This window comes from Crinia signifera, chromosome 1 (genome assembly GCF_055691185.1).
Source record: "Crinia signifera chromosome 1, ASM5569118v1, whole genome shotgun sequence".
NCBI classification, from domain to species: domain Eukaryota; kingdom Metazoa; phylum Chordata; class Amphibia; order Anura; family Myobatrachidae; genus Crinia; species Crinia signifera.
Window position 1 is genome coordinate 175,795,105 of NC_139217.1, and position 72,089 is coordinate 175,867,193.

A 72,089-nucleotide genomic window follows, 5' to 3' on the forward strand; every position below is an offset into this window, starting at 1 on the left:
TATAACACCAGGGCTCTCACCATCTGTACCGGAAAAGTATTTTTGAACAGGCTCCAGCATGTACTGAGGCCCTTGTTCTTCTTCACTCTCTGACAAAATCCTTCTTGGATGGACAAACCCATGTGCACTGCAGGTGAGGCAGGTGTTACTGGACTTGCGCAGAGAGAATTACAGTATGTACTGTACAGTAGATTTGGGTGTGTCATTTTGCACTGCCTCGCCTGCTGTGCACATGGGTTTGTCCATCTACTGTGGGGAGGATTTTGTCAGAGAGTGAAGCAGAGTAAGGGCATCAGTTCCTGCTGGAGCCTGTTCAAAAATACCCCTGCTTGCACGATACAGCCTCTTTATTTTGTCCTTTTTTTTTTGACATTTGCAGCTCCAGAAAGCCTCCCTGCCGCCACCCAGGAGGAGAGGGCCACCTCTGCCCCCACCCAGATGGAGGAGGAGTCTCTGAGCGCGGTTGGTAAGTATTGTACAGTATAACACCAGGGCTCTCACCATCTGTACCGGAAAAGTATTTTTGAACAGGCTCCAGCATGTACTGAGGCCCTTGTTCTTCTTCACTCTCTGACAAAATCCTTCTTGGATGGACAAACCCATGTGCACTGCAGGTGAGGCAGGTGTTACTGGACTTGCGCAGAGAGAATTACAGTATGTACTGTACAGTAGATTTGGGTGTGTCATTTTGCACTGCCTCGCCTGCTGTGCACATGGGTTTGTCCATCTACTGTGGGGAGGATTTTGTCAGAGAGTGAAGCAGAGTAAGGGCATCAGTTCCTGCTGGAGCCTGTTCAAAAATACCCCTGCTTGCACGATACAGCCTCTTTATTTTGTCCTTTTTTTTTGACATTTGCAGCTCCAGAAGGCCTCCCTGCCGCCACCCAGGAGGAGAGGGCCACCTCTGCCCCCACCCAGCTGGAGGAGGAGTCTCTGAGCGCGGTTGGTAAGTATTGTACAGTATAACACCAGGGCTCTCACCATCTGTACCGGAAAAGTATTTTTGAACAGGCTCCAGCATGTACTGAGGCCCTTGTTCTTCTTCACTCTCTGACAAAATCCTTCTTGGATGGACAAACCCATGTGCACTGCAGGTGAGGCAGGTGTTACTGGACTTGCGCAGAGAGAATTACAGTATGTACTGTACAGTAGATTTGGGTGTGTCATTTTGCACTGCCTCGCCTGCTGTGCACATGGGTTTGTCCATCTACTGTGGGGAGGATTTTGTCAGAGAGTGAAGCAGAGTAAGGGCATCAGTTCCTGCTGGAGCCTGTTCAAAAATACCCCTGCTTGCACGATACAGCCTCTTTATTTTGTCCTTTTTTTTTTTGACATTTGCAGCTCCAGAAAGCCTCCCTGCCGCCACCCAGGAGGAGAGGGCCACCTCTGCCCCCACCCAGCTGGAGGAGGAGTCTCTGAGCGCGGTTGGTAAGTATTGTACAGTATAACACCAGGGCTCTCACCATCTGTACCGGAAAAGTATTTTTGAACAGGCTCCAGCATGTACTGAGGCCCTTGTTCTTCTTCACTCTCTGACAAAATCCTTCTTGGATGGACAAACCCATGTGCACTGCAGGTGAGGCAGGTGTTACTGGACTTGCGCAGAGAGAATTACAGTATGTACTGTACAGTAGATTTGGGTGTGTCATTTTGCACTGCCTCGCCTGCTGTGCACATGGGTTTGTCCATCTACTGTGGGGAGGATTTTGTCAGAGAGTGAAGCAGAGTAAGGGCATCAGTTCCTGCTGGAGCCTGTTCAAAAATACCCCTGCTTGCACGATACAGCCTCTTTATTTTGTCCTTTTTTTTTTGACATTTGCAGCTCCAGAAAGCCTCCCTGCCGCCACCCAGGAGGAGAGGGCCACCTCTGCCCCCACCCAGCTGGAGGAGGAGTCTCTGAGCGCGGTTGGTAAGTATTGTACAGTATAACACCAGGGCTCTCACCATCTGTACCGGAAAAGTATTTTTGAACAGGCTCCAGCATGTACTGAGGCCCTTGTTCTTCTTCACTCTCTGACAAAATCCTTCTTGGATGGACAAACCCATGTGCACTGCAGGTGAGGCAGGTGTTACTGGACTTGCGCAGAGAGAATTACAGTATGTACTGTACAGTAGATTTGGGTGTGTCATTTTGCACTGCCTCGCCTGCTGTGCACATGGGTTTGTCCATCTACTGTGGGGAGGATTTTGTCAGAGAGTGAAGCAGAGTAAGGGCATCAGTTCCTGCTGGAGCCTGTTCAAAAATACCCCTGCTTGCACGATACAGCCTCTTTATTTTGTCCTTTTTTTTTTGACATTTGCAGCTCCAGAAAGCCTCCCTGCCGCCACCCAGGAGGAGAGGGCCACCTCTGCCCCCACCCAGCTGGAGGAGGAGTCTCTGAGCGCGGTTGGTAAGTATTGTACAGTATAACACCAGGGCTCTCACCATCTGTACCGGAAAAGTATTTTTGAACAGGCTCCAGCATGTACTGAGGCCCTTGTTCTTCTTCACTCTCTGACAAAATCCTTCTTGGATGGACAAACCCATGTGCACTGCAGGTGAGGCAGGTGTTACTGGACTTGCGCAGAGAGAATTACAGTATGTACTGTACAGTAGATTTGGGTGTGTCATTTTGCACTGCCTCGCCTGCTGTGCACATGGGTTTGTCCATCTACTGTGGGGAGGATTTTGTCAGAGAGTGAAGCAGAGTAAGGGCATCAGTTCCTGCTGGAGCCTGTTCAAAAATACCCCTGCTTGCACGATACAGCCTCTTTATTTTGTCCTTTTTTTTTTGACATTTGCAGCTCCAGAAAGCCTCCCTGCCGCCACCCAGGAGGAGAGGGCCACCTCTGCCCCCACCCAGCTGGAGGAGGAGTCTCTGAGCGCGGTTGGTAAGTATTGTACAGTATAACACCAGGGCTCTCACCATCTGTACCGGAAAAGTATTTTTGAACAGGCTCCAGCATGTACTGAGGCCCTTGTTCTTCTTCACTCTCTGACAAAATCCTTCTTGGATGGACAAACCCATGTGCACTGCAGGTGAGGCAGGTGTTACTGGACTTGCGCAGAGAGAATTACAGTATGTACTGTACAGTAGATTTGGGTGTGTCATTTTGCACTGCCTCGCCTGCTGTGCACATGGGTTTGTCCATCTACTGTGGGGAGGATTTTGTCAGAGAGTGAAGCAGAGTAAGGGCATCAGTTCCTGCTGGAGCCTGTTCAAAAATACCCCTGCTTGCACGATACAGCCTCTTTATTTTGTCCTTTTTTTTTTGACATTTGCAGCTCCAGAAAGCCTCCCTGCCGCCACCCAGGAGGAGAGGGCCACCTCTGCCCCCACCCAGCTGGAGGAGGAGTCTCTGAGCGCGGTTGGTAAGTATTGTACAGTATAACACCAGGGCTCTCACCATCTGTACCGGAAAAGTATTTTTGAACAGGCTCCAGCATGTACTGAGGCCCTTGTTCTTCTTCACTCTCTGACAAAATCCTTCTTGGATGGACAAACCCATGTGCACTGCAGGTGAGGCAGGTGTTACTGGACTTGCGCAGAGAGAATTACAGTATGTACTGTACAGTAGATTTGGGTGTGTCATTTTGCACTGCCTCGCCTGCTGTGCACATGGGTTTGTCCATCTACTGTGGGGAGGATTTTGTCAGAGAGTGAAGCAGAGTAAGGGCATCAGTTCCTGCTGGAGCCTGTTCAAAAATACCCCTGCTTGCACGATACAGCCTCTTTATTTTGTCCTTTTTTTTTTGACATTTGCAGCTCCAGAAGGCCTCCCTGCCGCCACCCAGGAGGAGAGGGCCACCTCTGCCCCCACCCAGCTGGAGGAGGAGTCTCTGAGCGCGGTTGGTAAGTATTGTACAGTATAACACCAGGGCTCTCACCATCTGTACCGGAAAAGTATTTTTGAACAGGCTCCAGCATGTACTGAGGCCCTTGTTCTTCTTCACTCTCTGACAAAATCCTTCTTGGATGGACAAACCCATGTGCACTGCAGGTGAGGCAGGTGTTACTGGACTTGCGCAGAGAGAATTACAGTATGTACTGTACAGTAGATTTGGGTGTGTCATTTTGCACTGCCTCGCCTGCTGTGCACATGGGTTTGTCCATCTACTGTGGGGAGGATTTTGTCAGAGAGTGAAGCAGAGTAAGGGCATCAGTTCCTGCTGGAGCCTGTTCAAAAATACCCCTGCTTGCACGATACAGCCTCTTTATTTTGTCCTTTTTTTTTTGACATTTGCAGCTCCAGAAAGCCTCCCTGCCGCCACCCAGGAGGAGAGGGCCACCTCTGCCCCCACCCAGCTGGAGGAGGAGTCTCTGAGCGCGGTTGGTAAGTATTGTACAGTATAACACCAGGGCTCTCACCATCTGTACCGGAAAAGTATTTTTGAACAGGCTCCAGCATGTACTGAGGCCCTTGTTCTTCTTCACTCTCTGACAAAATCCTTCTTGGATGGACAAACCCATGTGCACTGCAGGTGAGGCAGGTGTTACTGGACTTGCGCAGAGAGAATTACAGTATGTACTGTACAGTAGATTTGGGTGTGTCATTTTGCACTGCCTCGCCTGCTGTGCACATGGGTTTGTACATCTACTGTGGGGAGGATTTTGTCAGAGAGTGAAGCAGAGTAAGGGCATCAGTTCCTGCTGGAGCCTGTTCAAAAATACCCCTGCTTGCACGATACAGCCTCTTTATTTTGTCCTTTTTTTTTTTGACATTTGCAGCTCCAGAAAGCCTCCCTGCCGCCACCCAGGAGGAGAGGGCCACCTCTGCCCCCACCCAGCTGGAGGAGGAGTCTCTGAGCGCGGTTGGTAAGTATTGTACAGTATAACACCAGGGCTCTCACCATCTGTACCGGAAAAGTATTTTTGAACAGGCTCCAGCATGTACTGAGGCCCTTGTTCTTCTTCACTCTCTGACAAAATCCTTCTTGGATGGACAAACCCATGTGCACTGCAGGTGAGGCAGGTGTTACTGGACTTGCGCAGAGAGAATTACAGTATGTACTGTACAGTAGATTTGGGTGTGTCATTTTGCACTGCCTCGCCTGCTGTGCACATGGGTTTGTCCATCTACTGTGGGGAGGATTTTGTCAGAGAGTGAAGCAGAGTAAGGGCATCAGTTCCTGCTGGAGCCTGTTCAAAAATACCCCTGCTTGCACGATACAGCCTCTTTATTTTGTCCTTTTTTTTTTTACATTTGCAGCTCCAGAAAGCCTCCCTGCCGCCACCCAGGAGGAGAGGGCCACCTCTGCCCCCACCCAGCTGGAGGAGGAGTCTCTGAGCGCGGTTGGTAAGTATTGTACAGTATAACACCAGGGCTCTCACCATCTGTACCGGAAAAGTATTTTTGAACAGGCTCCAGCATGTACTGAGGCCCTTGTTCTTCTTCACTCTCTGACAAAATCCTTCTTGGATGGACAAACCCATGTGCACTGCAGGTGAGGCAGGTGTTACTGGACTTGCGCAGAGAGAATTACAGTATGTACTGTACAGTATATTTGGGTGTGTCATTTTGCACTGCCTCGCCTGCTGTGCACATGGGTTTGTCCATCTACTGTGGGGAGGATTTTGTCAGAGAGTGAAGCAGAGTAAGGGCATCAGTTCCTGCTGGAGCCTGTTCAAAAATACCCCTGCTTGCACGATACAGCCTCTTTATTTTGTCCTTTTTTTTTTGACATTTGCAGCTCCAGAAAGCCTCCCTGCCGCCACCCAGGAGGAGAGGGCCACCTCTGCCCCCACCCAGCTGGAGGAGGAGTCTCTGAGCGCGGTTGGTAAGTATTGTACAGTATAACACCAGGGCTCTCACCATCTGTACCGGAAAAGTATTTTTGAACAGGCTCCAGCATGTACTGAGGCCCTTGTTCTTCTTCACTCTCTGACAAAATCCTTCTTGGATGGACAAACCCATGTGCACTGCAGGTGAGGCAGGTGTTACTGGACTTGCACAGAGAGAATTACAGTATGTACTGTACAGTAGATTTGGGTGTGTCATTTTGCACTGCCTCGCCTGCTGTGCACATGGGTTTGTCCATCTACTGTGGGGAGGATTTTGTCAGAGAGTGAAGCAGAGTAAGGGCATCAGTTCCTGCTGGAGCCTGTTCAAAAATACCCCTGCTTGCACGATACAGCCTCTTTATTTTGTCCTTTTTTTTTTTACATTTGCAGCTCCAGAAAGCCTCCCTGCCGCCACCCAGGAGGAGAGGGCCACCTCTGCCCCCACCCAGCTGGAGGAGGAGTCTCTGAGCGCGGTTGGTAAGTATTGTACAGTATAACACCAGGGCTCTCACCATCTGTACCGGAAAAGTATTTTTGAACAGGCTCCAGCATGTACTGAGGCCCTTGTTCTTCTTCACTCTCTGACAAAATCCTTCTTGGATGGACAAACCCATGTGCACTGCAGGTGAGGCAGGTGTTACTGGACTTGCGCAGAGAGAATTACAGTATGTACTGTACAGTATATTTGGGTGTGTCATTTTGCACTGCCTCGCCTGCTGTGCACATGGGTTTGTCCATCTACTGTGGGGAGGATTTTGTCAGAGAGTGAAGCAGAGTAAGGGCATCAGTTCCTGCTGGAGCCTGTTCAAAAATACCCCTGCTTGCACGATACAGCCTCTTTATTTTGTCCTTTTTTTTTTGACATTTGCAGCTCCAGAAAGCCTCCCTGCCGCCACCCAGGAGGAGAGGGCCACCTCTGCCCCCACCCAGCTGGAGGAGGAGTCTCTGAGCGCGGTTGGTAAGTATTGTACAGTATAACACCAGGGCTCTCACCATCTGTACCGGAAAAGTATTTTTGAACAGGCTCCAGCATGTACTGAGGCCCTTGTTCTTCTTCACTCTCTGACAAAATCCTTCTTGGATGGACAAACCCATGTGCACTGCAGGTGAGGCAGGTGTTACTGGACTTGCACAGAGAGAATTACAGTATGTACTGTACAGTAGATTTGGGTGTGTCATTTTGCACTGCCTCGCCTGCTGTGCACATGGGTTTGTCCATCTACTGTGGGGAGGATTTTGTCAGAGAGTGAAGCAGAGTAAGGGCATCAGTTCCTGCTGGAGCCTGTTCAAAAATACCCCTGCTTGCACGATACAGCCTCTTTATTTTGTCCTTTTTTTTTTTTACATTTGCAGCTCCAGAAAGCCTCCCTGCCGCCACCCAGGAGGAGAGGGCCACCTCTGCCCCCACCCAGCTGGAGGAGGAGTCTCTGAGCGCGGTTGGTAAGTATTGTACAGTATAACACCAGGGCTCTCACCATCTGTACCGGAAAAGTATTTTTGAACAGGCTCCAGCATGTACTGAGGCCCTTGTTCTTCTTCACTCTCTGACAAAATCCTTCTTGGATGGACAAACCCATGTGCACTGCAGGTGAGGCAGGTGTTACTGGACTTGCGCAGAGAGAATTACAGTATGTACTGTACAGTAGATTTGGGTGTGTCATTTTGCACTGCCTCGCCTGCTGTGCACATGGGTTTGTCCATCTACTGTGGGGAGGATTTTGTCAGAGAGTGAAGCAGAGTAAGGGCATCAGTTCCTGCTGGAGCCTGTTCAAAAATACCCCTGCTTGCACGATACAGCCTCTTTATTTTGTCCTTTTTTTTTTGACATTTGCAGCTCCAGAAAGCCTCCCTGCCGCCACCCAGGAGGAGAGGGCCACCTCTGCCCCCACCCAGATGGAGGAGGAGTCTCTGAGCGCGGTTGGTAAGTATTGTACAGTATAACACCAGGGCTCTCACCATCTGTACCGGAAAAGTATTTTTGAACAGGCTCCAGCATGTACTGAGGCCCTTGTTCTTCTTCACTCTCTGACAAAATCCTTCTTGGATGGACAAACCCATGTGCACTGCAGGTGAGGCAGGTGTTACTGGACTTGCGCAGAGAGAATTACAGTATGTACTGTACAGTAGATTTGGGTGTGTCATTTTGCACTGCCTCGCCTGCTGTGCACATGGGTTTGTCCATCTACTGTGGGGAGGATTTTGTCAGAGAGTGAAGCAGAGTAAGGGCATCAGTTCCTGCTGGAGCCTGTTCAAAAATACCCCTGCTTGCACGATACAGCCTCTTTATTTTGTCCTTTTTTTTTGACATTTGCAGCTCCAGAAGGCCTCCCTGCCGCCACCCAGGAGGAGAGGGCCACCTCTGCCCCCACCCAGCTGGAGGAGGAGTCTCTGAGCGCGGTTGGTAAGTATTGTACAGTATAACACCAGGGCTCTCACCATCTGTACCGGAAAAGTATTTTTGAACAGGCTCCAGCATGTACTGAGGCCCTTGTTCTTCTTCACTCTCTGACAAAATCCTTCTTGGATGGACAAACCCATGTGCACTGCAGGTGAGGCAGGTGTTACTGGACTTGCGCAGAGAGAATTACAGTATGTACTGTACAGTAGATTTGGGTGTGTCATTTTGCACTGCCTCGCCTGCTGTGCACATGGGTTTGTCCATCTACTGTGGGGAGGATTTTGTCAGAGAGTGAAGCAGAGTAAGGGCATCAGTTCCTGCTGGAGCCTGTTCAAAAATACCCCTGCTTGCACGATACAGCCTCTTTATTTTGTCCTTTTTTTTTTTGACATTTGCAGCTCCAGAAAGCCTCCCTGCCGCCACCCAGGAGGAGAGGGCCACCTCTGCCCCCACCCAGCTGGAGGAGGAGTCTCTGAGCGCGGTTGGTAAGTATTGTACAGTATAACACCAGGGCTCTCACCATCTGTACCGGAAAAGTATTTTTGAACAGGCTCCAGCATGTACTGAGGCCCTTGTTCTTCTTCACTCTCTGACAAAATCCTTCTTGGATGGACAAACCCATGTGCACTGCAGGTGAGGCAGGTGTTACTGGACTTGCGCAGAGAGAATTACAGTATGTACTGTACAGTAGATTTGGGTGTGTCATTTTGCACTGCCTCGCCTGCTGTGCACATGGGTTTGTCCATCTACTGTGGGGAGGATTTTGTCAGAGAGTGAAGCAGAGTAAGGGCATCAGTTCCTGCTGGAGCCTGTTCAAAAATACCCCTGCTTGCACGATACAGCCTCTTTATTTTGTCCTTTTTTTTTTGACATTTGCAGCTCCAGAAAGCCTCCCTGCCGCCACCCAGGAGGAGAGGGCCACCTCTGCCCCCACCCAGCTGGAGGAGGAGTCTCTGAGCGCGGTTGGTAAGTATTGTACAGTATAACACCAGGGCTCTCACCATCTGTACCGGAAAAGTATTTTTGAACAGGCTCCAGCATGTACTGAGGCCCTTGTTCTTCTTCACTCTCTGACAAAATCCTTCTTGGATGGACAAACCCATGTGCACTGCAGGTGAGGCAGGTGTTACTGGACTTGCGCAGAGAGAATTACAGTATGTACTGTACAGTAGATTTGGGTGTGTCATTTTGCACTGCCTCGCCTGCTGTGCACATGGGTTTGTCCATCTACTGTGGGGAGGATTTTGTCAGAGAGTGAAGCAGAGTAAGGGCATCAGTTCCTGCTGGAGCCTGTTCAAAAATACCCCTGCTTGCACGATACAGCCTCTTTATTTTGTCCTTTTTTTTTTGACATTTGCAGCTCCAGAAAGCCTCCCTGCCGCCACCCAGGAGGAGAGGGCCACCTCTGCCCCCACCCAGCTGGAGGAGGAGTCTCTGAGCGCGGTTGGTAAGTATTGTACAGTATAACACCAGGGCTCTCACCATCTGTACCGGAAAAGTATTTTTGAACAGGCTCCAGCATGTACTGAGGCCCTTGTTCTTCTTCACTCTCTGACAAAATCCTTCTTGGATGGACAAACCCATGTGCACTGCAGGTGAGGCAGGTGTTACTGGACTTGCGCAGAGAGAATTACAGTATGTACTGTACAGTAGATTTGGGTGTGTCATTTTGCACTGCCTCGCCTGCTGTGCACATGGGTTTGTCCATCTACTGTGGGGAGGATTTTGTCAGAGAGTGAAGCAGAGTAAGGGCATCAGTTCCTGCTGGAGCCTGTTCAAAAATACCCCTGCTTGCACGATACAGCCTCTTTATTTTGTCCTTTTTTTTTTGACATTTGCAGCTCCAGAAAGCCTCCCTGCCGCCACCCAGGAGGAGAGGGCCACCTCTGCCCCCACCCAGCTGGAGGAGGAGTCTCTGAGCGCGGTTGGTAAGTATTGTACAGTATAACACCAGGGCTCTCACCATCTGTACCGGAAAAGTATTTTTGAACAGGCTCCAGCATGTACTGAGGCCCTTGTTCTTCTTCACTCTCTGACAAAATCCTTCTTGGATGGACAAACCCATGTGCACTGCAGGTGAGGCAGGTGTTACTGGACTTGCGCAGAGAGAATTACAGTATGTACTGTACAGTAGATTTGGGTGTGTCATTTTGCACTGCCTCGCCTGCTGTGCACATGGGTTTGTCCATCTACTGTGGGGAGGATTTTGTCAGAGAGTGAAGCAGAGTAAGGGCATCAGTTCCTGCTGGAGCCTGTTCAAAAATACCCCTGCTTGCACGATACAGCCTCTTTATTTTGTCCTTTTTTTTTTTACATTTGCAGCTCCAGAAAGCCTCCCTGCCGCCACCCAGGAGGAGAGGGCCACCTCTGCCCCCACCCAGCTGGAGGAGGAGTCTCTGAGCGCGGTTGGTAAGTATTGTACAGTATAACACCAGGGCTCTCACCATCTGTACCGGAAAAGTATTTTTGAACAGGCTCCAGCATGTACTGAGGCCCTTGTTCTTCTTCACTCTCTGACAAAATCCTTCTTGGATGGACAAACCCATGTGCACTGCAGGTGAGGCAGGTGTTACTGGACTTGCGCAGAGAGAATTACAGTATGTACTGTACAGTAGATTTGGGTGTGTCATTTTGCACTGCCTCGCCTGCTGTGCACATGGGTTTGTCCATCTACTGTGGGGAGGATTTTGTCAGAGAGTGAAGCAGAGTAAGGGCATCAGTTCCTGCTGGAGCCTGTTCAAAAATACCCCTGCTTGCACGATACAGCCTCTTTATTTTGTCCTTTTTTTTTTTACATTTGCAGCTCCAGAAAGCCTCCCTGCCGCCACCCAGGAGGAGAGGGCCACCTCTGCCCCCACCCAGCTGGAGGAGGAGTCTCTGAGCGCGGTTGGTAAGTATTGTACAGTATAACACCAGGGCTCTCACCATCTGTACCGGAAAAGTATTTTTGAACAGGCTCCAGCATGTACTGAGGCCCTTGTTCTTCTTCACTCTCTGACAAAATCCTTCTTGGATGGACAAACCCATGTGCACTGCAGGTGAGGCAGGTGTTACTGGACTTGCGCAGAGAGAATTACAGTATGTACTGTACAGTAGATTTGGGTGTGTCATTTTGCACTGCCTCGCCTGCTGTGCACATGGGTTTGTCCATCTACTGTGGGGAGGATTTTGTCAGAGAGTGAAGCAGAGTAAGGGCATCAGTTCCTGCTGGAGCCTGTTCAAAAATACCCCTGCTTGCACGATACAGCCTCTTTATTTTGTCCTTTTTTTTTGACATTTGCAGCTCCAGAAGGCCTCCCTGCCGCCACCCAGGAGGAGAGGGCCACCTCTGCCCCCACCCAGCTGGAGGAGGAGTCTCTGAGCGCGGTTGGTAAGTATTGTACAGTATAACACCAGGGCTCTCACCATCTGTACCGGAAAAGTATTTTTGAACAGGCTCCAGCATGTACTGAGGCCCTTGTTCTTCTTCACTCTCTGACAAAATCCTTCTTGGATGGACAAACCCATGTGCACTGCAGGTGAGGCAGGTGTTACTGGACTTGCGCAGAGAGAATTACAGTATGTACTGTACAGTAAATTTGGGTGTGTCATTTTGCACTGCCTCGCCTGCTGTGCACATGGGTTTGTCCATCTACTGTGGGGAGGATTTTGTCAGAGAGTGAAGCAGAGTAAGGGCATCAGTTCCTGCTGGAGCCTGTTCAAAAATACCCCTGCTTGCACGATACAGCCTCTTTATTTTGTCCTTTTTTTTTTGACATTTGCAGCTCCAGAAAGCCTCCCTGCCGCCACCCAGGAGGAGAGGGCCACCTCTGCCCCCACCCAGCTGGAGGAGGAGTCTCTGAGCGCGGTTGGTAAGTATTGTACAGTATAACACCAGGGCTCTCACCATCTGTACCGGAAAAGTATTTTTGAACAGGCTCCAGCATGTACTGAGGCCCTTGTTCTTCTTCACTCTCTGACAAAATCCTTCTTGGATGGACAAACCCATGTGCACTGCAGGTGAGGCAGGTGTTACTGGACTTGCGCAGAGAGAATTACAGTATGTACTGTACAGTAGATTTGGGTGTGTCATTTTGCACTGCCTCGCCTGCTGTGCACATGGGTTTGTCCATCTACTGTGGGGAGGATTTTGTCAGAGAGTGAAGCAGAGTAAGGGCATCAGTTCCTGCTGGAGCCTGTTCAAAAATACCCCTGCTTGCACGATACAGCCTCTTTATTTTGTCCTTTTTTTTTTGACATTTGCAGCTCCAGAAAGCCTCCCTGCCGCCACCCAGGAGGAGAGGGCCACCTCTGCCCCCACCCAGCTGGAGGAGGAGTCTCTGAGCGCGGTTGGTAAGTATTGTACAGTATAACACCAGGGCTCTCACCATCTGTACCGGAAAAGTATTTTTGAACAGGCTCCAGCATGTACTGAGGCCCTTGTTCTTCTTCACTCTCTGACAAAATCCTTCTTGGATGGACAAACCCATGTGCACTGCAGGTGAGGCAGGTGTTACTGGACTTGCGCAGAGAGAATTACAGTATGTACTGTACAGTAGATTTGGGTGTGTCATTTTGCACTGCCTCGCCTGCTGTGCACATGGGTTTGTCCATCTACTGTGGGGAGGATTTTGTCAGAGAGTGAAGCAGAGTAAGGGCATCAGTTCCTGCTGGAGCCTGTTCAAAAATACCCCTGCTTGCACGATACAGCCTCTTTATTTTGTCCTTTTTTTTTTGACATTTGCAGCTCCAGAAAGCCTCCCTGCCGCCACCCAGGAGGAGAGGGCCACCTCTGCCCCCACCCAGCTGGAGGAGGAGTCTCTGAGCGCGGTTGGTAAGTATTGTACAGTATAACACCAGGGCTCTCACCATCTGTACCGGAAAAGTATTTTTGAACAGGCTCCAGCATGTACTGAGGCCCTTGTTCTTCTTCACTCTCTGACAAAATCCTTCTTGGATGGACAAACCCATGTGCACTGCAGGTGAGGCAGGTGTTACTGGACTTGCGCAGAGAGAATTACAGTATGTACTGTACAGTAGATTTGGGTGTGTCATTTTGCACTGCCTCGCCTGCTGTGCACATGGGTTTGTCCATCTACTGTGGGGAGGATTTTGTCAGAGAGTGAAGCAGAGTAAGGGCATCAGTTCCTGCTGGAGCCTGTTCAAAAATACCCCTGCTTGCACGATACAGCCTCTTTATTTTGTCCTTTTTTTTTTTGACATTTGCAGCTCCAGAAAGCCTCCCTGCCGCCACCCAGGAGGAGAGGGCCACCTCTGCCCCCACCCAGCTGGAGGAGGAGTCTCTGAGCGCGGTTGGTAAGTATTGTACAGTATAACACCAGGGCTCTCACCATCTGTACCGGAAAAGTATTTTTGAACAGGCTCCAGCATGTACTGAGGCCCTTGTTCTTCTTCACTCTCTGACAAAATCCTTCTTGGATGGACAAACCCATGTGCACTGCAGGTGAGGCAGGTGTTACTGGACTTGCGCAGAGAGAATTACAGTATGTACTGTACAGTAGATTTGGGTGTGTCATTTTGCACTGCCTCGCCTGCTGTGCACATGGGTTTGTCCATCTACTGTGGGGAGGATTTTGTCAGAGAGTGAAGCAGAGTAAGGGCATCAGTTCCTGCTGGAGCCTGTTCAAAAATACCCCTGCTTGCACGATACAGCCTCTTTATTTTGTCCTTTTTTTTTTTGACATTTGCAGCTCCAGAAAGCCTCCCTGCCGCCACCCAGGAGGAGAGGGCCACCTCTGCCCCCACCCAGCTGGAGGAGGAGTCTCTGAGCGCGGTTGGTAAGTATTGTACAGTATAACACCAGGGCTCTCACCATCTGTACCGGAAAAGTATTTTTGAACAGGCTCCAGCATGTACTGAGGCCCTTGTTCTTCTTCACTCTCTGACAAAATCCTTCTTGGATGGACAAACCCATGTGCACTGCAGGTGAGGCAGGTGTTACTGGACTTGCGCAGAGAGAATTACAGTATGTACTGTACAGTAGATTTGGGTGTGTCATTTTGCACTGCCTCGCCTGCTGTGCACATGGGTTTGTCCATCTACTGTGGGGAGGATTTTGTCAGAGAGTGAAGCAGAGTAAGGGCATCAGTTCCTGCTGGAGCCTGTTCAAAAATACCCCTGCTTGCACGATACAGCCTCTTTATTTTGTCCTTTTTTTTTTGACATTTGCAGCTCCAGAAAGCCTCCCTGCCGCCACCCAGGAGGAGAGGGCCACCTCTGCCCCCACCCAGATGGAGGAGGAGTCTCTGAGCGCGGTTGGTAAGTATTGTACAGTATAACACCAGGGCTCTCACCATCTGTACCGGAAAAGTATTTTTGAACAGGCTCCAGCATGTACTGAGGCCCTTGTTCTTCTTCACTCTCTGACAAAATCCTTCTTGGATGGACAAACCCATGTGCACTGCAGGTGAGGCAGGTGTTACTGGACTTGCGCAGAGAGAATTACAGTATGTACTGTACAGTAGATTTGGGTGTGTCATTTTGCACTGCCTCGCCTGCTGTGCACATGGGTTTGTCCATCTACTGTGGGGAGGATTTTGTCAGAGAGTGAAGCAGAGTAAGGGCATCAGTTCCTGCTGGAGCCTGTTCAAAAATACCCCTGCTTGCACGATACAGCCTCTTTATTTTGTCCTTTTTTTTTGACATTTGCAGCTCCAGAAGGCCTCCCTGCCGCCACCCAGGAGGAGAGGGCCACCTCTGCCCCCACCCAGCTGGAGGAGGAGTCTCTGAGCGCGGTTGGTAAGTATTGTACAGTATAACACCAGGGCTCTCACCATCTGTACCGGAAAAGTATTTTTGAACAGGCTCCAGCATGTACTGAGGCCCTTGTTCTTCTTCACTCTCTGACAAAATCCTTCTTGGATGGACAAACCCATGTGCACTGCAGGTGAGGCAGGTGTTACTGGACTTGCGCAGAGAGAATTACAGTATGTACTGTACAGTAGATTTGGGTGTGTCATTTTGCACTGCCTCGCCTGCTGTGCACATGGGTTTGTCCATCTACTGTGGGGAGGATTTTGTCAGAGAGTGAAGCAGAGTAAGGGCATCAGTTCCTGCTGGAGCCTGTTCAAAAATACCCCTGCTTGCACGATACAGCCTCTTTATTTTGTCCTTTTTTTTTTTGACATTTGCAGCTCCAGAAAGCCTCCCTGCCGCCACCCAGGAGGAGAGGGCCACCTCTGCCCCCACCCAGCTGGAGGAGGAGTCTCTGAGCGCGGTTGGTAAGTATTGTACAGTATAACACCAGGGCTCTCACCATCTGTACCGGAAAAGTATTTTTGAACAGGCTCCAGCATGTACTGAGGCCCTTGTTCTTCTTCACTCTCTGACAAAATCCTTCTTGGATGGACAAACCCATGTGCACTGCAGGTGAGGCAGGTGTTACTGGACTTGCGCAGAGAGAATTACAGTATGTACTGTACAGTATATTTGGGTGTGTCATTTTGCACTGCCTCGCCTGCTGTGCACATGGGTTTGTCCATCTACTGTGGGGAGGATTTTGTCAGAGAGTGAAGCAGAGTAAGGGCATCAGTTCCTGCTGGAGCCTGTTCAAAAATACCCCTGCTTGCACGATACAGCCTCTTTATTTTGTCCTTTTTTTTTTGACATTTGCAGCTCCAGAAAGCCTCCCTGCCGCCACCCAGGAGGAGAGGGCCACCTCTGCCCCCACCCAGCTGGAGGAGGAGTCTCTGAGCGCGGTTGGTAAGTATTGTACAGTATAACACCAGGGCTCTCACCATCTGTACCGGAAAAGTATTTTTGAACAGGCTCCAGCATGTACTGAGGCCCTTGTTCTTCTTCACTCTCTGACAAAATCCTTCTTGGATGGACAAACCCATGTGCACTGCAGGTGAGGCAGGTGTTACTGGACTTGCACAGAGAGAATTACAGTATGTACTGTACAGTAGATTTGGGTGTGTCATTTTGCACTGCCTCGCCTGCTGTGCACATGGGTTTGTCCATCTACTGTGGGGAGGATTTTGTCAGAGAGTGAAGCAGAGTAAGGGCATCAGTTCCTGCTGGAGCCTGTTCAAAAATACCCCTGCTTGCACGATACAGCCTCTTTATTTTGTCCTTTTTTTTTTTGACATTTGCAGCTCCAGAAAGCCTCCCTGCCGCCACCCAGGAGGAGAGGGCCACCTCTGCCCCCACCCAGCTGGAGGAGGAGTCTCTGAGCGCGGTTGGTAAGTATTGTACAGTATAACACCAGGGCTCTCACCATCTGTACCGGAAAAGTATTTTTGAACAGGCTCCAGCATGTACTGAGGCCCTTGTTCTTCTTCACTCTCTGACAAAATCCTTCTTGGATGGACAAACCCATGTGCACTGCAGGTGAGGCAGGTGTTACTGGACTTGCGCAGAGAGAATTACAGTATGTACTGTACAGTAGATTTGGGTGTGTCATTTTGCACTGCCTCGCCTGCTGTGCACATGGGTTTGTCCATCTACTGTGGGGAGGATTTTGTCAGAGAGTGAAGCAGAGTAAGGGCATCAGTTCCTGCTGGAGCCTGTTCAAAAATACCCCTGCTTGCACGATACAGCCTCTTTATTTTGTCCTTTTTTTTTTGACATTTGCAGCTCCAGAAAGCCTCCCTGCCGCCACCCAGGAGGAGAGGGCCACCTCTGCCCCCACCCAGCTGGAGGAGGAGTCTCTGAGCGCGGTTGGTAAGTATTGTACAGTATAACACCAGGGCTCTCACCATCTGTACCGGAAAAGTATTTTTGAACAGGCTCCAGCATGTACTGAGGCCCTTGTTCTTCTTCACTCTCTGACAAAATCCTTCTTGGATGGACAAACCCATGTGCACTGCAGGTGAGGCAGGTGTTACTGGACTTGCGCAGAGAGAATTACAGTATGTACTGTACAGTAGATTTGGGTGTGTCATTTTGCACTGCCTCGCCTGCTGTGCACATGGGTTTGTCCATCTACTGTGGGGAGGATTTTGTCAGAGAGTGAAGCAGAGTAAGGGCATCAGTTCCTGCTGGAGCCTGTTCAAAAATACCCCTGCTTGCACGATACAGCCTCTTTATTTTGTCCTTTTTTTTTTTTACATTTGCAGCTCCAGAAAGCCTCCCTGCCGCCACCCAGGAGGAGAGGGCCACCTCTGCCCCCACCCAGCTGGAGGAGGAGTCTCTGAGCGCGGTTGGTAAGTATTGTACAGTATAACACCAGGGCTCTCACCATCTGTACCGGAAAAGTATTTTTGAACAGGCTCCAGCATGTACTGAGGCCCTTGTTCTTCTTCACTCTCTGACAAAATCCTTCTTGGATGGACAAACCCATGTGCACTGCAGGTGAGGCAGGTGTTACTGGACTTGCGCAGAGAGAATTACAGTATGTACTGTACAGTAGATTTGGGTGTGTCATTTTGCACTGCCTCGCCTGCTGTGCACATGGGTTTGTCCATCTACTGTGGGGAGGATTTTGTCAGAGAGTGAAGCAGAGTAAGGGCATCAGTTCCTGCTGGAGCCTGTTCAAAAATACCCCTGCTTGCACGATACAGCCTCTTTATTTTGTCCTTTTTTTTTTTACATTTGCAGCTCCAGAAAGCCTCCCTGCCGCCACCCAGGAGGAGAGGGCCACCTCTGCCCCCACCCAGCTGGAGGAGGAGTCTCTGAGCGCGGTTGGTAAGTATTGTACAGTATAACACCAGGGCTCTCACCATCTGTACCGGAAAAGTATTTTTGAACAGGCTCCAGCATGTACTGAGGCCCTTGTTCTTCTTCACTCTCTGACAAAATCCTTCTTGGATGGACAAACCCATGTGCACTGCAGGTGAGGCAGGTGTTACTGGACTTGCGCAGAGAGAATTACAGTATGTACTGTACAGTAGATTTGGGTGTGTCATTTTGCACTGCCTCGCCTGCTGTGCACATGGGTTTGTCCATCTACTGTGGGGAGGATTTTGTCAGAGAGTGAAGCAGAGTAAGGGCATCAGTTCCTGCTGGAGCCTGTTCAAAAATACCCCTGCTTGCACGATACAGCCTCTTTATTTTGTCCTTTTTTTTTTTTACATTTGCAGCTCCAGAAAGCCTCCCTGCCGCCACCCAGGAGGAGAGGGCCACCTCTGCCCCCACCCAGCTGGAGGAGGAGTCTCTGAGCGCGGTTGGTAAGTATTGTACAGTATAACACCAGGGCTCTCACCATCTGTACCGGAAAAGTATTTTTGAACAGGCTCCAGCATGTACTGAGGCCCTTGTTCTTCTTCACTCTCTGACAAAATCCTTCTTGGATGGACAAACCCATGTGCACTGCAGGTGAGGCAGGTGTTACTGGACTTGCGCAGAGAGAATTACAGTATGTACTGTACAGTAGATTTGGGTGTGTCATTTTGCACTGCCTCGCCTGCTGTGCACATGGGTTTGTCCATCTACTGTGGGGAGGATTTTGTCAGAGAGTGAAGCAGAGTAAGGGCATCAGTTCCTGCTGGAGCCTGTTCAAAAATACCCCTGCTTGCACGATACAGCCTCTTTATTTTGTCCTTTTTTTTTTTACATTTGCAGCTCCAGAAAGCCTCCCTGCCGCCACCCAGGAGGAGAGGGCCACCTCTGCCCCCACCCAGCTGGAGGAGGAGTCTCTGAGCGCGGTTGGTAAGTATTGTACAGTATAACACCAGGGCTCTCACCATCTGTACCGGAAAAGTATTTTTGAACAGGCTCCAGCATGTACTGAGGCCCTTGTTCTTCTTCACTCTCTGACAAAATCCTTCTTGGATGGACAAACCCATGTGCACTGCAGGTGAGGCAGGTGTTACTGGACTTGCGCAGAGAGAATTACAGTATGTACTGTACAGTAGATTTGGGTGTGTCATTTTGCACTGCCTCGCCTGCTGTGCACATGGGTTTGTCCATCTACTGTGGGGAGGATTTTGTCAGAGAGTGAAGCAGAGTAAGGGCATCAGTTCCTGCTGGAGCCTGTTCAAAAATACCCCTGCTTGCACGATACAGCCTCTTTATTTTGTCCTTTTTTTTTTTGACATTTGCAGCTCCAGAAAGCCTCCCTGCCGCCACCCAGGAGGAGAGGGCCACCTCTGCCCCCACCCAGCTGGAGGAGGAGTCTCTGAGCGCGGTTGGTAAGTATTGTACAGTATAACACCAGGGCTCTCACCATCTGTACCGGAAAAGTATTTTTGAACAGGCTCCAGCATGTACTGAGGCCCTTGTTCTTCTTCACTCTCTGACAAAATCCTTCTTGGATGGACAAACCCATGTGCACTGCAGGTGAGGCAGGTGTTACTGGACTTGCGCAGAGAGAATTACAGTATGTACTGTACAGTAGATTTGGGTGTGTCATTTTGCACTGCCTCGCCTGCTGTGCACATGGGTTTGTCCATCTACTGTGGGGAGGATTTTGTCAGAGAGTGAAGCAGAGTAAGGGCATCAGTTCCTGCTGGAGCCTGTTCAAAAATACCCCTGCTTGCACGATACAGCCTCTTTATTTTGTCCTTTTTTTTTTTACATTTGCAGCTCCAGAAAGCCTCCCTGCCGCCACCCAGGAGGAGAGGGCCACCTCTGCCCCCACCCAGCTGGAGGAGGAGTCTCTGAGCGCGGTTGGTAAGTATTGTACAGTATAACACCAGGGCTCTCACCATCTGTACCGGAAAAGTATTTTTGAACAGGCTCCAGCATGTACTGAGGCCCTTGTTCTTCTTCACTCTCTGACAAAATCCTTCTTGGATGGACAAACCCATGTGCACTGCAGGTGAGGCAGGTGTTACTGGACTTGCGCAGAGAGAATTACAGTATGTACTGTACAGTAGATTTGGGTGTGTCATTTTGCACTGCCTCGCCTGCTGTGCACATGGGTTTGTCCATCTACTGTGGGGAGGATTTTGTCAGAGAGTGAAGCAGAGTAAGGGCATCAGTTCCTGCTGGAGCCTGTTCAAAAATACCCCTGCTTGCACGATACAGCCTCTTTATTTTGTCCTTTTTTTTTTTGACATTTGCAGCTCCAGAAAGCCTCCCTGCCGCCACCCAGGAGGAGAGGGCCACCTCTGCCCCCACCCAGCTGGAGGAGGAGTCTCTGAGCGCGGTTGGTAAGTATTGTACAGTATAACACCAGGGCTCTCACCATCTGTACCGGAAAAGTATTTTTGAACAGGCTCCAGCATGTACTGAGGCCCTTGTTCTTCTTCACTCTCTGACAAAATCCTTCTTGGATGGACAAACCCATGTGCACTGCAGGTGAGGCAGGTGTTACTGGACTTGCGCAGAGAGAATTACAGTATGTACTGTACAGTAGATTTGGGTGTGTCATTTTGCACTGCCTCGCCTGCTGTGCACATGGGTTTGTCCATTTACTGTGGGGAGGATTTTGTCAGAGAGTGAAGCAGAGTAAGGGCATCAGTTCCTGCTGGAGCCTGTTCAAAAATACCCCTGCTTGCACGATACAGCCTCTTTATTTTGTCCTTTTTTTTTTTACATTTGCAGCTCCAGAAAGCCTCCCTGCCGCCACCCAGGAGGAGAGGGCCACCTCTGCCCCCACCCAGCTGGAGGAGGAGTCTCTGAGCGCGGTTGGTAAGTATTGTACAGTATAACACCAGGGCTCTCACCATCTGTACCGGAAAAGTATTTTTGAACAGGCTCCAGCATGTACTGAGGCCCTTGTTCTTCTTCACTCTCTGACAAAATCCTTCTTGGATGGACAAACCCATGTGCACTGCAGGTGAGGCAGGTGTTACTGGACTTGCGCAGAGAGAATTACAGTATGTACTGTACAGTAGATTTGGGTGTGTCATTTTGCACTGCCTCGCCTGCTGTGCACATGGGTTTGTCCATCTACTGTGGGGAGGATTTTGTCAGAGAGTGAAGCAGAGTAAGGGCATCAGTTCCTGCTGGAGCCTGTTCAAAAATACCCCTGCTTGCACGATACAGCCTCTTTATTTTGTCCTTTTTTTTTTGACATTTGCAGCTCCAGAAAGCCTCCCTGCCGCCACCCAGGAGGAGAGGGCCACCTCTGCCCCCACCCAGCTGGAGGAGGAGTCTCTGAGCGCGGTTGGTAAGTATTGTACAGTATAACACCAGGGCTCTCACCATCTGTACCGGAAAAGTATTTTTGAACAGGCTCCAGCATGTACTGAGGCCCTTGTTCTTCTTCACTCTCTGACAAAATCCTTCTTGGATGGACAAACCCATGTGCACTGCAGGTGAGGCAGGTGTTACTGGACTTGCGCAGAGAGAATTACAGTATGTACTGTACAGTAGATTTGGGTGTGTCATTTTGCACTGCCTCGCCTGCTGTGCACATGGGTTTGTCCATCTACTGTGGGGAGGATTTTGTCAGAGAGTGAAGCAGAGTAAGGGCATCAGTTCCTGCTGGAGCCTGTTCAAAAATACCCCTGCTTGCACGATACAGCCTCTTTATTTTGTCCTTTTTTTTTTTGACATTTGCAGCTCCAGAAAGCCTCCCTGCCGCCACCCAGGAGGAGAGGGCCACCTCTGCCCCCACCCAGCTGGAGGAGGAGTCTCTGAGCGCGGTTGGTAAGTATTGTACAGTATAACACCAGGGCTCTCACCATCTGTACCGGAAAAGTATTTTTGAACAGGCTCCAGCATGTACTGAGGCCCTTGTTCTTCTTCACTCTCTGACAAAATCCTTCTTGGATGGACAAACCCATGTGCACTGCAGGTGAGGCAGGTGTTACTGGACTTGCGCAGAGAGAATTACAGTATGTACTGTACAGTAGATTTGGGTGTGTCATTTTGCACTGCCTCGCCTGCTGTGCACATGGGTTTGTCCATCTACTGTGGGGAGGATTTTGTCAGAGAGTGAAGCAGAGTAAGGGCATCAGTTCCTGCTGGAGCCTGTTCAAAAATACCCCTGCTTGCACGATACAGCCTCTTTATTTTGTCCTTTTTTTTTTTGACATTTGCAGCTCCAGAAAGCCTCCCTGCCGCCACCCAGGAGGAGAGGGCCACCTCTGCCCCCACCCAGCTGGAGGAGGAGTCTCTGAGCGCGGTTGGTAAGTATTGTACAGTATAACACCAGGGCTCTCACCATCTGTACCGGAAAAGTATTTTTGAACAGGCTCCAGCATGTACTGAGGCCCTTGTTCTTCTTCACTCTCTGACAAAATCCTTCTTGGATGGACAAACCCATGTGCACTGCAGGTGAGGCAGGTGTTACTGGACTTGCGCAGAGAGAATTACAGTATGTACTGTACAGTAGATTTGGGTGTGTCATTTTGCACTGCCTCGCCTGCTGTGCACATGGGTTTGTCCATCTACTGTGGGGAGGATTTTGTCAGAGAGTGAAGCAGAGTAAGGGCATCAGTTCCTGCTGGAGCCTGTTCAAAAATACCCCTGCTTGCACGATACAGCCTCTTTATTTTGTCCTTTTTTTTTTTTACATTTGCAGCTCCAGAAAGCCTCCCTGCCGCCACCCAGGAGGAGAGGGCCACCTCTGCCCCCACCCAGCTGGAGGAGGAGTCTCTGAGCGCGGTTGGTAAGTATTGTACAGTATAACACCAGGGCTCTCACCATCTGTACCGGAAAAGTATTTTTGAACAGGCTCCAGCATGTACTGAGGCCCTTGTTCTTCTTCACTCTCTGACAAAATCCTTCTTGGATGGACAAACCCATGTGCACTGCAGGTGAGGCAGGTGTTACTGGACTTGCGCAGAGAGAATTACAGTATGTACTGTACAGTAGATTTGGGTGTGTCATTTTGCACTGCCTCGCCTGCTGTGCACATGGGTTTGTCCATCTACTGTGGGGAGGATTTTGTCAGAGAGTGAAGCAGAGTAAGGGCATCAGTTCCTGCTGGAGCCTGTTCAAAAATACCCCTGCTTGCACGATACAGCCTCTTTATTTTGTCCTTTTTTTTTTGACATTTGCAGCTCCAGAAAGCCTCCCTGCCGCCACCCAGGAGGAGAGGGCCACCTCTGCCCCCACCCAGCTGGAGGAGGAGTCTCTGAGCGCGGTTGGTAAGTATTGTACAGTATAACACCAGGGCTCTCACCATCTGTACCGGAAAAGTATTTTTGAACAGGCTCCAGCATGTACTGAGGCCCTTGTTCTTCTTCACTCTCTGACAAAATCCTTCTTGGATGGACAAACCCATGTGCACTGCAGGTGAGGCAGGTGTTACTGGACTTGCGCAGAGAGAATTACAGTATGTACTGTACAGTAGATTTGGGTGTGTCATTTTGCACTGCCTCGCCTGCTGTGCACATGGGTTTGTCCATCTACTGTGGGGAGGATTTTGTCAGAGAGTGAAGCAGAGTAAGGGCATCAGTTCCTGCTGGAGCCTGTTCAAAAATACCCCTGCTTGCACGATACAGCCTCTTTATTTTGTCCTTTTTTTTTTGACATTTGCAGCTCCAGAAAGCCTCCCTGCCGCCACCCAGGAGGAGAGGGCCACCTCTGCCCCCACCCAGCTGGAGGAGGAGTCTCTGAGCGCGGTTGGTAAGTATTGTACAGTATAACACCAGGGCTCTCACCATCTGTACCGGAAAAGTATTTTTGAACAGGCTCCAGCATGTACTGAGGCCCTTGTTCTTCTTCACTCTCTGACAAAATCCTTCTTGGATGGACAAACCCATGTGCACTGCAGGTGAGGCAGGTGTTACTGGACTTGCGCAGAGAGAATTACAGTATGTACTGTACAGTAGATTTGGGTGTGTCATTTTGCACTGCCTCGCCTGCTGTGCACATGGGTTTGTCCATCTACTGTGGGGAGGATTTTGTCAGAGAGTGAAGCAGAGTAAGGGCATCAGTTCCTGCTGGAGCCTGTTCAAAAATACCCCTGCTTGCACGATACAGCCTCTTTATTTTGTCCTTTTTTTTTTTGACATTTGCAGCTCCAGAAAGCCTCCCTGCCGCCACCCAGGAGGAGAGGGCCACCTCTGCCCCCACCCAGCTGGAGGAGGAGTCTCTGAGCGCGGTTGGTAAGTATTGTACAGTATAACACCAGGGCTCTCACCATCTGTACCGGAAAAGTATTTTTGAACAGGCTCCAGCATGTACTGAGGCCCTTGTTCTTCTTCACTCTCTGACAAAATCCTTCTTGGATGGACAAACCCATGTGCACTGCAGGTGAGGCAGGTGTTACTGGACTTGCGCAGAGAGAATTACAGTATGTACTGTACAGTAGATTTGGGTGTGTCATTTTGCACTGCCTCGCCTGCTGTGCACATGGGTTTGTCCATCTACTGTGGGGAGGATTTTGTCAGAGAGTGAAGCAGAGTAAGGGCATCAGTTCCTGCTGGAGCCTGTTCAAAAATACCCCTGCTTGCACGATACAGCCTCTTTATTTTGTCCTTTTTTTTTTTGACATTTGCAGCTCCAGAAAGCCTCCCTGCCGCCACCCAGGAGGAGAGGGCCACCTCTGCCCCCACCCAGCTGGAGGAGGAGTCTCTGAGCGCGGTTGGTAAGTATTGTACAGTATAACACCAGGGCTCTCACCATCTGTACCGGAAAAGTATTTTTGAACAGGCTCCAGCATGTACTGAGGCCCTTGTTCTTCTTCACTCTCTGACAAAATCCTTCTTGGATGGACAAACCCATGTGCACTGCAGGTGAGGCAGGTGTTACTGGACTTGCGCAGAGAGAATTACAGTATGTACTGTACAGTAGATTTGGGTGTGTCATTTTGCACTGCCTCGCCTGCTGTGCACATGGGTTTGTCCATCTACTGTAGGGAGGATTTTGTCAGAGAGTGAAGCAGAGTAAGGGCATCAGTTCCTGCTGGAGCCTGTTCAAAAATACCCCTGCTTGCACGATACAGCCTCTTTATTTTGTCCTTTTTTTTTTTGACATTTGCAGCTCCAGAAAGCCTCCCTGCCGCCACCCAGGAGGAGAGGGCCACCTCTGCCCCCACCCAGCTGGAGGAGTCGCAGCAGAGCCCAGACAGCTCTGATAGTGGTAATCATTGTTATGGTCACTATTTTCTACTATTATTTAACTGTATACTGTATGACGATACTTGATACGTACTCCATCTTTTACACACAGGACGCCTGGTGATTGATACCAGTGAGGAGGAGGAGGAGCAGGAGTTGCCCAGTGCAGATGGTAAGTACAGTATTGTACTGTACAACAGCACACCGCATGTACCGGATATTACAGTAATTGTGGGCCCAACATGTGTACTTAATCACATCTGTGGGCCCACCATGTGAACCCTCTAATACTGTACAGTACTGTACATACTGTACAGCAGGGGTGGCCAAACCTTTCCTCAAGATCTACAGTACCAACAGTTCATGTTTTTCAGGCAACCCGTGGATCTGTATAGTAGGAATGAATGCAGCAGGTTTGAAAATGTGACAGTTACTGTACTGTAGTAATGACTGCAGCTGTGCTCCAGCTTGGTGATATGGAAAACCTGGACCGTTGGTAGATCTTGAGGACCGGTTTGTCCGCCCCTGCTGTACAGCAAAGTACAGTACAGTACTTGTGGTGCCCACATGTGTGCCATATACTGCACAGTACTGTAACTGTGGGTCCACCTTGTGCAACGGAAAATACTGTATAGTACAGTACAGTATCTGTGGGACCGACATGTGTACTGTGTAACACCTGCTTCACTCTCTGGCAAAATCCTTCTTACTGTAGATGGACAAACCCATGTGCTCATCAGGGGCCAGATTCTATAAGCTTCAAAAGAGATAAGTTTCACAGTGATAAACAGCCAGCCAATCAGCTCCTGCCTGTTATTTTTCAAACACAGTCTGTGACATGGCAGGTAGGAGCTGATTGGCTGGCTGTTTATCACTGTGAAACTTATCACTTTTAAAGCTTATAGAATCTGGCCCCTGGTGAGGCAGTGTTACTATACAGTACTTGTGCAGTTAGATTTGGGTGTGTCATTTTGCACTGCCTCCCCTGCAGTGCACATGGGTTTGTCCATCTACTGTAGGAGGCAGAATAAGGGCATCAGTTCCTGCTGGAGCCTGTTGAAAAACACCCCTGTATGAGATTATACTGTACAGTGTCTTTATTTCGTCTTTTTTGTACATTTGCAGCATCTGAAAGCTTCCCCCCCCACCTCGAGGAGAGGGCCACCCTCGCCGCCACCCTGCCGGAGCCTAGTCCAAGCGCGGTCGGTAAGTACAGTATTGTAGGTACTGTACAGTACTGGTGTAATGCTGTATCTGCACGCCCGATATTATTGTAGGATTGTACTGTATGCCTTAATTTAAGGCATACAGTACAATCCGATTCAATGTGATTATCGCATCGCATCACATGCGCCCAAATTGTATGCGATGCGATTTTCCATACGATTCAACATACAGTAGAATTGTATGGGAAAAAGGGTCCATGTCATTGTGTGTACCTTATACGGTACCTACTGTACTGTATCTGGGGTCCAACCATGTGGCACATCTGGATGCCTCAGCCAAAATAGATTTTGGTGACCATAACACTGTACAGTAAATTACAATATGTTGCAAACTAACCTCTTTTTCTGTTCTTTTCTGCAGTCACACCCATCCACATGACCCTCCGCCCCTGCCCCCGCAGACCAACCGAACCATCCCACCCCAGGCCAGTGGCAGCTGGTAAGTACTGTACAGTACTGTACATTACTCTGATTTCATCTGGGACAGAGACAGCATGGAGTCACTGAAAAAGGGGCTACTGTACATGAATTATACTGTCCATACGACTTCCCCTCTCCTCCCAGCATGGCGACTAGGGTGGCCAATCCCGGGGCATTTTTTCAATCCCATGATTCGGGATTGAAAAATGCCAGATCCCGGGATTCCCGGGATTGGCTCCTCATTAAAAAAAAAAAAAAAAACTCCCCGGCCGCCCCGCATATCTACTGTACTTACAGTACTTTTTCAAACACAGTCTGTGACATGGCAGGTAGGAGCTGATTGGCTGGCTGTTTATCACTGTGAAACTTATCACTTTTAAAGCTTATAGAATCTGGCCCCTGGTGAGGCAGTGTTACTATACAGTACTTGTGCAGTTAGATTTGGGTGTGTCATTTTGCACTGCCTCCCCTGCAGTGCACATGGGTTTGTCCATCTACTGTAGGAGGCAGAATAAGGGCATCAGTTCCTGCTGGAGCCTGTTGAAAAACACCCCTGCTTGAGATTATACTGTACAGTGTCTTTATTTCGTCTTTTTTGTACATTTGCAGCATCTGAAAGCTTCCCCCCCCACCTCGAGGAGAGGGCCACCCTCGCCGCCACCCTGCCGGAGCCTAGTCCAAGCGCGGTCGGTAAGTACAGTATTGTAGGTACTGTACAGTACTGGTGTAATGCTGCATCTGCACGCCCGATATTATTGTACGATTGTACTGTATGCCTTAATTTAAGGCATACAGTACAATCCGATTCAATGTGATTATCGCATCGCATGCGCCCAAATTGTATGCGATGCGATTTTCCATACGATTCAACATACAGTAGAATTGTATGGGAAAAAGGGTCCATGTCATTGTGTGTACCTTATACGGTACCTACTGTACTGTATCTGGGGTCCAACCATGTGGCACATCTGGATGCCTCAGCCAAAATAGATTTTGGTGACCATAACACTGTACAGTAAATTACAATATGTTGCAAACTAACCTCTTTTTCTGTTCTTTTCTGCAGTCCCACCCATACACATGACCCTCCGCCCCCGCCCCCGCAGACCAACCGAACCATCCCACCCCAGGCCAGTGGCAGCTGGTAAGTACTGTACAGTACTGTATATTACTCTGATTTCATCTGGGACAGAGACAGCATGGAGTCACTGAAAAAGGGGCTACTGTACATGGATTATACTGTCCATACGACTTCCCCTCTCCTCCCAGCATGGCGACTAGGGTGGCCAATCCCGGGGCATTTTTTCAATCCCATGATTCGGGATTGAAAAATGCCAGATCCCGGGATTCCCGGGATCCCGGGATTGGCTCCCCATTAAAAAAAAAACAAAACTCCCCGGCCGCCCCGCATATCTACTGTACTTACTGTACTGTACATTGCGGTGCGGCCGGGGAGCCTGTCGGGGGGGGGCGGGCGGGCTGTGGCGGTGAGCGGTGGGCGTCGGGAGGGATGTCCGGCGTCCTGCGGGGGGCGGGGGCGGCGTCCTTGGCTCTGCGCAGCGTGACCTCTGCAAACAAACCTACAGTTTTTCACTGTACTGTACTTTGCATTTTCACAGACAACCGTGAGAGGCTGCGGCTTCTCTGGCCACTTTTCCATAGGATGATTCGGTTTGTCTGCAGAGCTGTGGCAAACAGCCATCCTCTCCCCGAGGACCCAGTATCCAGAGGTAAATCATATTGCACTGTACTGTAGGTACAGTAGTAACTGGAATGCTGATTTTTGTGACCTCTAGATTTTAGTGACCTTAAATTTAGGCAGACACGATAATCTCGTCGATCACATCACATCCGACCAAATCGCATGTGATGCAACCAACGCGATCGTCCCTATTTTTACATAGGATGCAATGTTAAAATGGACTGAGTCCATTTTAACATACAGTACGTAGAATTTTATCGGAAAAAAGGGACCTGTTCATTTCCCTACTATCGAACTACGCACGGAGTTGGATATACTGTACTGTAAACCTGGCCAAGCCCGAAGCGTGGCGCCCCACGATAGAGCGTGGAATACTGTACTTTTTAACGAATCCGCGTGTGCTCGCCACGCTTCGGGTTTACAGTACAGTATATCCAACTCCATGTGTACTGTAATTGGATAGTAGGGAAATGAAAAGGTCCCTTTTTCCCCTATGTTTCTATACTGTACTGTAGTTACAGTACAGTACTGTACTGTATGTTTCTTAAAGTACAGTAGTTTTTTGCTTACTGTATCGTACAGTAATACTACAGTATCCTTTTTATTCCCCAACAGAAAACTTCCATCGCACCATGGCCAACGTAGAAGCCACCATGCACCAGCTCGTGGACCATGCTTTTACGGTGACCTTCCAACGGCTGTAATTTTTTATTTTTAATTTACAGTATGCTGTACATAAAAGGGTTTACTGTATGTTCACTACTGTAGTATTGTCTCTTTATTGACAGCACATGTGCGACAAGGGATATACTGTACAGTACAGTAGTCCAATCAGTGGGGAAAAGGTTACAAGGGCCCTTATTCTGGTTGGTGCGGCCAGAGCCGCACACGGTGCTCTGGCCGCACAAACCAATCCCCGCCCACGAGACGGATCGCCACGGCCGTCCGTACACGGACGGCTGGCGATCCGCATAAAAATGGTGGGGCGTACGCCTCCACCATGGTGGGAGCTGCCCCCTGCATTCGATGGTCGTCGACCATCGAAGGCAGGGCCGCACGCCACAGCAGCTCCCGCAAGCTGAGACCACACGGACAATCGTCCGTGTGTTAGCTTGTATGGGGGCTGAGAGCTGACATCCGGCGACGTCAGCTTTCCGCCCCCATGAGTGGCGTCATACCCTCATTAGCATGCATACGCCCCGCGTTTGCATGGGAACGCCCATGAAACGCGGGGCGTATACATAGGGAAATGAGGGTATGAAGCCCCTCACGCCCCTATACGCCCCCTTTGCGGCGGACGAAATACGTCTGCGGCGAATGGGGCTGCACATGCGCAGATTGACCTCTGCGCATGTGCAGACTAAAAACATCGGCGGTACGGCCGCACGCGGGCCGTACCGCACGATGCAGAATAAGGGCCAAGGTGAGGAAGACACAAATTTTTTTTTTTGGAATTTTTTATTTTTTTGGGTTGGAGGGATGGAGGGGGTTACCATTACTTTGGAACACTGACACACACAGAGGTACTGTACAGTAAGCCTGCTGAAGGAAAATATTGGATGCAGTGGGGAAAAAGGTAACCACGACACAGAACAAGAAAAACCATGTTAACAAAACACACAACTTTTTTTTTGCTTTTTGGAATTTTGTATTTTTTGGGTTTTTTTCCCCTTTTTTGGAGGGATGGAGGGGGTTACCATTACTTTGGAACACTGACACACACCGAGGTAAGCCTGCTGAAGGAAAATATTGGATGCAGTGGGGAAAAAGGTAACCACGACACAGAACAAGAAAAACCATGTTAACAAAACACACAACTTTTTTTTTGCTTTTTGGAATTTTGTATTTTTTTGTTTTTTTTTCCCTTTTTTGGAGGGATGGAGGGGGTTACCATTACTTTGGAACACTGACACACACCGAGGTACTATACAGTAAGCCTGCTGAAGGAAAATATCGGACGCAGTGGGGAAAAAGGTAACCACGACACAGAACGATGAAAACCATGATAACAAAACACACAACTTTTTTTTTTGCTTTTTGGAATTTTGTATTTTTTTTGTTTTTTTTTTTCCTTTTTTTGGAGGGATGGAGGGGGTTACCATTACTTTAGAACACTGACACACACAGAGGTACTGTACAGTAAGCCTGCTGAAGGAAAATATTGGATGCAGTGGGGAAAAAGGTAACCACGACACAGAACAAGAAAAACCATGTTAACAAAACACACAACTTTTTTTTTGCTTTTTGGAATTTTGTATTTTTTGGGTTTTTTTTCCCTTTTTTGGAGGGATGGAGGGGGTTACCATTACTTTGGAACACTGACACACACCGAGGTAAGCCTGCTGAAGGAAAATATTGGATGCAGTGGGGAAAAAGGTAACCACGACACAGAACAAGAAAAACCATGTTAACAAAACACACAACTTTTTTTTTGCTTTTTGGAATTTTGTATTTTTTTGGTTTTTTTTCCCTTTTTTGGAGGGATGGAGGGGGTTACCATTACTTTGGAACACTGACACACACCGAGGTACTATACAGTAAGCCTGCTGAAGGAAAATATCGGACGCAGTGGGGAAAAAGGTAACCACGACACAGAACGATGAAAACCATGATAACAAAACACACAACTATTTTTTTTGCTTTTTGGAATTTTGTATTTTTTTTGTTTTTTTTTTTCCTTTTTTTGGAGGGATGGAGGGGGTTACCATTACTTTGGAACACTGACACACACAGAGGTACTGTACAGTAAGCCTGCTGAAGGAAAATATTGGATGCAGTGGGGAAAAAGGTAACCACGACACAGAACAAGAAAAACCATGTTAACAAAACACACAACTTTTTTTTTGCTTTTTGGAATTTTGTATTTTTTGGTTTTTTTTTCCCTTTTTTGGAGGGATGGAGGGGGTTACCATTACTTTGGAACACTGACACACACCGAGGTAAGCCTGCTGAAGGAAAATATTGGATGCAGTGGGGAAAAAGGTAACCACGACACAGAACAAGAAAAACCATGTTAACAAAACACACAACTTTTTTTTTGCTTTTTGGAATTTTGTATTTTTTGGGTTTTTTTTCCCTTTTTTGGAGGGATGGAGGGGGTTACCATTACTTTGGAACACTGACACACACCGAGGTACTATACAGTAAGCCTGCTGAAGGAAAATATCGGACGCAGTGGGGAAAAAGGTAACCACGACACAGAACGATGAAAACCATGATAACAAAACACACAACTATTTTTTTTGCTTTTTGGAATTTTGTATTTTTTTTGTTTTTTTTTTTCCTTTTTTTGGAGGGATGGAGGGGGTTACCATTACTTTGGAACACTGACACACACAGAGGTACTGTACAGTAAGCCTGCTGAAGGAAAATATTGGATGCAGTGGGGAAAAAGGTAACCACGACACAGAACAAGAAAAACCATGTTAACAAAACACACAACTTTTTTTTTGCTTTTTGGAATTTTGTACAGGTATTTTTTTTTATTTTTTTATTATTATTATTAATTTTTGTTTTGGGTAATTTTTTTTTTTAGATTTACTGTCTTTGGGGTGGGGTGTAGGAACAGCAGCACACACACTCGGAAAACCGACCGGTGAAGAGAAACACTTTGCAACTTTTTTATTATTATTATTATTATTATTTTTTTTTTATTTTTTTTTTTAATGATATCATGTTTTGTTGTTATTCCTGTATACAGTAGTAATGTATATTTGTACTGTACAGTATGTTTTGTTTTACTGTAGGTTTACTTTTGAAGGAACTGAGACAAACTCACGGAAAATTCAGTATTCGGTTAAAAGTACAGTACAGTAACACCACTGCTTCATCACCGAGTTGTGCACAAGGGAGGGCAAACTGTTGGCAACGGTGGTAACGGTTGCCTTACATGATCGAGGCGTCTCCATGCTGTTCTCCTCTTCATTCGTAGTAGTCCGTTGATGGTATTGATGATGGAAGTTCTATGGTGCTTCTGAAGTACAATCCGTTTGCCACATCTTCTCATGATGTCTTTTCTTACATTTTTTGGCAGTGCAGATTTCCCATTCTTCCCATTGTAATTCACATGGTTTGCCCATGACAAATAAAGGTCATGTGGCACATGTTCTTGAAAAATAAATTGTGCATATCTGTTCAGTTGTTCATGTGCCTTTCCATAAAGCAGGTCGTCCGTTGCATCTGTGATGTCGCACAGTGAAATATTGGGCAGAACAGGTCCACAGTCTGTCTCGTTGTCTGGCTCTGCAGGGGTGCTGCACTGAGTGGGTGCTCGAGGAAGCTGCAGAGTCACTTCACCAAAGTCCAGCACTTGGTGTGCTGTAGAAGGCAGTTCTACGTGTCTATTCACGACTATTGTGGTGTCCACTTCACTGGGTGCATTCACTTCGCCGCCAAAATCCACTTCACAGAGTGCACCCAGTTCGCTGAATGTAGACACTTCGCCCGGGCCATCCAATCCACCGAGTGCACCCAGTTCGCCAAATGAATTCACTTCACCCGGTTCATCCAATTCGCAGAGTGCATCTATTCTGCCAGGTCCATCTTCAATTCGACACATCTGCACAGCTACTTCATGGGTTTGTGGTGTTGCTTTTTTCACTGTGTTAACGATGATGTCTTCCATTGCGCAGATGATCCGGTCATTCACTGATGTTGTGATGGTGTGAGTCGCTGATTCGATGAGGGTATTGACTGATGTCATGATGGTATTACTTACCGATTTGATGAGGTCTTCTTTCACTGATTCAATGAGGACCTCCTTCATTGATTCAACGGTGTTCTTCAATGTATCTTTTAATACAGCATTTTCGATCTCCAGCCGATGTACCTTTTCTTGAAGCTCCTGTGCACCATGGTCGTCTTGCAGGTTGTCCATCAATTCTTTTGTTCCTGAAAGATTTCCAAAATCCAGCTTTCTTCTTGGTGAAGAATGTCCTTGTAGACCTGGGGTCGAAACAAAATCCAAAACAACAAACTCCTCATTTGGATCAATACTTACTGCCTGTACCAGTGTTTGATCAATGCTGACCACTGGTACAGGTACATCTTTAGCCAACACAGTCTCCTTGTATGAAGGACCAGCTTCAATATCTGTAATAGAGAAAGGGACTTTGTTATCGTTACCTACAATCTGCTCTAAAACACCATTCTTTGCCTTGGCATTTTTCCTTGGCTTTACTGTGACTGGAATGTTCTCTTTTTTGGCAGTAGTCTTCTTTGCCTTTTTGGGTGCACACTGTGGAACCAATGCAGCCAAGGCCAATTGTCTCTTGTTGGAACGTGCACTGCGTTTTCCATAGAATGTTGCACTTGATACATTCATTGTTGTTTGTCTACAAAAAAATAATTACACATGAAATTGTGTTCCACTATCCAGTAAAGCAGTTTTACAGTAGCACAATAATGTCCAGTAGATTACAGTACAGTACATGACTGTACAGTACTGTATGTACTGTACTGTCATGGCCGTAACTACTGTACCATACAGTAGGTGCAAGGGGTGCAGCTGCTATGGGGCCCAGAGCTGCAGGGGGCCCATCTTTACTGTTTAAGTAATATGTTAATAGAGTTACACAAAATGGCCGCCAAATGTCTAGGGGCCTCGTGGAAGCGGGGGGGAGGGAACACTGGGAGAGGTTTGGGAAAAGTTGGAAGCACGGCTGCACGTAGAAAAGACGGGGAAAGCAGGACCGAGCAACGGGGAGCGGATACCGTCGTTGCTGCTCGAGCGTCTCATTAGCTCGAGCGTCTCATTAGCTCGAGCGTCCCATTAGCTCGAGCGTCCCAGGCTCCGGGGAGGAGGGGTCGGTGTGCTATACGGGCAAGCGTCGGTCGCTCGATATGCCGCCAAACGCCTAGGGGCCTCGTGGAAGCGGGGGGGAGGGAACACTGGGAGAGGTTTGGGAAAGGTTGGAAGCACAGAGAAAGGACGGGGAAACCAGGGCCGTGCGACGGGGAGCGGGCATACAGTAGCCCCGGGGAGGAGGGGCAGCGTCGCTCGAGAGCGCTCGAGGCAGTTTCGCTCGGAGGCAGGGTTACACAAAATGGCCGCCAAATGTCTACGGGCCTCGTGGAAGCGGGGGGGAGGGAACACTGGGAGAGGTTTGGGAAAGGTTGGAAGCACAGAGAAAGGACGGGGAAACCAGGGCCATGCGACGGGGAGCGGGCATACAGTAGCCCCGGGGAGGAGGGGCAGCGTCGCTCGAGAGCGCTCGAGGCAGTTTCGCTCGGAGGCAGGGTTACACAAAATGGCCGCCAAATGTCTACGGACCTCGTGGAAGCGGGGGGGGAGGGAACACTGGGAGAGGTTGGAAGCATGACTGCACGGAGAAAAGACGGGGAAAGCAGGGCAGAGCGACGTGGAGCGGATACCGTCGTTGCTGCTCGAGCGTCTCATTAGCTCGAGCGTCTCATTAGCTCGAGCGTCCCATTAGCTCGAGCGTCCCAGGCTCCGGGGAGGAGGGGTCGGTGTGCTATACGGGCAAGCGTCGGTCGCTCGATATGCCGCCAAACGCCTAGGGGCCTCGTGGAAGCGGGGGGGAGGGAACACTGGGAGAGGTTTGGGAAAGGTTGGAAGCACAGAGAAAGGACGGGGAAACCAGGGCCGTGCGACGGGGAGCGGGCATACAGTAGCCCCGGGGAGGAGGGGCAGCGTCGCTCGAGAGCGCTCGAGGCAGTTTCGCTCGGAGGCAGGGTTACACAAAATGGCCGCCAAACGCCTAGGGGCCTCGTGGAAGCGGGGGGGGAGGGAACACTGGGAGAGGTTGGAAGCATGGCTGCACGGAGAAAAGACGGGGAAAGCAGGGCAGAGCGACGTGGAGCGGATACCGTCGTTGCTGCTCGAGCGTCTCATTAGCTCGAGCGTCCCATTAGCTCGAGCGTCCCAGGCTCCGGGGAGGAGGGGTCGGTGTGCTATACGGGCAAGCGTCGGTCGCTCGATATGCCGCCAAACGCCTAGGGGCCTCGTGGAAGCGGGGGGAGGGAACACTGGGAGAGGTTTGGGAAAGGTTGGAAGCACAGAGAAAGGACGGGGAAACCAGGGCCAAGCGACGGGGAGCGGGCATACAGTAGCCCCGGGGAGGAGGGGCAGCGTCGCTCGAGAGCGCTCGAGGCAGTTTCGCTCGGAGGCAGGGTTACACAAAATGGCCGCCAAATGCCTAGGGGCCTCGTGGAAGCGGGGGGGAGGGAACACTGGGAGAGGTTTGGGAAAGGTTGGAAGCACAGAGAAAGGACGGGGAAACCAGGGCCGTGCGACGGGGAGCGGGCATACAGTAGCCCCGGGGAGGAGGGGCAGCGTCGCTCGAGAGCGCTCGAGGCAGTTTCGCTCGGAGGCAGGGTTACACAAAATGGCCGCCAAACGCCTAGGGGCCTCGTGGAAGCGGGGGGGGAGGGAACACTGGGAGAGGTTGGAAGCATGGCTGCACGGAGAAAAGACGGGGAAAGCAGGGCCGAGCGACGTGGAGCGGATACCGTCGTTGCTGCTCGAGCGTCTCATTAGCTCGAGCGTCCCATTAGCTCGAGCGTCCCAGGCTCCGGGGAGGAGGGGTCGGTGTGCTATACGGGCAAGCGTCGGTCGCTCGATATACCGCCAAACGCCTAGGGGCCTCGTGGAAGCGGGGGGGGGGAGGGAACACTGGGAGAGGTTTGGGAAAGGTTGGAAGCACAGAGAAAGGACGGGGAAACCAGGGCCGTGCGACGGGGAGCGGGCATACAGTAGCCCCGGGGAGGAGGGGCAGCGTCGCTCGAGAGCGCTCGAGGCAGTTTCGCTCGGAGGCAGGGTTACACAAAATGGCCGCCAAATGTCTACGGGCCTCGTGGAAGCGGGGGGAAGGGAACACTGGGAGAGGTTGGAAGCATGGCTGCACGGAGAAAAGACGGGGAAAGCAGGGCAGAGCGACGTGGAGCGGATACCGTCGTTGCTGCTCGAGCGTCTCATTAGCTCGAGCGTCTCATTAGCTCGAGCGTCCCATTAGCTCGAGCGTCCCAGGCTCCGGGGAGGAGGGGTCGGTGTGCTATACGGGCAAGCGTCGGTCGCTCGATATACCGCCAAACGCCTAGGGGCCTCGTGGAAGCGGGGGGGGGGGAGGGAACACTGGGTGCAATGAGCGTTTACATACAGAATACAGTTTAAAAATAAGGTATATTTATATCGAAATACTGATAGAAAAAGATTTACCGTTCAGGAACTTTTGCTAGTAGCACTTGAAATCAGCCGAGTTCCGTGAGGCCAGCAAAGATTTCAAATGCAAGCAGAAGTACAGGAACGGTATTCGGAAGTACAGGAACGGTATCAGGAAACTTCAAGAAGTCTTGAGAGGAGAGGAGCCGAACAGCAAGTCAGCTTACGAAGAAACAGGTTTGCCGAGTGGTAGCTGGAGTGCCTGGGGACGCCCTTTTTATGTGAAACAAACAAAAGGTTTTTCCCGCCCAAGATCCAGACCCTGAGATTGGTCTCTGCAGATATGTTTGGGGCGTGAACAATTTCCATAATCCAATCACAGGACCTGCTTTGGGCGTGGAAAAAACCTTTTGTTTGTTTCACATAAAAAGGGCGTCCCCAGGCACTCCAGCTACCACTCGGCAAACCTGTTTCCTCGTAAGCAGACTTGCTGTTCGGCTCCTCTCCTCTCAAGACTTCTTGAAGTTTCCTGATACCGTTCCTGTACTTCTGCTTGCATTTGAAATCTTTGCTGGCCTCACGGAACTCGGCTGGTTTCAAGTGCTACTAGCAAAAGTTCCTGAACGGTAAATCTTTTTCTATCAGTATTTCGATATAAATATACCTTATTTTTAAACTGTATTCTGTATGTAAACGCTCATTGCACCCAGTGTTCCCTCCCCCCCCCCGCTTCCACGAGGCCCCTAGGCGTTTGGCGGTATATCGAGCGACCGACGCTTGCCCGTATAGCACACCGACCCCTCCTCCCCGGAGCCTGGGACGCTCGAGCTAATGGGACGCTCGAGCTAATGAGACGCTCGAGCAGCAACGACGGTATCCGCTCCCCGTCGCTCGGCCCTGCTTTCCCCGTCTTTTCTCCGTGCAGCCATGCTTCCAACCTCTCCCAGTGTTCCCTCCCCCCCGCTTCCACGAGGCCCGTAGACATTTGGCGGCCATTTTGTGTAACCCTGCCTCCGAGCGAAACTGCCTCGAGCGCTCTCGAGCGACGCTGCCCCTCCTCCCCGGGGCTACTGTATGCCCGCTCCCCGTCGCACGGCCCTGGTTTCCCCGTCCTTTCTCTGTGCTTCCAACCTTTCCCAAACCTCTCCCAGTGTTCCCTCCCCCCCGCTTCCACGAGGCCCCTAGGCGTTTGGCGGCCATTTTGTGTAACCCTGCCTCCGAGCGAAACTGCCTCGAGCGCTCTCGAGCGACGCTGCCCCTCCTCCCCGGGGCTACTGTATGCCCGCTCCCCGTCGCACGACCCTGGTTTCCCCGTCCTTTCTCTGTGCTTCCAACCTTTCCCAAACCTCTCCCAGTGTTCCCTCCCCCCCGCTTCCACGAGGCCCCTAGGCGTTTGGCGGTATATCGAGCGACCGACGCTTGCCCGTATAGCACACCGACCCCTCCTCCCCGGAGCCTGGGACGCTCGAGCTAACGGGACGCTCGAGCTAATGAGACGCTCGAGCTAATGAGACGCTCGAGCAGCAACGACGGTATCCGCTCCCCGTCGCTCGGCCCTGCTTTCCCCGTCTTTTCTCCGTGCAGCCATGCTTCCAACCTCTCCCAGTGTTCCCTCCCCCCCGCTTCCACGAGGCCCGTAGACATTTGGCGGCCATTTTGTGTAACCCTGCCTCCGAGCGAAACTGCCTCGAGCGCTCTCGAGCGACGCTGCCCCTCCTCCCCGGGGCTACTGTATGCCCGCTCCCCGTCGCACGGCCCTGGTTTCCCCGTCCTTTCTCTGTGCTTCCAACCTTTCCCAAACCTCTCCCAGTGTTCCCTCCCCCCCGCTTCCACGAGGCCCCTAGGCGTTTGGCGGTATATCGAGCGACCGACGCTTGCCCATATAGCACACCGACCCCTCCTCCCCGGAGCCTGGGACGCTCGAGCTAACGGGACGCTCGAGCTAATGAGACGCTCGAGCTAATGAGACGCTCGAGCAGCAACGACGGTATCCGCTCCCCGTCGCTCGGCCCTGCTTTCCCCGTCTTTTCTCCGTGCAGCCATGCTTCCAACCTCTCCCAGTGTTCCCTCCCCCCCGCTTCCACGAGGCCCGTAGACATTTGGCGGCCATCTTGTGTAACCCTGCCTCCGAGCGAAACTGCCTCGAGCGCTCTCGAGCGACGCTGCCCCTCCTCCCCGGGGCTACTGTATGCCCGCTCCCCGTCGCACGGCCCTGGTTTCCCCGTCCTTTCTCTGTGCTTCCAACCTTTCCCAAACCTCTCCCAGTGTTCCCTCCCCCCCGCTTCCACGAGGCCCCTAGGCGTTTGGCGGCCATTTTGTGTAACCCTGCCTCCGAGCGAAACTGCCTCGAGCGCTCTCGAGCGACGCTGCCCCTCCTCCCCGGGGCTACTGTATGCCCGCTCCCCGTCGCACGGCCCTGGTTTCCCCGTCCTTTCTCTGTGCTTCCAACCTTTCCCAAACCTCTCCCAGTGTTCCCTCCCCCCCCTTCCACGAGGCCCCTAGGCGTTTGGCGGTATATCGAGCGACCGACGCTTGCCCGTATAGCACACCGACCCCTCCTCCCCGGAGCCTGGGACGCTTGAGCTAATGAGACGCTCGAGCTAACGAGAAGTTGACGCATTAGCAACTGAGTGCTGTACAGTACATCATTGTCAATTATTACCACCAACGTTGTTTTTTTTTGGGGGGGGGGAGGGGGGGGGTAAAGGTACTGTAACATTTTTTAAAAAAAATGTTTAATGTACTATAGTAATTTGTATTGCGAAAAAGTCCATGTACTGTATTTCTAAATGTACTGTCTTCTCTTCATACAGGGAAGTCTCTAGTACAGCTGTCCAAAATGCCAGTTAAGATCAACAAGGCGATGAGCAAAATAATTGCAAACATGAAAAAAGAAAATAAAACTACCAAAGAGATCCAGGCTTGGCTGAGGGAAAGTGGGATTGTAGTCACTTTACAAACAGTGCGCTATCATGCTTTCGAGAGAACAACGGCCAGAAAGGAAATATTTGCTCCAAAGTGCTCTTGGTAAGATCAGTGTTGTGTAGTAAATTACCTGTAATGTACTGTACTGTATTGTTTGTTAAACTGGTACTGTATAAACTACTGTACTGTACAGTATGTCCAGTAGTATTAACCTTTGCTGTACTACAGTAATATAGAACATGAAACGTTTCAGTCATTGCCTTGTACTGTACTGTACTGTACATTAACTCTTATTTACTGTGTGCACTGTAGGAGAGCTGAAAAAATTGTGGAGAAATTAACTCGTGAGAATGATGAAATCTCTGCTCGACAAATTAAAAACATCTTCAAAACAGAGTATGATTTTGACATATCACTCACCAGCATTCGAAAAATGCGTCGGAAAATGGGATGGAAATATTGTGCTACAAGGTACAGTAAGAGTTTTGTATAGAGCAGTAATGCGCGCCATTTCACATTAACCCCTTGAGTGGTGGGTTTTGCTGGGACAGTACAAACCTACAGTACCAGGGCAGCGGCGGCAGAGCTTGATGCTACTGTTCCTCATAGTGACAATGGCGTCATGATGAGGGATTTTCGTGGCAGCTCTGGAGGACTCGGCCTGAGCACTCGCAAGCCCCCACAAGCCGCACCAACCATACCCGGCAGTGGGGGAGGGGTGGGGGAATTGACTGGAGGTGCTGCACCAGTGGTGCACACAAGGACACCACTGGCGTACACCTACTGTATAGTGGCATGCCTTGAGATTTTCCGGGACAGCCCACTGCACCAGCACAGCTGAATCCGGAAAATCTCCAGGCATTCAGTACAGTACCACTCAAGTGGTTAATACCTACATTATTTGCATACAGTACTGCACGGTTGTTTAATGATGTCTATAATACAGTACTGTATTAAATTACCTGTATATTTTTGTGCTGTTGACAGGATAACTCCCATGGTTAGAGATGTCAACAAAGAGAAGAGAGTGGAACAGGCACGTCGTTGGATTGAGAGCGGTGAAACTTTTCAGGATGTCCTTTTCACCGATGAATCCTCAATTGCACTCGAGAGGTTCTCGCGAATGTCATTCCGTAAGAAGGACCATATCTCATTGAAGCCACGGCCAAAGCATCCACTGAAAGTCCACGTATGGGGAGCCATATCACGATTGGGAGCTGGCCCATTGTTAATGTTCGAAGGTACAGTATAGTACAGTACTACTGTGTACAGTATACAGTACCATGCGTTGTCTGTGTTTGTAAGAAATAATGTACTATACTGTACACTACAATAATTAAAATTGAATGCAGTGGTTATTTATAAACAATACTGCTTTTTTCTCTAGGGATCATGGATAAACAATTCTTTCAAGAAAGAATAGTAGAGGGATGTATGGTGCCATATGTGCGGAAACGTTTCCCATCGCATCATAGACTATTCCAGGACAATGATCCTAAACACTCTGCCTCTGCAAAATTCATGGAAGAGAAAGGCATCAATTGGGAACGCACACCACCAGAGTGAGTATTGCTTTAATATTGTACTGTACTTTTATGGTTTTATCAAGATTGTATGCTTTTCTGTTCTAAAAGAAACATTATTGAAATACCTTTATTGTATCATACTGTTTACTTTAGATCCCCGGACATGAATCCAATTGAATTGGTATGGGCTCAAATGAAGTATTACATCAGGAACACTGCGAAGCCGACAACAAAACAGCAGCTGTTGGATGGGATCCGTAAATTTTGGCAAGAAGTGCTGACACCGGACATTTGTAATAATTGCATAAATCATCTATATAAAGTATTGCCTGTTATAGTCAAAATAAATGGACAACCCAGTGGTATGTAGTACTGTATTAAAATAGTATAGAAGTACTTAATCAGTCTGTTTTCTGTGTGTTTCTCTATGAACCCCCACCCCAAAATACTGTATAATAAAAATAAAAGTTGTGTGTGTGATGTTACAGTACTGTACAGCAGTGTTGCAAGCAAGGGGGTACGGTGTGGTACAGAGTACTGTACCTGTAAGAAATACAGTATGTTGCAGGTACGCAGTACCACTTACTCCCTGACCCACTGTCAATTCTATTTTTAATTTAAGTCTAAATATAATGCATCCGCAGCCCGCCCACTCAGCGTTATGATTGGCGTAGCTACCGCTACTGCTGATTTAGCCTGTCACACTGACAGGCATCTGCAGTGGCGATAGCATGAAGAGCAGGCTCCACAATTGTAAGCACAATCTGCCCAGCTCTCCGCCAAGCAAGAGCCAACCGACCCCCAGTCATTTCCTGCTTCTCATTCCCTGTCTCCTGATGCCACGCCACTATTGTCATTTAGGGCCTTATTCGCATTCACTCTTTCTGTCACAATTCTTCTTAGATGGACAAAACTGCAGGTGGGGCAGATGTACAGTATAATGAGCAGAGAGAATTAGATTTGGGTGAGTTACAGTATTTTGTTTCTGTGCAGGAAAAATACTGACTGCTTTATTGTTACACTGCAATATAGAGCTTACTGTACTGTACTTTGAAGTACAGTACAGTAAAAACCCCACCCAAATCTAATTCTCTCTGCAATAGTAAAATCTACCCCACCTGCAGTGCACATGGTTTTGTCCATCTAAGAAGAATTTTGTCAGAAAGAGTAAATTCGAATAAGGCCCTTAGTCACTCTTCTAGCTTTGTGTGACCACGAACACTCATGACACATGGCCACACCCATACAGTATTTGGTAGAGCCCATGAGTACTGTACCACCAAGAAAAAAATTCTACCTGCACCACTGCTGTACAGTACCTTTTGTTTATTATTCTGTCCTGTAATGCACCTTGCTACTGAACTGTACCTTGTCCCCTCTGATTGTACTGTATGCCATATTATCCATCTGTTGTCAATAAAAGTATTTTACTGTACATGTGGATAACAAGTAGAAAAATGTTGATTCGGTGCGATGTACTGTACTGTAGACAGTCTGTTTTACTGTATTTGTGTGTCTTGCTGAACCCCCACCCCAAACAAATTAAAAAAAAAAATAATCTGTGTGTGATTTTTTTTTTTTTTCTATTCTGTACTGTACTGTACCTTGCTACCTTTTCCCCACTGATTGTACTGTATGCCATATCATCCATCTGCTGTCAATAAAAGTGTTTACTACAGTATTCAGTATTTGCAGTAGCATACAATAAGTTACTGTACAGTATCGTCTCACGCTGGAAAAAAGACAAGGATACATTGGAGTAACAATAAAATATTTATAAATACAGTATGAAAAAAAAAGAAACAACGCCAGAATAACAATTAAATTAAACGAACTAAAAATTGGAAAATGAAATCAATGAACTGGTGCATCAGCACCCGCGCCGCCTCAAGCGCCCTGAGCCGCTGAGCCCTCTGTTGTTGTTCTGTGGTGGGGAAGTAAAATGTTAACGTTACTATAGTGTACTGTACGGTAAGTACTGTACTGTACTGTATTATTATTCTACAAAAGCAATCCCAACCACTGACATACTGTACTGTAACTGTACCTCTATAATTGGGGCCGGTACCCGGGCCAGGCCCCTGCGAGTCTGATCCTGGCCTGTGCTGGCTTATCCACAGTTGGTGTCTTGGGCCCCCATGGACGATTGGCACTGTAGTGGGAGAAAAAGTGAGCATTACAATACAGCATGTACAGAACCTGTTCCACTTAGTGGCCCTTCTTCACTTCAACGGTGGTGGTCGTACTGTACTGTACAGTATGCCATCAAATAAAGCATGCCATGCCAAAAGAAGAAGCTGGTGGGTGGGACAGGCTTTTCTATTGGAATTACTGTTCAGGACTGTGTCAGAGGCGGAACTCAGTTCCCTCTACCATTGGAAACCAGTTGCCCATCACTTTTACACCTCTGGTTACAGTGCAGTACTACAGTAATTCTTACCACTTTCATCGTCCTCCTCCTCATCTTCCTCCAGCTCCATGGCCTCCACCTCAATGATGTCTGAGTGGAGAAAGGAAAATACAGTAGTACAGGAAAAAAAACATCATTTGCCTACTTACAGGTACTGTACTGAACATGTACTGTACAGTACAACTCCATAGAAGAAGGTCCTAATGGTGTAGATTGAAATGTCTACACACTATCTCCAAGCGGGCACCACCCACCTACAGTAGTGTACTGTACAAACAGGCAAGGCCCAAAGTCTGCGTGACACCCAGCGCAGAGCCCCCCCAAAGTGAAGTCCTACACCAAAGGCATTGTCAGTTCCTCCAGAACCACCTGCACTTCCAACCACTTCAACAGCCAACCCCCACCTCCGCATCCCACAAAGCACCCCCTCCACCGGACCACTGTACTCACTGCCTGGCTCCTGGTCCTCCTGCTGCTCCACCTCCTCCTCCTCTTCCTCCTCGGTGTCGAGGAGAACCGCCTCTTCTTCCCGGGTGTGGCCTAGTGATGCTGCATTAAAAATAAAAAAAAATAAAAACATTGTAAACGTACTGTACTGTAAAGTAAATTCCCTTCTACTTTTAGAACTCCATAGAACGGTTGTGTCAAAGTCATGGCCCTCCAATTGTTGTGGAAGTACTGTACACATCCCACCCAGCATGCCATGCCACAGTTTTAACAATCCATCATACTGTACTGTATACAAAAAGTGGCATGCTGGGATGTGTACATATGTACTGTACAACCAGCAAAGGCCCAAAGGCTGCGTGACACTGAATGCAGTGCACCCCAAAGTGAATGCCTTCGCTGAACGGCATCTTCAGTTCCTCCAGAACCACCTGCACTTCCAACCACTTCAACAGCCAACCCCCACCTCCGCATCCCACAAAGCACCCCCTCCACCGGACCACTGTACTCACTGCCTGGCTCCTGGTCCTCCTGCTGCTCCACCTCCTCCTCGGTGTCGAGGAGAACCGCCTCTTCTTCCCGGGTGTGGCCTAGTGATGCTGCATTAAAAATAAAAAAAAATAAAAACATTGTAAACGTACTGTACTGTAAAGTAAATTCCCTTCTACTTTTAGAACTCCATAGAACGGTTGTGTCAAAGTCATGGCCCTCCAATTGTTGTGGAAGTACTGTACACATCCCACCCAGCATGCCATGCCACAGTTTTAACAATCCATCATACTGTACTGTATACAAAAAGTGGCATGCTGGGATGTGTACATATGTACTGTACAACCAGCAAAGGCCCAAAGGCTGCGTGACACTCAATGCAGTGCACCCCAAAGTGAATGCCTTCGCTGAACGGCATCTTCAGTTCCTCCAGAACCACCTGCACTTCCAACCACTTCAACAGCCAACCCCCACCTCCGCATCCCACAAAGCACCCCCTCCACCGGACCACTGTACTCACTGCCTGGCTCCTGGTCCTCCTGCTGCTCCACCTCCTCCTCCTCTTCCTCCTCGGTGTCGAGGGGAACCGCCTCTTCTTCCCGGGTGTGGCCTAGTAATGCTGCATTAAAAAAAAAAAAAAACATTGTAAACGTACTGTACTGTACAGTAAATTCCCTTCTACTTTTAGAACTCCATAGAACGGTTGTGTCAAAGTCATGGCCCTCCAATTGTTGTGGAAGTACTGTACACATCCCACCCAGCATGCCATGCCACAGTTTTAACAATCCATCATACTGTACTGTATACAAAAAGTGGCATGCTGGGATGTGTACATATGTACTGTACAACCAGCAAAGGCCCAAAGGCTGCGTGACACTGAATGCAGTGCACCCCAAAGTGAATGCCTTCGCTGAACGGCATCTTCAGTTCCTCCAGAACCACCTGCACTTCCAACCACTTCAACAGCCAACCCCCACCTCCGCATCCCACAAAGCACCCCCTCCACCGGACCACTGTACTCACTGCCTGGCTCCTGGTCCTCCTGCTGCTCCACCTCCTCCTCCTCTTCCTCCTCGGTGTCGAGGGGAACCGCCTCTTCTTCCCGGGTGTGGCCTAGTAATGCTGCATTAAAAAAAAAAAAAAAAAACATTGTAAACGTACTGTACTGTACAGTAAATTCCCTTCTACTTTTAGAACTCCATAGAACGGTTGTGTCAAAGTCATGGCCCTCCAATTGTTGTGGAAGTACTGTACACATCCCACCCAGCATGCCATGCCACAGTTTTAACAATCCATCATACTGTACTGTATACAAAAAGTGGCATGCTGGGATGTGTACATATGTACTGTACAACCAGCAAAGGCCCAAAGGCTGCGTGACACTCAATGCAGTGCACCCCAAAGTGAATGCCTTCGCTGAACGGCATCTTCAGTTCCTCCAGAACCACCTGCACTTCCAACCACTTCAACAGCCAACCCCCACCTCCGCATCCCACAAAGCACCCCCTCCACCGGACCACTGTACTCACTGCCTGGCTCCTGGTCCTCCTGCTGCTCCACCTCCTCCTCCTCTTCCTTCCTACAGTACACCGCATTGTTGATCCCTATTCACACACAGCCCCAATTGTTTATGGTGTACTGTACAGTACATGTACTGTAGGGTGTGGATTGAAATGTCGAATGACATAATGTCGAATGTCAAAATGTCGACACCACAATGTCAAATGTGTAAAAATGTCGACATGGGTTAATGTCGACATTTCAAAAATGTCGACTGCCATAATGTCGACTGGGGTTATGTCGAATTGCTCTTTTGGGGTTTTTTTGGCCCGAAATGTCAACAGTGTCGACATGGACACTGTTGACATAGTGAATCGGACCCTCGCATCGCTCGCTTCGCTCGCGATGCTTAGGGCATTTTTACACATTTGACATTGTGGTGTCGACATTTTGACATTCGACATTATGTCATTCGACATTATGACCGCATCCCGTACTGTGAAAGTGCGCCGTTGATATGGTCTGCTGCCCAGGGCCCACACAGACCATATCGACGGTGCTCTCTAGAGCCGCCAACCCCCCCTCCCTGTACCCCCCTCGGTACAGTACTGTGCTTACAGCGCCTGATGGCCTGAAGTCTCTCAGGATCCCTCCTGACCAGGTCACTCCAGCGCCGCTCTAAGGAGCGGATAGACCGCTGACGGCCAGTGTCCCTAAGGATAGCCCTGCGGGCCTTTCTGTAGGCCTTCATTTTCTCCTTGTTGCTGGAGAGAGTCCTGTCTCTCCAGCGCACAAGGTGCCTCAGCTCCCGGGTGCTGTACGGGCCCTCTCTGCGCTCCGCCATTGTACTGTACAATGCAGTGGTGCACAGCATACAGTACAATAAAGCACAGGTGACGCAAAATTTCGGCGCGGGGGTCCTAGACACATGACTTTCATCATGCGCCCAAAACTTTATTTAAAAGAGTTTGGAGATACTAAATCGCTAGGACATACTGTACTGTATAGTTTTATTAAATATCATTCTACAAAATACTGTACACACTGTATTCCAATAGAAAAAACCCTGAGGATGGCCCGCCAGCTCTGGAAGCACGTCTGGCACGGCCCGCCCCTTCGTGGATTCTTTGCTCTGCAGGAGATGTTGAAGTGTAATGACCTGTATTAGCCGACCCCCTCCACCCCTGGGGGGAGGGGAGGAGGCGCTTGACTTCATTACTCCTTGCAAGAGACAATACAGTATTGCAGCGTGTGAAATAGGGCTTTCTTAAACCAGTCACCCCCGGCAAACCTCGCACTGGACGCTTCAACTCATACTGTAACTCTTGGTCCTCGCGGAGGTTCAGTCGCATTAGCGGCTAAATCTCCCGAGTGTACTATCTAGATTCGGAGATTCGGCCGCAGATGCGCCTGAACCTCCGTGAAGTCTGGTCTGTCAGGACTCGGCTTGTGAATCCTTCAGTACACATTTAGTGGTGTACGCTAGCTTTATTGATTACTGTGCATTTATAAATAAATAAATAAATAAATGAATGAATGAATGAATAAATAAATAAACATCAAAATTATCTTACAACCCCCTCCCCTCCGTAATCGAACTCGGGCCTCCTGCTTGGATTGCCGCGCAGCTAACCACTAGACTACTGTACGGTCATGTAACCCGTGGCAGGATGTGATGGCAAAACCAGTACCCCTGCAGCCTCTGAGACGCCCCCCTGGCGAGAACCCCGAGGACGGCACGGCCCGCCCCTTCGTGGATTCTTTGCTCTGCAGGAGATGTTGAAGTGTAATGACCTGTATTAGCCGACCCCCTCCACCCCTGGGGGGAGGGGAGGAGGCGCTTGACTTCATTACTCCTTGCAAGAGACAATACAGTATTGCAGCGTGTGAAATAGGGCTTTCTTAAACCAGTCACCCCCGGCAAACCTCGCACTGGACGCTTCAACTCATACTGTAACTCTTGGTCCTCGCGGAGGTTCAGTCGCATTAGCGGCTAAATCTCCCGAGTGTACTATCTAGATTCGGCCGCAGATGCGCCTGAACCTCCGTGAAGTCTGGTCTGTCAGGACTCGGCTTGTGAATCCTTCAGTACACATTTAGTGGTGTACGCTAGCTTTATTGATTACTGTGCATTTATAAATAAATAAATAAATAAATGAATGAATGAATGAATAAATAAATAAACATCAAAATTATCTTACAACCCCCTCCCCTCCGTAATCGAACTCGGGCCTCCTGCTTGGATTGCCGCGCAGCTAACCACTAGACTACTGTACGGTCATGTAACCCGTGGCAGGATGTGATGGCAAAACCAGTACCCCTGCAGCCTCTGAGACGCCCCCCTGGTGAGAACCCCGAGGACGGCACGGCCCGCCCCTTCGTGGATTCTTTGCTCTGCAGGAGATGTTGAAGTGTAATGACCTGTATTAGCCGACCCCCTCCACCCCTGGGGGGAGGGGAGGAGGCGCTTGACTTCATTACTCCTTGCAAGAGACAATACAGTATTGCAGCGTGTGAAATAGGGCTTTCTTAAACCAGTCACCCCCGGCAAACCTCGCACTGGACGCTTCAACTCATACTGTAACTCTTGGTCCTCGCGGAGGTTCAGTCGCATTAGCGGCTAAATCTCCCGAGTGTACTATCTAGATTCGGCCGCAGATGCGCCTGAACCTCCGTGAAGTCTGGTCTGTCAGGACTCGGCTTGTGAATCCTTCAGTACACATTTAGTGGTCTACGCTAGCTTTATTGATTACTGTGCATTTATAAATAAATAAATAAATAAATGAATAAATAAATGAATGAATAAATAAATAAATAAACATCAAAATTATCTTACAACCCCCTCCCCTCCGTAATCGAACTCGGGCCTCCTGCTTGGATTGCCGCGCAGCTAACCACTAGACTACTGTACGGTCATGTAACCCGTGGCAGGATGTGATGGCAAAACCAGTACCCCTGCAGCCTCTGAGACGCCCCCCTGGCGAGAACCCCGAGGACGGCCCGCCAGCGTCTGATACCTGTAGTTCTTTCATGGATTGTCTGAGTTTGTCCTTTCATAGATTAGTGCTGTCATGTACTGTAGTACTGTACTTTATTTTAGCGCAAGTCGATACCGTCCAACTCTGGAAAGGCAGGAGGCACTTTGACTTCAGCGCCTCCTCCATTTGCTCACTTGTACTGTATTGTACGTTCACTAGTGTCTCATTTTAATTTACTTTACTGTACTGTACTGTACTTTATCATTTCCCACGAGCACCTCATCGTGCATGAGCGTCTAATCGCGCACGAGCTTCTCATACAGTATAGTAATACGGCGAATGGAGGAATCACTCCGACTGTATCTTGATGGAGCATTAGCCACCCAGTGGTGGCAGATTGTATTACATGGCGAGCAACCATGTCGCTTGGCGGACGCCAGCGCCATAAAAATATCGATGCGCCAGAACCTCCGCCATGGCGTCCAGGCGGCAATAATAAGGCCGGCGCTATCTGTATGGTCATTTTGCCTCACAAAGTATATCTGAACAAATCAAAAAGCCTCATATATTGAAAATGCCTCGCTCTGCATAATATATGCTATTATATGTTATATGTTGTTTGTTTTTATTTTATACGTACATTTGAGTGTTTTATGAATTGTATTTTAATATGTTTTTCTATTAAATCAAAGTGATATCACAGCACTGTGTAAATTGTACTTTGTGGTAAAACAGCGCCACCTTGTGATAGTATTCTATCACTCCCAAATCTTGTTCTACTAGCAGAGGAACACAATACCTCTGACAGGAGGCGGCAGTTATACCCAAAGAGATTAATAGATTGTTTTAGATACACACTATTAAAAGTTTTTATTGTGTTAACATACTAGCGCTTCTGTGCGACCTTAGGGTCACCCCTTGTCGGTTCCCAACCTTGTTTCCGTTTAGGGAGCGACGAGACAAAGTGCCTAATTTGTAGGTAAAGCCAAAAGAGGGACCTTGGGAACCCCGTGGTTTTGTTTAAGTCATCAAAGGAACGTAAACCCGATCCCTCTGTCAGTTGGCCCAGATATGACACATCCGATGAACAACGACTGGGGAGGTCTCTCAAGTGAAAACCTGGTGGAAACTCCGGGTTATTAATTAGGGGGGTAAGTAGTGTCACACCGGGGTCAAAATAACCAAGGTTTCGGAATTTCCTCCAACACCGAAGTGTCGGGGTCAGAGTGGGGTGGTTGACTACTGGGAGTTTTTGAAGCCACGGGGATACCCGCGGGGATATACCAACTGAGTGGCCCTCTATAGCTGGCCATAATTTATGTTGGACAACTCTGGACATCTCTACAATCCTTGAGATATGTACCGCATGGTAGTAGCTTAAGAAGTGAGGTAATTGCAAACCCCCTCTCTCCCGACTTTGAATAAGGACTTTCTGAGCAATTCTAGGTCTACAACCTTTCCAGATAAACTTACTTACTACTGTTTGTAACTCTTTAAAGAAGGAATCGGGGACCGCGATTGGGAGGGTCTGGAGCAAGAATAGTAGTTTGGGGAGGAAGTTCATTTTAATGGCATTAATCCTACCTAGCCAGGATAACTTAAGTACAGTCCACTTTTCAGTTAGAGCTCTCAGTCTGGTCAACAGAGGGGCAAAGTTAAGTTTAAAGAGGTCCGAATTGTCCTTGGACAGTAGTACCCCTAAATACTTAATGGTAGTTGGGTGCCATCTGAATGGGAAAGTTTTTTCTAGGCCTACAGCTATTTGGGGTGGGGTGGATATGTTCAAAGCAACTGATTTGGAGAAGTTAATTTTGAAATTAGACAAGAGCGCAAATCTCTCAAACTCAGCCATTAGTGAAGGTAAGGATGTAGTAGGGCTCGTTATAGTTGCCAATAGGTCATCAGCATAGAGAGCTAGCTTGTGTTCACGCCTCCCTACCTGTACACCCCTGATGTTCCTATTTATTCGTATTGCCCTCGCTAGTGCCTCCATACAGATCACGAAGATCAGAGGGGATAGGGGGCACCCCTGTCGGGTGCCGTTACGAATCTCAAATGGCTGAGATAGGGCCCCATTTACCCGTACCCGTGCCGAAGGGGAGCTGTATAGAGCAAGAATACGCTGGAGGCAAGCCTGGCCAAGTCCTATGTACTCCAGTAGGGATCCCATGAAGGTCCAATCAATCCTGTCGAAAGCCTTCTCCGCATCAGTGGACAAGAGGACCACGTGGGCTCCACCAAGACCCGTGAAATGGATCAGATCTATCACTTTTGTGGTATTATTCTTTGCCTCTCTACCTGGGATAAAGCCCACCTGGTCCTCACGCACCAGCCCCGGGAGAAGGGGACCAAGTCTAAGAGCCAGGAGCTTGGCGAACAGCTTCAAATCTGTATTTAGGAGTGAAATGGGCCTATAACTGGAGCATTGGGCGGGATCCTTCCCCTCTTTTGGAATTACAGAGATATGAGCTTCCAGGCTCTGAGGGGAGAAAGTTGACTCCCCAGAAACCGCGTTACATGCCTTTAGGAACAGGGGCATTAATGTCGAACGGAAAGATTTATAGTAAACTATAGGAAAGCCATCCGGGCCCGGGCTTTTCCCGGAGGGGGTTGTGGAGAGAGCATGTTCCAGTTCCTGTAACGTAAACGACTGTTCCAGTAAAGACAAGTCCTCCCCTGAGAGTTTAGGGAAGTGTACCGAGTTTAAATATTCAAAGATTATTTGCTTCTGAGATACTCTATCTGAGGGGGAGGATCCCTCCCGTAAATTATATAATCGAGAGTAATACTCTTCAAATGCTTTCGCTATCTGAGAGAAGGAGTGTACACGTTCCCCCTTTGCGTTCGTTACGGTCTGAACATATGTCTGGGCTCTCTGGGCCCTTAAGGCCCTGGCGAGCATGGAGCTAGGTTTATTACCCCACATGTAATATTTATGCCTGCATCTTCGCATCTCTGATTTGGTTTTATCCCGCATCAGCATTTTAAGTTTGGATCGGGCCTCGGTTAGTTCTCTCAGTGTGTCTGCCGAAAGGGTGGATTTGTGTGCCATTTCTAACGATTTAATCTGTGCCAGTATCTCCTCCTTCCTAGCCTCCCTTTCCTTCTTTATCTGACTACCAAGTTGTATACACTTTCCTCTGAGGACGCATTTGTGAGCCTCCCAGACTGAGATCGGGGAAGTTATACCGTCATCATTACTAGCGATATAATCCGCGATTCCAGAGGAGAGCTCCTGTTTAAATTTGGGGTCTGAGAGAAGTAGTTCGTTGAACCGCCATGTCCAAGGACGGGGACGGGGGGTAGGGGTTTCCACTGTGATATAGACTGGGGCATGATCAGACCACGTTATCTGACCAATCTCACAGCGGGAAAATTGTTGTAAGTATTGATGATCTACCAAGAAATAGTCCAGGCGTGAATAAACTGAGTGGGGGGGGGAGAAAAAAGTAAAATCCTTAACCGCGGGGTGGTAAATTCGCCACGCATCTATCAATTGATGGTCATGTAAAAGTTGTTTAACTTTTCTGTGGTCTCGTATACGTGGGGCGCTTGGGGTAGGTTGGCAATCGAGTAATGGATCAGGGGACCAATTGAAATCTCCCCCAAGTATTAAGCAACCCTCCCGAAGAGGTTCCAGGAGCCGTAGGACCCTATTAAAAAATTGTTTCTGCTTCGTGTTAGGAAAATATACATTGACAAATGTGTACCTTTGAGACAGTATTGTACATTTAAGAACCTGGCAACGCCCTTCCACCAATACATGGTGTGTAACGTCAGTGGGGTGTATTCGGCGTGACACCAGGAAAGAGACACCTAAGGTCTTGCCCAATGAATTGTTGCTAGAGTATATTGAGGGATAATGGTAATTGGACAATCTGGGTGAGGATCCTGACTTGAAATGCGTCTCCTGCAAAAAAGCCACGTCCACCTTTCTGGACCTCAAATCTCTAATTAAAGAGGACCGTTTCTCAGGTACATTGAGCCCTTTGACATTATAGGAGCATATAGTAAAAGTCATATTTCCAGGGGGTGGCATTTCAAGTCAGTTTGAAGCCCTCAATGGTACTACATGACCCAACCCAGACCATAGTGGTGGAAGGTCGGTGGTTCCTAGGGGTGGGCGGGGAGGGGAAAGAGAGGAAAGAAGAAAAGTAAGAAAAGAGGCGAAAAAAGAGAAGAAAGCATATACATGCATAGTAACACAAAACTTTACAACTATTTCGTAAATACATTTCCAAACCACTGCTGGGTCCGAAGATGCAACTTGGCATCTCGACCCACGGGAAGCGTGGTGCACCCATACTGGGGTAAGTGCCTGCAATCCCCACCGGGCATGGGATATAGATGGAATAATAAAACAAGCGTAGGTAATACAAACATTGTCACCTTTCCACTGTTAACCTCTGGGAATAGGACTCTCCGGCCCTAAAAGTGTCGCCAACCCGTCCAGAACACAACATTAAAAGTACTATTATAAGGTGGTCTAACAGCCTCTCTCCATTAAAGGCCCACTGGCAACTTCTGAATGTCCGCCCTATAGCAATAACAACAAGACTTTCCCGGGTCTGGAGCGTCTACTCATGAAGTAACGTGGGGACTCCTGGAACGCGGGGTCACGTTCTTTAGGTGTCCATAACCAGACACAGGTTAAGGAGGGAAGTCTCTAGGGATGTCGACATCGGAGAAAGGGATCATTAAGGACTTTAACCTGACCAACTTGAGCGCTGGAGAATCAGGTGCGTAAGCTAGAGTGAGTCCGACAGACCCTCTTTTCGGCCAGCCGACGGCGGCAAGGTCTGGGCGAAACCTCCTCAGGTCGCACTCTCCAACGCAACAGGGTCTAAAGAAGCTGGCGAACCTCTCTTTTTCCCAACTTTCTGCCAGCCAGGCCTAGCAGTCGGGGGGCGGGGAGGGTCCAGGCGCTCCGCTAACTGGCTCCAGTCGTTCAGCTGAGGTTTGGGGATGTTAAGAGCTCTGCAGAATGGATCCAAGTCTGCTGGAGACTGTAGGGTCACCAGTTTACCATCATGGGATGCTTGGATGCTCAACGGGAACCCCCATCGAAATCTCACATTCTTCTGCTTCAGAGCATCAGTAAGAGGTTTGAGTAGGCGTCTCTGCTGGAGTGTGCTCCACGAGAGGTCAGGGAAGATTTGGATTCTCTCCCCGTTAAATTGGATTTCCTCCAGTCTGCGAGCTTTAGCCAGGATTTCCTCCCGCTCTCTGTGGTAATGTAGCCTGCAGATTATGTCCCTTGGCTTGTCCGGTTGTAAACCTCTGGGCCTCAAGGCGCGGTGGGCACGGTCAAAGATAATAACATTGTCTGGTGGTGTCTCCATGATTTCATTAAAGATTTTGGTGAGGGCGTCAACAATGCCTGGACCCTGTACATCCTCCACCAGGCCTCTTATTCGGAGGTTATTCCTCCTCCCCCTGTTATCCAGGTCATCCAGACGGCGTTGAAGGGCCACCAGCTCCTGCGCATGTGAGGCGGCAATGTCGTAAAGCTTTTCTTGGTAACCAGAGATGTCCTCTACCTGGTCCTCCAGTTCAGTCACCCTTTGCGCGGTTTGAACTAGATCAGACTGGATCGCCGAGACCTCCACCTTAATGGTCTCCCGTAATGATTGTTCTAAGACCAAAAAGTCCTGTTTTGAGGGGAGGTCGGCCTTTGTGGGCAGGGTGCGGAGGTATGACAGCACCTCTGATAGCGAAACCTCCGAGCTCGGTAGGACAGCTTGGCTCTGTGGGGGGTCCATCATCAGGGGATCCTTAGGGGATTGGGAACAGTCCGATGAGGACGGTGTATCCTCTACATTTGACCCTGGACCTTGAGTAAGATAACGAAATATATTCGGCTTCAGAAGACTGTTGGGCGGTGGTTTTGACGCTGGTGTCTGTGAGTTTTTCCTGGTTCTCCCCATAGATGTAGAGACCGCGGCCTGAGGAAGGGTGGGAGTTGACAATATTGGCTGGTCAGTGACTCATCGTAGGGCAGTGAAGAATATTGCGCCCGGCGGGGATTTAGCTACTGCACCTCCCCATAGTGAGCGGGTGGTTAAGGGGTCATGGTCTGGGGTACAGCTTGCTCATTAGGCCTTTAAAAGAAAAAGAAAGGCTGGCTATGCCCGTGTGTGTGAGACTTTATGATTCGGTCCTGTGAAGCACCAGAAGACAAGATCTTTAGTTGAGGGTGATGGACAATTCGCTGTGGCCCGAGGCAGCCGGGCGGTACCGGGCGTTGTCTGCCGGGGCTATCTCCTGTGGTAACAGCGGCTGGGCCCGTAGGGTGAGGGCAGCGTGACTTTTAAATGAGTATCAGTTCAATCTCCTGAGGCTGCAATATAGTCAGGCTGCCACTAGATGGCAGGGCCCTATAGGAGATGAGAGATGACAGATCTTCATATAGTAAATATACCTCTATTGCATCATCTATACAATATGCAGTTAGCATGAGGTTAGTGTCCACAGGTACTGTCTCCAAGTCTTCCAGGGGACCCACAGTACAGTGTCTCCCTCTCTTCTCCTGGTGGGCTGTGTATTTCCCCTACTGCAATACACACAGGGAGTGGGGCTGGGATCTCCAGAGAGCCCAGTATATTCCTGGCAGCGCCCTCTCCCCCCGATGCACTCCCAATCTTTTTTTTTTTCCCCTGGTGCCGGCAAACAAGCCCCAGGGGCCCCAGGCTGCCCCCCCCCCTGATAGTGTCAGCGTCGGAGCCCGGAGCGCGCTGGCCGGCTCACCCCACGTTCTCCCCTGGGATAAACCAAGATGGCGGGCGCCAGACTCACCAGTCGCTCTGCCGGGCAAGGCGATCCCGCAGTAATCAGGGAGGACACGCCAGCAGGTCCCGGATCCAGGTGCCGGCGTCAGTCAGCTGCCTCCACACCGCCAGTGCGTCGGGGGCAGAGGAGGGTCCGTCGGCGTCGCTTTCGGCGGCCTCACTAATTGAGGTCCCGGCCTGGGGAGGGAGAACAGGCCGCAATCCGCGGAGCAGCCTAGTGCTGCTCCCGACTCAGCGAGCCGTCCCCCGCAGCAGGGCAGGTGTCCGGGCTGTTAGGGACTCTGCCCAGGTAGGTAGAGGTGAGGAAGAAGGGGGTTTTTCAATGGGGAAACAGGCTACGGGTCGGGAGCTCCAGGGAGACACGTCCTCCTTCAATGCCCGCCAGGCCACGCCCCCCGGCAGATAGTTTTTTTTTTTTAAATACATGCCAACCACAGGGGACCCCTAGCTAGAGGGGGGCCCAGGGGTACTGACCCCCTTTGCCCCCCCTTTAATCTGGCCCTGCTGCAGATGATAATTGATACATCCCTCTAATTCACATCACTCAAGCATAGATTTACTTAAATCTTTATTGTTAGGGTGAATTGAGGACTCAGTTGGGCAAACACAATATATTGTTATTCTTGGAAAGCTGCTAAATTTCAGTCTATACTGTCATTTCTTTAAGTAGCTTCAATCCTGACTAAGTGCACCCCTAATTCTGTATTTCAAGTATGACATTTTTTAGTCTGAAACTTTTTGGTGGGGGCAAAGTAAATGTTTTACACTCTTTTAGAATCACCATAGTGATTAAAAACAAAACAAAAAATGGCTCTTTTGCATACCTATATTTTCCAATTTCCACCTTAATAAAAGTTGGATAAAATACTGAGTGATTAATTAGGCTGATTCAGGACATATATCCCATTTAAGTGACACAAAAATGCTTTAATGAAATGAGCTTTATAAAAACAGTCAAACCCTCAACGCAAAACCACTACTCATAGCTTGGCACCGAGTGGTACTTTTAGTGAGAGAGGCTGACGCCAAGGGAGAGATTGAGTTACTGAAGCTTTTACACTTCAATTTAATTTATTGTGCTCAAAAACTCAAGGGGCCAAAAAAATTGGCTTATCAGCAGATGTCCTCTGGATCTGATGAAAAATATGTATCTTGGAATTAGTCACTGCTACTGTCACAGTTATTTAAGGAATATCTGAAAAATTCCAGTCCAATGAATCACCTTATAGAATACACTGGATTCAGTGTGTTAAATATTAAAGTAGTATGGATTTATTAATAAATTGTATGCTATTTGGATATATGTTAGTGGCAGAAAGGGGCAAACATGCAAGTGTAATAGGTTATATTACAGTTACTATTTGATGATTATGGGTTTTCTTTGGAGTTGAAATGGTCTTGTCTTATTCAATTTACCACCTGCTAAAATGATGTTATTATAGAATGTCTAGACAGGCTAGCATGCAATCTGCCTACTTAATCTAAAAAGGCTGTCAACCTATAACTAATGGCCAACATATGTCAGGTGGCCCATTTTCCCGAACCAACGGCACTGCTGATCTGCCGATCGGCAGCCTACAATGATACGCAAACTCTCAGGGATTTGGGGAGATAAAATATATTAAAAATGCCCAACCATTTTCCATTGGGGTGGGGGAATTGGGATCTTTCCCTAATCTATCTTGATATAATGTATGAGGTGATAAGGCCTAATACAATATCTAATGAGACCATTGCCAAACAAACTATAGTTCACATGCAATCTCACGGTTTTCTTATTTGCTTCTACTGTATCGCCACTTGAGAAACAGGATCTATTGGCGAGGACAGATGGTAACGATTATGGACTCCTGGGACCTGGGAGGTAACTCCTACAACTTCATTATGTGTTGCTCACGTACAGAACATAGGGGCAGATGTATTATGCGCCGCTATAATACTTCCTGCTTCGCCTCATTAGCGAGGAGAGACCGACAAGATGTATTAACATTTTGTCTGCCGAAGTGGGGGAGCGTTAACTCCCCCCTCTGTCGATGTCCCCTCCTGGAGATAGCGCATCAGTTTGCACTATCTCCTTTCCCCCCAGCCGGCTGGACTGGGCATGTGTGGGATCTAGCTACTCACGCGAGATCCCCAGCGCAGCCCAGAGCTAACAGCAGCGACAGTGCTGTCCCTGCTGTTTAGATAGGGCTTTGCCAGCCTGCTGCTGGCGAAGCCAAAACCAGTATCCGGCGGAACAGTCAGTGATGTTGACCGTTCATACATGCGGCCTGCTATCATATAGCTAGCAGCACCGATATGGACAGGGGCCCCTGTCATTTACCACACGCTGGCTCCGTCATACATGGGGCAGAAGCGGTATTAGTGCACATAACGTGTGCTGATACCTCTTCTCCCCCATATCGAATGGTCATACATCTGCCCCATAGTTTGCTGCCTATACTGTACGTAAAGATAAATAATAAATACTACACTATATGGACAAGTGCATTTGACCACACCTGTTAATTATTGAATGCAGGTGTTTTAATCATACCCAATGATGCAGGTGTAAATTATAAAGCACTTAGCCATGTATTTTTCATTTGCAAACATTTGTGATACAAAATGGGTCGTTCTGAAGAGATTAGTGACTTTCAGCGTGGAACTGTGATAGGATGTCACCTTTGCAAAAGAACGGTTCGTGATATTTCATCCATGCTGGATAATCCACAGTGATCTTTAAGTGATATTATTAGAAAGTGAAAATGTTTAAGGACAACGGCAACTCAGCCTTGAAGTGGAAGGCCATGTAAAATCATGTGCAAGGTGCGTAAAAGTCACCAGTGCTCTACTGATTCCATAGCTGAAAAGTTCCAAAATTGTTATTCCCCTGGCATTACTGTAAGTATAAACACTGTGCAGCGGAAGCTTAATGGAATGGGTTTTGATTGTCAGGCCGCTGCATACAAGCCTCATATCACCAAGACCAATGCCAAGTGTCGTATGGAGTGATGTAAAGCACAGGACACTGGACTGAGGAGAAGTAGAATAGTGTTCTGTGCAATGATGAATCACACTTCTCTGGCAGTCAAATGGGTGAATATGGGTTTGGCAGATGCTGGAAGAACATTTCCTGTCAGACTGCATTATGCCGACCGTGAAGCTTGGTGTATTAGGGATAATGGTTGGGGCTGTTTTTCAAGGTTATATAGGACACTTATCTCCAGTGAAGGGCAATCTTAATGCTTCAGCATACCAAGACATTTTGAACAATGCTATGCTACACACTTAGTGATAGTTTGGGGAAGGCCCTTTTCTATTCTAACATGACTGGGCCCTTGTTCACAAAGCAAAGACAGACAGAGCCCTGACCTAAACCCCATCGAGCAACTTTGGGATGAAATGGAACAGAGAATGTGAACCAGGTCTCCTCGCCCAACATCAGGACCTGACCTCAAAAGTGCTCTACAGAAATGGCAACCCCGAAAAATTAAATATCTAGGCATTTACATTACCTCCAATTACAACTCTCTTTACGCCGAAAACTACCCTCGACTAATAGACAAACTCACCAAAGACCTCCAAACTTGGAAATCACTTATTATCTCATGGCTGGGAAGAATAATAGCGGTCAAAATGTCAGTGCTTCCCCAGCTGTTATACCTTTTCCAAACCCTCCCAGTAAAAGTCCCCGACAGAGTACTACGCACGGTCCAGTCCTCCATCACCAAATTTATTTGGAACGACAAACCGCCCAGATTAGCTCTTAGCACCCTTAGACTTCCCAGGGCAAAAGGGGGCAGAGGCCTACCGGATATTAGATGTTACTATTTGGCCAGCCAGCTTGGGCAAGTAGTGGCGTCTTTCGCGCCAAGGGGCAGCCTGGCATGGATAGACCTCGAATCCTCAGCACTGGGGATCAGTTCCCTCTCCTCGATTTGGCCTATGCCTAACAAGCCCAATACATCCAAACTCAGTACCCTTGTCGCTTTCCCCTCTCTCAAATTCCATATAACTTTATGGAAACACTCTAACTCTAAATTTAGCTTCACTTCTAATTCCTCTCCTCTTACCTCTATATGGGATAATCCTGACTTCCCCCTGGGATGCTCCCCCAACAATTTTAAGTCCTGGAAGAGTGCTGGTATCAATTACACCACAGACCTACTGATTGAGGGTCAACTAGCCTCTCTCGATGGTATTAAAAATAAATTCCCCTCTCTAACCCCCCATTTTTTTGAATATTTCCAAATTCGCCACTTCATCAATTCACACATATGCACCACTGCCCAGCAACCGTACACTACATTGGAACGGGTATGCCTAGAGAACCCCCTGCAACGTGGCATAATCTCACAAGTATACTCACTCTTGATAGACTCACTCGCTCCCTCTTCCCTTCGCCATGAAGCAGAATGGGAACGCGACCTAGGACCCCCCCTGACCAAACAAGCTGGGAAGAAATCAGGGAAAACATCGCCAAGAGCTCAATCTCCACTCGCATTAAGGAGACCTCGTACAAACTCTATTACAGATGGTACTTCACCCCGGCCAAACTCTCCAAAATCTTTCATCAAGCTAACCCTAACTGTTGGAGAGGATGTGGTATGAAAGGTACCCTCCTCCATATATGGTGGGAATGCCCTATAATAGTTTCTTACTGGGAAAAAGTCTCGAGACTGATAAATTCACTAACCGGTATACCCTTCCCGCTAGATCCCTGGACATGCCTTTTGGCTCGACCTCTGCAAAATTTAGACCCCAACATGAGCAAACTTCTCTCCCACATTTTAGTAGCAGCTAAATCCTTAATAGCTAAAAATTGGAAGTCCCCAACCTCACCCTCTATGAATGCTCTCCACAACCAAATCAACTTTATTGCCAACATGGAAAAAATATCCTACTACTTACACGATTGCCCTCAGAAATTTGACCGCATTTGGCTCCCCTGGCTCTCAGCTAGCTCTTCGCCCTCTAATTGCCCTTACAATGTAGCGGTTATCCCACACCCTCATATGAGTTCCCCAAGCATACGCCCCCATACCTAATATCCCCCCTGGCTTACCCAGTGCACCTCCTTTTTCTTAAGACGTACTAAGAAGTCCCGTAGGAGACCTCTCTGTATCCCATCTCAAGGCAACCCTACAGTCATCACCTGCAAAACATCACGAGCCGACTTTTTGCAAGTATTCACCAACTACCCTACTACCCTCACCCCCCCCCCCAACCCCCCTCTCTTCCCCCCATTTACTTTTGGGTTTTGTTCCCCCCCCCTCAGCTATGAAACAAGGTTACCTTCAGTTCTTGTTTTGTTTTTATCTCTATATGATTGTCCTGCATATACTGCCGACTGTATGTATTGATCTCATGACACTGCCTGCCATGTGGCAGACTCAACTGTTGTAACCTCAAAATGTTCAAATAAATAAAAAGTAAAAAAAAAAAAAAGTGCTCTACAGAATGATTGGGCACATATTCCTACAGAAACACTCCATAATCTCGTGGAAAGCTTTCCAAAAACTGCGTAAGCTGTTATAGCTGTAAAAGGGGGAACAAATCCATATTAAAGTATATGTATTACTAGAATACAATGTCATTACAATCCCTGTTGGTGTAATGGTCAGGCTACTGTTGTCCATATAGTGTATTTGCTTTAAAGTAGTCCAACTACTCCCATGTAAAGCTAGAATTGTAAAACCACATGGAAAAGCTGCTTTCCTCAAAACAACAGCAACCATGAACATTGTTGTTTTTAATATAGCATACCTCCCAACTTCGGTAACTTCTAAATCCGGATCTGCCACACCGAGACGCAATCAGTCCAAAAAGGGGACAGGGTTAAGGGGAAGTGGGCGTGGCATTGTGTATAGGGGGCATGGCCTCGTGGAACAACCCCCATTTTTATCAACTGGGGGCATGTCCAGCGCTCTCCTAGCAACTGGGCAGCCCTTGGTCCCCTCTCTGCCTTTCCTTCCTCTTCCCTGCACTGAAGAGATGTTATCGCCTACTGCCCCCGCTGCCTGCGGGACATTGCAACCCGTGGGAGGGACAGCTGGATAGTCTCCAAATAGCTGGACTGTCCCGCTGTAATCGGAACAGTTGGGAGGTATAACTATAGTGCTGCTACTGTAAATCCACTGCTGTTTTTCAGCAATTAAACCTATTTGTGAACACAAAGATCTTTCAGGATCTAATACTATACTACATTTTCTGCAGACACATGCATTTTGGGAATATTTATGAGTCATATGTATTATCATTACACTTTTAGTCAAATATATTATAACCAAACCTTTCCATAACCAGATGCATTATGATCCAGAAGAATAAACCCCTTCCAAGCAGGGAGGCTTCCTGTGAAAACATGTCATTTCATTTATAAAACCATCACTTTGAAAAGTGAGAATCAGTTCTCTAGTGAAGATGTTTATTGTTGATACAAATATACAGGATTTTAGTTTGCAGTTGCTGAAAATCCCTTCCTTAAGTCTGTAGTTTTAAAAGGCTAAAGAGATTTTGAACAACTACGTATGCGATTAACTATTATAACAGGTCAACTACATATAATACAGGAAAACTCTCATTTACTTGTTTAAGGCAGACTCTGTTTGGAAACATGTATAAAGTGCGATAGGAACTATGTGCAACTTATTGTAAGTACTTCCCGTTTTATTTTGGAAATGTATTTGTTTTATATATGCTTATGCGGTTCTGTGTAGGATATACTGACTGAGTGCATATGCTTCTTCTGGAACCACAGTATATTACCTAGATTACATTTGTGCACCACGAATTGCATGGACTGTCATTGGTAATGAGCATTTTAGTGTGCATACTGTTTATTGATACTGGTATAGAGCCTTAATACTGGGAATCATTTAGACGTATATATATATAATTGAACAGATGTGGTCTGATTACTATGTATCTTTATTTTATTTACTTATGGAATGTATCAACTGTTATCTTATGTAGTCTGTTTGGCATTCTGGCACTGCTCATAGTGCTGATACTTATTCAAATACTGGGGGTAATTCTGAATGATTCGCTCCCCCACGCATTCGCACAGGGGAGCGATGTTTTATTCTGCACATGCTCATACTTATGTATCTGCATGTGCAGGGTCCCTGGACTTGGCTACTTGCATAGTCGCCAATCCATTCATACGGGACAGTGCGGGTGATGAAGGGGGGGGGGGGGGGGGGCGGGACACGCAATGCCGCAAATTTCACAGCTTTGCATGTCAACCATAATGACCTCCACTGTGTGAACACAGACACCACATTGGAGTTTAAAGGGGTTTATTTCGGATCAGTGGAGCTTCCCAATGGTTCAATTACATTGGTCAGCAACCTACTGTAAATTACAGTTGCTGTGAGACTATTGCATAGTATTATTTTAATGAGTGGAGCATGCTCCTTTTGCATGATATATACAACCCCAGTCCTGCTGTGTTAGCAGAGCCCCAAAACTGCAAAAACTGCCAGAGCGCAGTTGAAATGGCTGTAGGGCCTTATTGTGTATATGCTACATATACACAAAGATACTTTTTGCTAAATAAAATCAATTAACAAGAAAAAAATTCAACTGGTGGACCTGCGTATGTGTGTGTGGTGAGATTGCACTCTATAAAATGATGGTAAATTAACTCACTTTAAAGTTAAAAGCACAGTAGTTTATTGAATTCATAGGACCAGATGTATCATGCTTCAAAAAGTGATACCACGAAGAGTTATAAACAGCCAGCCAATCAGCTTCTAACTGTCATGTTACTGGCTGGGTTTTAAAAAGGACAGTTAAGAACAAATTCAATGTCCCACCTGCCGATCGGCGAAAAGGGGGGGCACGAAAATGGGCATAGATTCTTGATCTGCGGCTGGGATCACATCAATCTACGGCTGTTATCACCAGAGCAGGCCCGACAGCTTCTAAAGTTTGGCTCATTCTGCCTTGATCCCTCTACAATGCTGTCGCTGACACTATTTATCCCATCGGAAATAGCGGCGGGAGATTGTATACCCCCTTAATCTCTTTCTCGGATATTAGTCCAGGGGTTAGACAAGCCAGCTGTCTGAGTTTGCAAAATGAAGACTTTAGGTGTAGCGGATGCATTCATTGTAAACATCTTCTGACAGGAACAAATTTTATACATCCAACAACTGGTGTTAAACATGTATTGAAACACTGCATGACCTGCAAGAGCAAATTCACAATTGACCTGATTTTATGCCCCTGTAATCAGATTTTTTCAAATTTATATCCACAAGACGATCTGATCAATCAAAAAAGCCACTGCAATCCAAGACTCCAGCACATCACAGGGCAAAGCACTTTTTGAAGCAGGCCATACCTTGAGAGACTTTAAGTTTATGCCACTGGACTGTATCAAACCTCTTAATAGAGATGGAGAATGCAAACTAATCTATCTATCATTATGGCTTGAACGAGGAGCTCATTCTAAATGTTTTTTGTGTGTGACATAATCCACTATGAATGGACTGCTCACATGGCTGTTATGCCCTTTATAGAGGGTCATTGCTTCTGCTTTCTCCTTTTGTGTATTTTTGTATTTATTAGCTTTTTTTTTGCAATTTTTGTATTTATTTGATTATTAGTTCTTAATAATAAATGAATCACCTTTAGGGATTCTAAAGTATGATTACATTTTCTTATATATAAAAGCCCTCTGTATTATAATCAGTTATTTGTGAATAATTTGTGAATGGTTCAGTCCTCTTTTTTTTTTTGCTGATTGTTATTCACCCTATACATAATGTTTTTTCCTTTCTTGACACTAATTGGTTTCCATGTTGTTTTGATGATTTGGGAGTTTTTGTGTGCCTGCCTGCCTCCTAGCGCCTATAAAGCCTGATCACTTGTCTGTTTATATACCTATAATAGTATATGTGTTTAGTATAGAGACTACAATGTTACACACTAATTGGTGCGTTATTGTGGGCAGCCCTAGGTGGGTCAGTGATGCAGGATGATGATGGGCCTTTTCACCACCTACTTCTTTGTTTTTCCCTGGAACTCTTGTGGCAGCCCATATTTGCACCATCCCGTCTCCAGTAGCCTATTATGTGAAATGTATTCACTATTATGGAGCATTGACAGGTGGGAGGACAGTGAACTTCACTGTAGTCCCCTGTGCATTCCAGTACGACACACGGAGGAGGCTGCAGGCACCCAAAATATCATGCTTTCAGTATGCGGTTCTTCACCACTACCATACTTACATACATACATATACACACACAATCCACACACACAAACTGCATAAATACAAACATACACACACACAGCATTAACTCATATTCACTGCAGACACACACAATACACACAGCATGCACACATACATACACACAAACACACAGCATTCATACATACATACATACAAACATAGATACACAGAACATACATAGATACACACTTAAAGTGCATGATGTGGCCACAGGGAAACTGTGCAGCCCGGGGTCCCAGATACCAAGCTGGTGGGGCCAGCTTGCAAGGAGCGCAGATGGCAGTTGCTTCTGCAAGAGGATGGCAGCTGCAGCAAAGGGGGTGGTGACTCCTATAAGTCAGAATAGGGGGTACACAGGCCACGGGTAGAGGGGTTGAGGGAGGTGTCGGTCCAAGTGCTTTCAAGCTCCCGGCTCTAAAAAACACTTTTTATGCAGTGCTTGATTGGGGCCTCCTAAGAGACAGAGGGGACGGAGTCCACCCTTTATCCGACTCTATATTCTGTATAGGATATACTGACTGAAAGAGTCACAGCAAGCCTAAATTCTGCAGATGCTGATCTGTAGGATATACTGACCCAAAGAGTCATAGCAAGCAACAATTTCTGCTGATGCTGTTCTGTGTAGGATACAGTATACTGACTGAAAGAGTCATAGCAAGCCTTGATTTCTGCTGAAAAGGCAGCAAAATAATGATAATAATAATATTATAATAATAATAATAATAACCACCGGTGTAGTGGTTAGCACTACTGCCTCACAGCACTCATTTCGATCCCCACCATGGCCCAACTGTGCGGAGTTTGTATATTCTCCCCGTACTTGCGTGGGTTTACTCCGGGTACTCCGGTACCTCCCACAATCCAAAAATATACAGGTAGGTTAATTGGCTTCCAACAAAATTAACCCTAGAATGTCTGTGTGTGCGTGTACATGTGGTAGGGAATATAGATTGTATGCTCCACTGGGGCAGGGACTGATGTGAATGTTCAAATATCCTCTGTAAAGTGCTGCGCAAAATGTATGCGCTATATAGCAAACTGTTAATAAATAAATATAATAATAATAATAAAGAGCTACCTCCAATGTTTGGGAACTTTACCTACTGTAGTTCATATAATAAAATAACATTTGCATCATTGCACTATCCTATATAATAAAAGGCTAAGGCCAAAAGCCATGCCGCACACAGTAGTTAATAATGGACACGATTGTGTCCACTCACACGGGACGGCCACGGCTCGGCCATCCCCTCCATTGTAAACTTCTCAGTGCGGCATGGCTTCTTAGTCGTGCGGGGATTCGCCGGAGCGTGTGAAATAGCCCTAAGGCTGCTTCTTAACTCTGTGGGGGGAAATTGCAGTGTTTTGCCGATGGCCACTTGACGGCATTTGACGAATCAAGTCAAGTGTTGCTTTGTTCGGGCACACACAGCCATCATTGCTGACAACACTGTTATGTTGTTCTGTCATTTTGTGGGACTGGTAACCAGTCTAATATAATATGCACAGTATTATATACAATTATTATTAAATATAATATGTAATGTTATACATTATACTCTCTTTTTTGGGATACAACCTTATTTGTTATGATGATGAATAACTTAGTTCTATAAAAACACAGTAAAAAAAGATGTGTCATAAAATAAATATGATTACAATTTGTCTCCATAAGATTGAGTGTAGTCACGTAAGATAAATAATACAGTATAAATTCAGTTTCAAAGTAATTTCATGGGTGCAGTAATATTCCTTTGGTAACAATAGCCCAATTTGACTAAACAAAGTAACACTTTATTAATTGGGGAAATTGTATTTAGTTAAATAAAATGATATTGATTATGTTAACACTAGACAACTATGTTGATAGACTCTTTGTAATAATGTGATACTTCATCTCTTTGTCTATTTCTAATCAAGCACCACCGTCAGCGGGAGATTAATTACTCTTGGTGACTACGTGCAACATTTAGAAAACAATATAATTGCTGAGATTAGTTACTTTGGCTATACTGTAGGTGTGGACGTTTCATTACCACCAATAACTTTGCAGACAGGTTATTGTATCACTGCAAACCCACATTTCTGTATCTGAATCACCAAAAATAATGTTATTGTTTGTTTTCTCTATCTGGTGACTGTATCCAAATAGGAATGTCAGGGGTTTCTCAAAGTCTTCTCTTTTCCCAAACAGTGAACCACTGACATAATTATTTCCGCTTTCCGAACTACATATTACTCTTTGTTATTTCTTGCTATGATTTCACTTGTGCATACTGGCCTTGATACACTTTCTTCCTGAATATGCCTCTCTTGCAAATATCTTTTTAGCTTATGATAACAAGCAGGATTAATTGAGTAAAAACAAATCCATTATTGAGCTGATAACAAAATACGATATAATCCCAGTATATAAAACCACAGGTTGGCTTTGATTCTCGCTACGTGCAAAATCAGTGTTTTATTTGAGGGACATCTGGGCATATGTAATAAGCGTTGAGGTGATAAAGTGGAGAAAGAGAAACTACCAATCAACGGTAATTTTTCAAACACAGCCTTTGACATGGAGTGGATTGGTTGGTACTTAATCTCTGACCATTTTACCTCCTCTTCAAGTCTTAGTAAATAGACCCCATTGTGAGATATAAGATAAATGGTATGAAATCAGCCAGGGTAAATTGTTAAAAGGAGGCAACACAAAAGATGCCCATTCGTACATACTATAAGTGTCTGCTCTTTTACTTCAATAGAAGCTATGTTAGAATAGCACGTGTTCATTCCTTATGATGGACACATGTGCCCGGATTTGGCAGACATGGGGTTACCAGCGTAGATTGAGGGCAATAAACTGTAATAAGCCTCATTCAGGGCATTCATGCAGAAACAAGATTTATTTTTCAGGAAATGATAGTCTATGTTTAATGTTGTGGAACCTAGCCATCTAGATAGGCTGGGTCTGAACCCAAGTGACAGGTCAACTCAGTAGCGCATGCAGGGGGGTTTCTGAGTACACAGAAACCCCCCAGGAATCTAAGGGCCTTATTCCAAAAGCTAAGGGTCCCCTCTTTCCATGGGTACAAGAATTTTAAAAATCGGCCTTGGGGAACCGGAGATATCTGACTTCAAAGCAGTGGTCCCCATCCAAGCCTGTTAATTGCTCTCCCCAGTCAGATATTTCAGTTTCTGTCTGACTTAGAGTTTTTCTGAGGGTAGATTCCAAAAGCTGGGACTCTCCCTCTTTGATGGACACTAGTAGCTTGTCTCTACTATACCCAGAACCAGAGATATCAGCCTTCCAGCAGCTGGTTAATGCTCCAGCTCCACACACCTGGTATGTAGTTTTATATACTCGTTGGCAGATTGCTCTGCCTCCTGAAATCTGATCCCCTAGTTCCCATTACCATTTGGTAGGTGGGATTTTGTCGTTTTTAATCCCATTAAAAGCTAAGAAATCTTTTTCCAGGAACTGGAGATATCTGCAGTCATTCAAGCTGTCCTCCCATCAGAAAATTATAAATAATAAGCCCACTCCCTTATACATCCCTCCTCTGCATATTAAACATCCTCTACCACCCTGGAAGTATGTATCAAGGCCCCTTTATTCAGCCCAATGCCCCCTTCTCCCAACCCATCTCCCACCATCTGTGCAGTAAAGGGGTTATTAGTGGAAATTACTGATCCAGGCCCTACATGTTAAGCGGTTGATATAATACCCCCTACCACCCGTGGGTCATCAAAGCTTCCCCCACCCCTACCGCTGGAGGATTGGTAGGGGCCCCAATGCATTGCCATGCCCAGGGGTCTACACTGCTGTTATGTTTAATTATTATTATTATTATTATTTATATACATTTGGTCTATCTATAATACTTTAACTGGCCCGGCATATACTGGACAACACTTTTATTGGCAAGCTGCTCAATCAGAGGTAATGTCATTCAGGTGCCAACAGGGAGGGGTAAATCTGGTTAGGAAAAAAAACAGCTTGTATCCCAATTGCACACTGAATGAGAAATATACATATAATAATCAGATAATACAGAGATCTTGGTGGCATATATCTGCAGATATAGGGCTAAGCCCCCAGGCCGTACATCAAGGCATCTCTGTCACTGGGGGTCCCTAACACTGGGTATGGGTCTGGGGTGTGGGCCCCCAATATGCCGGCACAGGCTGACTACTCCAGGGCAGCACACAAATGAAAATTAGTAGGTGTTAATAAGAAGCACATAAGTGCTATGTAAGGAGGTGAAGGTGTGGTTAAAATAATACATACAATGAGATAGGGAAAAACATAAATGTTAATAAAGTGTTAGGGTGTGCTAACCTGGAGCAGACCAGCCATACCAACAAAGAGGGAATCACACTCCCAAACCCATCCCATGCACAATAACAAATTTTTGGGCCTAATAGCCCAGTGTAACGCCACATGATAATGGCTTACAACATCTGAGAGCCAGCTTACCTGGAGATACCCCTGGCTTCTCCAATGGCACTCAGGTGTCAGCAATCCCTCCTAATGCTGACCCATCTATGCCTCTCTCAACTGCACAACACTTTTATTGGCAAGCTGCTCAATCAGAGGTAATGTCATTCAGTAATTTGCAATAGCACTTTGCAAGCAAGGTCATCATTATCACATCCTAACTGCATTAAAAAAATTTGCACCAACAAAACCATATTTAATGGGTTTTTTTTCGCATTATGGGGGGGTGAGTCAGGTGGGTTTGCGAAAACAAACTTCTGCTTTAATGGCCAAAACCATGTACAACGAAGGTGGGAATAATGTAACATGTGCAGAGAGAGTTAGATTTGGGTGAGTTATTTTAGTTCTGTGCATGGTAAATACTGGCTGCTTTATATTTCAAATGCAATTTAGATTTCAGTTTGAACAAACCCCTCCCAAATGTAACTCTCTCTGCTCATGTTACATCTGCTCCACCTGCAGTGCACATGGTTTTGTCCATTAAAGAAGGAGTTTTGCAAACCAACCTGAATCACCTCCTATACGTATCTACTTAGCTGGGTTTAATAACATAACATTGGCATTGTGTACACCTCTAAATCAGGCACCTTTGTCTCTTGTCTAGGTCATACAAGCTCTTCTGAGTTTGGACATGGACATGTTTTCTGCATCAGGTTTCAGGCTACTGGCCCTTATGCTACTATTATTATAATTTTTTGTACATAGTTGTGCTCATACCTCCCAGCAATAAAAAGTAACCTGTCTCCAAACACAGTAGAATTAGAGCATATTATATCTTTGAAGTCCAGTGTAAAGCTGGATGGCCCTCGCTAGTGATATCCCCTGTTTTCCTGCATGTACAGATGTTGGAGGATGCCACTTACAATGCACCGTAGCACGCATCATCAGCGACTTAGTGCGTACACCGTGGACAACATTATGATTTTGTTGCTCCAAGCTGTTTAAATCAGCAAAATCATCAAGAATGTCATCCACTGGGGGTTATTCACAATAACTGTAATGGACAAAACCATGTGCACTGCAGGTGTGGCTGATGTAACATGTGCAGAGAGAGTTAGATTTGGGTGGGGTTTGTACTTCAAACTGATTTCTATATTGCAGTTTAAAAATAAATAAGCCAGTATTTGCCCTGCACAGAAACATTAAAACACCCAAATGTAACTCTATCTGCACATGTTACATCAGCCCCACCTGCAGTGCATATGGTTTTGTCCATTAGAGAGTGATTGTGCCTTTGCGAGTGAACTAAAATAACCCCCACTGAATAACCCCCATGTTAAGTCTTGGGTCCCTGTCCAATTTGGCCTACGATAGCAATAGAGAAAATGACACTTTCATATATTTCCATGTAACAAGAGAGCAATGGTGGACAAGCATTATGGGAAATCTGTCTTGCCTGGTTTGATAATAGACCCATTGGTGTTTCCAGTTCTATACATTCATAGTTGCTCATGTAAGCAGAAAATGATATTCTTTTAACGTGTTAAAGCTAACAGCACTAAGCACTTAGCCATCTTATTTGATTAGCCACCACTCACAAATTCAAATCTCTACATAGAAAGACTGGAGTTTAGCTGCAAAATGAAGTGGCTGCTTTGCCTAGGTTTAGTTGTGGCTTTGCTGCTGTTTGCAAAGAATGTTTATTTTTCCAGGAAGGTGACAAAGACATGAGAGACTTAACACTTGCTAATCTGTAAGAGAAGGTTTCTGCAAACAGGATTTGTGGGTAATAGACAGAACCACAACACGCCCACATGAGACCATGATTACATGCAGGAACAAGGCAGTGAGACATCACTTCTGCCACATATTTTTATAGCTGTGGTTGAAACCATTATTTTTATTTTTCAACATTATTATTTTCTTCATTTTTTTTAAATAAGTTTATTTTGAAAAAATATAGCTCTTAAAATTTAACTTTAAGCAAATAATTCTCAGATGGTGATTACTGTAGATGTATGCCGTATATGGGTGGTGGATGTTACATCATTGCTAACCAGTTTGTTATACAGATTGTGTTTGGGTACTTGTTTCCTAGCACGGCGCCCATCGCATCGCATACCATAAGGCATACGATGGTATGCGATGCGATGTTAGCCGATGTTATACAATTTTAAATTGTATACCATCGAATTGTATGCCATTGTAGGGCATATACAATGGTATACTATTTTAAATTGTATAAGCACCCGAATGGGTGTTTTCAATGTTAAATGTGCCCCCTATAAGATAAATAATTGTATAAGCACCGTAATAGGTGCTTAAAATGTTAAAAGCACCCCCACGCCACCCGTACTATCAACGCCAACCCGAAGCGTGGCGAGCCCGCGAGGGGCGGCGGTACGCGTCCTCCGACCTTTGCATACCCCCATTATCCACGTCGGCGTGGAGTTGACTTTATATAGTGTGGCGAGCCTGAAGCATGTCAAGTGCAACGAGCCCCGCGAGGGGACCTGGAATACATGTGAAGTAATGCGCGGGGCTCGCTGCGCTCGCCACGCTTCGGGCTCGGTGGCTCGCTGCGCTCGCCACACTATATAAAATCAACTCCACCGACGTGGATAGTGAATGAATTCTTCCTCCAATGGAAAGCTAAAGGACTGTGTGTGGCAAATCAAATGTTCAACCCGGGAGGTACTCTACTCCTTTTCTCTACTTTGAAAGACATGTTTAATCTCCCCAACTCTCAATTTTATATGTTCCTTCAAGCGCGCCACTACATTTCATCCCTTCAGTCACAGACATGCTCGTCATCCCCTGCTTCCCCTTTAGTGAAGCTGCTCCAGAGATGGAGAAAACATCCCTTTAAATACAATCTACAGTATTGATAACCCCCCCGTCAAAAA

General features: G+C 47.7%; 1 long non-coding RNA gene across 1 annotated transcript; it reads left to right on the forward strand.

Moving 5' to 3' along the window:
* The first annotated feature begins 24,923 nt into the window (after window positions 1-24,923).
* Window positions 24,924-26,465, forward strand: LOC146026845 (uncharacterized). The gene is made up of 3 exons (XR_014454556.1): window positions 24,924-25,023; window positions 25,114-25,173; window positions 26,127-26,465. It is a non-coding gene; the product is annotated as an uncharacterized LOC146026845 (long non-coding RNA).
* Window positions 26,466-72,089: the final 45,624 nt, after the last annotated feature.